Genomic DNA, 72089 nt, shown 5'->3' with positions numbered 1-72089 from the left:
GGAAGGAAGATGATATGGTGCAGGTGACTAAAGGGTAAAATAGGATTTTTGAAAAATGATAAAAAAAAAATTTGCGGGGAAAAGCTGTGAAAAGTAATAATAAGGTTGTGAATAGAATTTTCCTTCAACTTATTGTACCATACAAGAATGTTCTGGTGGGCTAGTAGGGGCTGCCCCCCCTAATGGGCCATGCCCCCATTTTTCTCTCAATTTTTTCATGTCGGGTAAATATTATGCTATCCAACTCAAGCAATATAATAAATCAGTGTTCCACAATTTCAATCTACCTAAAAAAAAAAAGTCATTGGAATAAATGAGAATTAAATGAATTTAAATTGAATAAAACACTTAAATTAATAACTAAATTATATGTTTATCTTCATGAAAAGAAACAGATGTTGTTGGGTTTAATAGTGATTGTCTTGGCTAACAGTTATACGTACCTTTTAACTTGAGATGCGGTAAGTGTTTCAGGCACTCTAGATGCGGCGAGATTTCATCGGACTGTGGCTAATAAGGCTGTTCGGAAAGCATCAGGTGGGGGTGAGTGAGACTCCTGTTGATTTTCGAAATGACAGTTCGGGTAAATCGTTTAAACCGATGTTCAGTTATCCTCTTAATTTGGATGATGATAAGAAGGTTACGGGTCATAACGATAGTGTTCGGGATTTGGGAGTTAAAAGGGAGTTTGTGAGGATTCAGAAATATTAAGATTCATATGAACGGTCGGGTGGATATGTTGTTGATGAGTGCTTTAATGGTGACAGGTATGGATTTCATCTTGGAGAATCTCCAAATGAAGCTATCTCTAGATGAAAGATGATATTTTTTTCGATAGATAAAAATAATTTCCAATTGAAAATCTAGAAAGGAATTTCTTAAAAAAATCTATTAGGGGGGGGGGGGGGTTTGAAAGATTAGAAAAGAGATGTAGAGACAGTGTACAAGAAGAGGTAGTGGGAATGAAATAATCAAATGAAATTATTAGATGATCAAATAAAAAAATTAAAAGTGGTTCAAATTAATCAAATTAAAAGTCAATCAATTTAAGACTTAACATGATTAAATAATTAAAAGACTTTTTAATCAATTTAATTTTTTTTTATCTTGATTAGTGGCAAAAGGTATATAGATAATATATATTAATGGCACATGACATAAAAAATATATAATTAATTTTCATATATGAATCAATATTTAATAAAATTAAAATTTGTACAAAATATTAGATGATTTTCTTAATAATCAATGTTTTTTTCCACTTTAATTAATCAATTTTCTTTTAAAAGTTTTTTTTTTAAGAAAATTAGCTTTTGAAAGTTATTTTAAATAATAAGTAATTTAAATTCTAATATAGGTTTTAAGAATATAATATAAGTTTGTTTTAATATAAATGATTTAAAAGTTCTTTTTCAAATTAAATAAAAAATATAAATTCAACTATATCTTGTCTGCTTAAATCATTAAAATAAATAATAGTTAATTATATATTAAAATTAGCATTTCATATACTTATAAATCTACAACACTTATATATGTTTATATAAATATCCTAAATGCTAAATTATTTTTTTCATCATGAGTACTTAAATTGATGTTGAATATATTTAATTAATATCATTAAATATTATATATATTTTATAAGATTATTAATATTGCATAACAAAATAGGACAATAGCCAACATAATCTTTAAAAAAGTTCATGAATTGACGGTTCATTCTAGTGTTCGTTATCTGCTTTGCTAGTTTGAGCTGCTTAATAACTAAGAGTTGATATTATAAATACTAACACTCACATAAAACGGTGGCTTGATCTATGAATATATTTATGCAATTTAAGTGATTATTTTGATAAAATTTTTGAAATTGACAGTACAACTGTTAATTTTAAATGATCAGAACCAACATGATTCATAGAAAAATTGTTTATCTAAATGTTTTTCTAAAGGTGACACTAATGAATTTTTTTAATAATTATATATTTCTTTTAATATCAAGAGGATTGTATATTTTTATTAGTTATTTAAATCTTTTAGTATGATTTTGTTGCAAGGTTTGAAATATGCCCTATCTTAAAATTAGAAATGTTTTTTTTATTGTTCTCCATGAAATTTTTATTCAAGTGAAAAAAAAAAACAAAATAGGACTACTAAGAATTAACGATGATGAAGAAAAGCCAATAAATTGAACACAAAAACAGATGAGATTTTTGAAGCAAACCTCGATCATAGAAAGTAAAGAGAGAAGATTTTCGGAGTAAAGGTCAAGTGGTTGGATCATGATAAATTAAGATTCATACCAGTAGGTCGTTGGTTCAATTTCTTGTCCTACGCAGTGAAGCAAAGCCTCCACCTACAATTTATTTCATTTGTCAAAATCAAAAGTATGATCAACGGGGGACCGCACAAGGGCAGTAATCCCAAATAAAGAGAGAAGGGTTGCCACTACTATCACCAACCAAACTAGGCTCTCTAGTCGACGGTGAGACCTCCAGTTTCTCTTCCCATCTTCTTCAAAGCCCCAAGTGTAATACCCCATGTTCGTATGAGATTGCCACGTAATTTCGATGAGTTTGGGATATCGAAAAATTGGTTTGATAGTAGTTATATGTACCGAATCGACTGCAAGGAATGTCTCGAAGTGAAATTGTCTAAAGAAAATTATATGGTCTCGACGAGTGTATCGAGATAGGATTTATGGTATCGAAAGAAATCGAATTCGGAACGATTTTCGGTACAGCTAAAATACAGCTGCCATTTAGGCTGAAAAATCGAATCGTTGTAGGAGGTTCCTGAAAAATTAACGGAATCCTAGGGGGGCTCCGATTTTGTGTAATGAGCAACCCTTCAGTGATTTTAGGATAAAACGACATCCCGGTGAGGAGAGTGGGGTGAAATTGACATTATCGAGTAACTTTAAAGTTATTAATTTTGTATTTTTGGTATTATAATGTAAATTAAATTGAGGTTTAAGAGTATAGTTGCAATAAAGAAATTTTTCAAGTGATATTATAGTAAAATTGAGGATTAATATGTAATTTTCTATATCTATTAATGTAATATATAAATAATATATATATATATATATATGCGTGCAGTGTGTGCAATGACCGCCCACCCCTCTCAAATCTAAACCCATTCTCCTGCAAATCCATCCCATGCCCTGCAAGCCATGATTTACGGGAGATTTTGTACGCTAAGAGAGTCTTTCACGCCAAGGGGTATGGGCAAGGCGGTGAGAAGTGGGGCGGGATGCCTATAAATAAAGGGGGAAGAATGAGAGTGAAGGGGGCAGGGGACTCGGGCTTGGCCGAGAGAGAGAATAAGGAGGGAGATCGAGAGGGAGCTGGGAGCTTGCAACGGCGGCCGGAGGCAGCTGCGAGGGAAGCCGCATCGGAGCAGCTGCAGCGAAGGTGGTCGACCAGCCATGGGCTGGCGTGCGCAAGCTGCTGTGCGCGGCCATGGCCGACGCACAGAAAGCAGCAACAGCATCAAGGAGGCATTGCGAGTTGCTGATGGCGACCAATGGTGGCTAGCGAGGCCGATGGCGGCACGCGGAGGCCTGAGAAGCGGTCGGAAGCAGCAATCGCGGCCATGGCAGCCATGGCCGCCAGCCCCAACTGCAGCAGGGCCGCCCCAGCCGCGGCCAACAGCGGCCGCGAGCAACTCTAGCTGCGACGCGGCGGTCGGGGAGGCCGACGGGAGCCGGCGAGGGCGGCGGCAGGCCGGCAGCAAGGCGGTGCGGCGGCTGGGCAAAGCTGGCCGTGTGCCCATGGCGGAAGGAGAAGAAGCAGAGGAGGGAGGAAGAAGAAGAAGAGAAGGAGGAGAAGAGAAAAAGAAAAGAAAAGAAAGAAAAATAAAATAGAGAAAAAAATAGAGAAAAATGTCAAAAAAATTTTAAAAAAATTATATAAAATAGGATTTGAATATTTACTAATATTTCAGAGATTTTGGGTTAGAAAATAGTTTGGGCAAGTATTTCGAGATTATGGCACGCATATCGAAGAAGTCGGAGAGACTAAGTCAAAGTAAGTAAAATTTTTTAAAAAATTTTAGAAATTCAGAAATATTGTTTTATGAATTTTCGTAGTGAAATATTTAAGAAAATATTTTAGAAATATTTAATCTGGATTTATTAAGAAAAATAGGAATAAATAGAGAGAAAATTATAGAAAATGCCAAAAATTATGAAAAAATAGGTTTTAATGTTTATTTAAATAATATGGTGATTAGGATGCTTTGAAGCTTGAATTGAAGTGTCTTGTGCGAATTTTGAGGTTGGCACGCAAATCTAGGCAAGACACGAATATCGAGGTAAGTGGTAATCCCCAATTAAAGTTAGTTTTATGAAAAATGCTTGGTTAGTAAGTGGTTAATGTTCTTCGAAAATGTTTTCATCATATTGACATGCCCTGATATGGATCCATCACGTAGACTGCATACATGATATGACTATGAAATGCATGAATACACGTTAATATCATTGATTGCTCGCATTTGAGGCCATAGGGAGTACGAACTGGCACCGCTACTTTACCAAGGGTGCACCCATACACCTCGGCTTCGAAAGAGGGGGCCGTAAAAATGGTAGGTAGCATGAGGGGTGCAGTTGACACCTACGATGAAAGACATTGCATTCATGCACGAAATATGTTTTATGTACCCTTACTTAGATGATTCATCATCTAACTTAGGTTTTGCCTCTGGAATATTCGAACGTTCCAGGTGGAGATTGTAGCAGACTCGAGGATAAATGATGTATGAAATGACACTTAGCAGAGTACATGAAGAATGCAATATATGTTACGTAGCCCCTATATTTAAGTTCTGCTACTTTAGATTCTGAATGTTTTAAGGAATGTTGAAGATGTAAGAATTTATTTATGATTAATGTTAAGATATCAGGTTTCGATCTTTGCTTCTGCATTTGATGTGTATAATGATTCTCTTTCGATATTAATGTATGGGAATTCTGAGACGGATTCGAGGTATGATGTGATTTAGAATTAAGTTTGAAAAAAAAAAATTTATTGTCCCGAAATTGTCCCAATTTATAACGCGCCGGGGAAAGTGGGGTGTTACACCAAGAACCATCGAAACCCAACAAAACCCGATAGACACAAAAACCCGTTTGAGACCCGAACCAATTCCCTAGCATCGCTCAACCCCTAGCAAGCATCATTAGATAAGGAGTTCGTTGGAAATGATTGAGAAGAAGTGGATTTGTCACCCAAAGTTCAAAAGCTTTTAGCCATCGCTTTTACCCAAATGTGCATTTCTCCTCACAAGCAACCACTTTATACACACATTTTTTTTTTTTTATTCACTGGAGGTGTTCGAGTTTTGCCTGACTAATTTTCAGGGACGAGTAATCTTCTCCTTTGATTCACCCCCTCGGATAAATTCGGATGCAAATACAATTTATATACATTTAGAACTAGACATTTGATGCAATTTATGCTAGACTTGTCTTTCAAATTTACTACTTTCTTTCAGCTAAATGCTACATTTTAGTAATAAATTTACCTTCCAAATCACCACACTAATTTGAACCCCAATATTTCATGTGAAACTTCTAGTGCTTTATCACTGCACCATGCCAGTGGGCAGGGCCAATCTTGAGATTTTAGGAGTCTTAAGCGAAACTATATATGGTGCCTTTTACATTTAAAAATAAAATTTCATGTAACCAATACTAATAAAAAAAATTACTATATAAAAACATTTAAAGTTACCACAATAATAATTTAAAATTCATAATATTTTACTTTAAATTTACTCTTTTAGCATTTTTAGATGAAAAATTAACAAATATTTTCTAGTAGACATAATAAATCAATTCAAATATGCAAAATCAAAACATTATCAAATTCAAATGAATTGAGGAATAGTAGAACCTAGTTAGATTTTATATTTGAAATGAAATCTGCAAAACAAATTAATAACAGAACACAACTATTAAAAATAGAAAACATTAATTGCATTTTCCAAAATTTTTCGTCGCCCACAAAATAACCCCAGACCCACCACTACCAAAATTTTTGAGAACTTAGTGTGTATTTGTTTCCTCATTAAAAATAATTTTTGATGTCCAAACAGAATTTAGAACTAGAAGAAAGAAAGCCAAATAGAATTTTCAAGTCCGAATAATAAATTGAAGAGCAATGCATATCTAAATAGAATAGTGGTCTTCCATTAACGGTGACTAGCAAGCAGCGATGATCGATTGGCTGGAGACGACGAAAAAAAAAGTATATGAGAGGAAGATAAAGGCAACAGAAGTTTAGACACTCAACCCCTAAGGAGCCATAGACATGGCCATAAGTGGTGTCTAGATGACTCGGGCCAATGCAAGTAGACCCTTGCAGATTAGTGCCTTTGCAAGCCAATTGTTTTTTTTTTTTTTTCAAATTTTATACACTTTGTGATTTTTTGCAATAACAAATAAATAAAAATTTAAAATTTTCAATGGACATAGTTTAGATAACATATCAAGATAAAGCTAAGTGCAAAATAAAATGTCAAAATGTTTTTATTATCTCAAAATATTGACCAATGAGAAGTTATAAGTGTATACAAACTTATAGTTTAAAAATTAAGTTAAACTGAGTGTATTCTAATATGCTTTGGGCACATCTTATAATTTCTTTTACCAAACTTGTAATACCCCGAGGGCCCAGAGAAGTTAGTATATATCGAGAATAGTGTAAGAAAGGAAACAACACCAGCTGGATACCTTTTGGGCTGAATGTTGGCAAAGAACTCCCAAGTTAAGCGTGCTTGACCTGGGGCAATCCAAGGATGGGTGACCCCCCTGGGAAGTTCGTGTAGGCCCATCAGGGTAAGTTGTTCCGGTCCTTCCTATCGCTCGATCGGGTCGTTACAGGTGGTATCAGAGCCGACCCTTGGCGAAGGCGGTCCGATGAGGGCGGGGAGTGGCGCCGGGGCTTGAGGGCCTGTACAAGGAGCGGCTTCTGGCAGGCTTCTAGGATGGCAGCCCCCAAGGGGAGAAGGTCTGGGACCAGTTGTAAGGTCGCATGACGAGGACGTCATGTGCTTAAGGGGGGGGAGAATGTAATACCCCGAGGGCCCAGAGAAGTTAGTATATATCGAGAATAGTGTAAGAAAGGAAACAACACCAGCTGGATACCTTTTGGGCTGAATGTTGGCAAAGAACTCCCAAGTTAAGCGTGCTTGACCTGGGGCAATCCAAGGATGGGTGACCCCCCTGGGAAGTTCGTGTAGGCCCATCAGGGTAAGTTGTTCCGGTCCTTCCTATCGCTCGATCGGGATGTTACAAAACTAGTCCGGTACTTTCCTTAAATCATTAGAGCGCCTCTTTTGTTACTAATGATGTAAATTAAATAAAAATTAAACTTAATTTATTAATTAAAAAATAAAAATATAGAAATACAGTCACAACCCAATGATGGGTTTTGGCAGCTTCATCCCATATAGATTTTGACCAACAATTGAAACTTTTATATTGTTAATATAAAATTTGTTTGGCATAAACAAATTGAGAGAGAGAAAGGCATGGGTCCCATGCGAGGCGGGCCACACACCCATCCCCTGCTAGGACGGGGGCTATATCCCTATCCCAACAATAGTTAGAACTTTGAGATGGAAAGAAAGAAAAACGATTTCGTGCTTCAATTTTGATACAACAAATAGACAAGCTATCAAGCAGAGCTACATTTTTTCGGGGGCAATTCCCCCATCCCCTGAAATTTAAAAAATTTACATTTAGTATATGGTTTTTGTAAAAGCTGTTCAAAATTACCCCTAATTGGTTTGAAAAATATACAACTAGGATATAATGTATATAATTTTTTTTTGAAATTTCCTGCACTTAAATATATAACATGTACGCCAATTTACTTATTTTAAGATAATTTAAATTAAATTAAAATAAACCCTATAAGGTAAGACAAGTTGCCTTTTATAAGGTGAGACAAATAAACCCTATCTTTTAATTTCCTTATATTGATAAACCCTATCTTAGTTTTTAGGATAAATAATTTAATTAAACTAATTGTAATTTGATACTAACTATATGTGTTATACAATGAGTTAATTGATAGTTTCTCAATTATATTTAAATTTTAGCTACAAATTAACTTTTGATAGGTTATAACCAATAATTTTAAGAGAAAAGTAATATTAGATCAAGAATCATATATTTAAAAATCTAGTAGTTAATATAATAATAAGAAAAATAGTTTTTAAAAACATGCTGAATTAAGAAGAACTTAGAATATCTTTTGTAACATTCTTGTAATGACCCATAATTAAGATTTAAATTAATTATTCAATTATCAAGGTAATTTAATTTAAAAAGGAATATTAATTAATGATAATAATAATAGTCAACCATAGTTGCTGTGGGGATTCTGTGTATGTAATGTAAATATAGGTTGTGAGGAGTAATAGTATGTTAAGAATAAATCATTAACAATTATAATTTTAAGTGTAAGAATAAGTTATAATCAAGCAGCATAATGATAATGTATTATGAGATTAAGGAGTTGGAGGGTAGCAGTGCGTGAAGTGCTGTAACTTAATGAAGGAAACTCAAGTTAACAATTAAAATAAGTGAATGGGTATACTATTATCTAGGTGCTTAGTAGATCAAGTGGCGCATGCGCATTGGGGCTGGGATTTGGATGCAGGACCGAGCATATGAAGAAGGGTTGACTGCTGCTGACTTCGCTGGAAATTATTTTCAGCCAATTAATGATGGAACGGTGCCGTTTTTCTTGAGGCGGTGGCCTCCCAGCAGCTGCTCCAATGGCTGCCACGTGACTCCCTCTCCTCCACTCCTTTTTGCACAAATTTAAAGCCCAAATCGGGCGTTTTTAATGCAGCGAACAGTGAGCGATTTACAGAAAATTCAGCGAGCTCGCGATCGTGAATTTGAGAAATTTGGACTTTCAATCAGGATTAAATCAGGTTTAATCAGCGATTTAATTAGTCAGGTATGTAGCCTAGCTAATAATTAATATTCTGTACGGTCAGAATTTCGTTTTGCGTCCAATTTTATTAATTTTGACAAATAATTGGGATATTGCAGTTTGTATAATTTTTACTGCTTTTGGACCCAACAAGCCCAAGGATATTACTGTTAAGACAAGTTCTTCTTACCTATCTCGTCGTTTCTTTCGTTGGCGATTTATTGGTCCTCCCTTCGTTTGTTTCGACTATTAATTAATTATGAAGTTTTTAAACGGTTAGTTTAAGATTTAATTTATTAAATGGATTTCGTGGGTTTTATTCGTTGGTTGCCTACGGGGGTTTGTGCCACCCCCCTGCCTGTTGGGAATGATGCCGTACTCACCCGGGGCTAGGTTCTTAGCAGTTCGGGTATTAATTGGATTTTTGGTTATTTTCTGGCTGGAACGATTGTGCAGTGGGGGCTAGGATCGGCGGTTCGGTGACGGAGTGACTGTCGTACGGACTACCTTAGGCCGCCGGCGAGTCTCTCCTACCCACTGACCGTTGACCGGTGCCAGGCACTGCTAACTTGCTTAGCCGTTATGTGATTATAGCATGCCTGCTTATATTTTATTCTCGTTGCATGGCTTGATGTGCACATGGGTATGGGCTGCATGTTGGGATTAACATGATTTGGTTATGCTTGGTCACGGGCATTTTAGCTTGATTATGATGCATCCAGCACGGGTATATGCATCGTGTGTGGCTTACTATCTGGGCGGAGCATGGCCTGATGCTTGGATGTATGGGCGCCTGGTATCACGTTGATGCTCACTACGCCATTGCATTTTATGTGCATTGCATGGCTACTGATAGTATTTAGTTCTCGGACGGGAGTACCGTTCCGAGTGAGCCTATGGCTCGGTTGTCGGGAGTACCGACGTGGATACGGGTGACGGGAGTACCGCCCCGGGACAGTGCGCACAGGTTTGTTGAGGATATTGTTGCCTTTCAGGGCAGCGGCAGGTTGGTATGGGACTTGGGTGCCAGGTGTCTTGTGTGGGCCCCAAGGACCGGTATGTGCTCTTACTATACTGCACTATTGTGTTGTAGCGTCTCATGACTTGTGTGTACTTGTGGGGCTGTGTTTGGGATGGTCTCTTCTTTTATTTATAGCCTTTCATTTCTTATAAACTTGCTGAGTCTTGCGACTCACCTTGCTTTCCATCATTCCAGGTAAGGGTAAAGCAAAGGCCGAGGGCGAGGATCGCGCCACCTAGCAGCCAGCCGTGTTGGTAAGGTGTACAGTTAGCTGCCCCCGTCATCTCTGATGTTTTGCTAGAGTCGCTGTCTTTTATTTTTGACTGTGCCAGGTTATCATTTGTACCTCCTATTGTTGGCACAGGGTCTGTATGTATTTTTATATACTCCATGACCGCTGTATCAGCGGGGTGCTTGTGGGCATGCATGTTTATCGTTTTTCTTCCGCTGTTAAATTTCTTATTTATGCATGCCAAGGCATTTTTGTCTTTTGTCTATTCCTCTTCCCTTCTGTGAGCGCACTCGTTCGGATAGACCGGGTGGTTGGGATATCCGAGCGGGGGTGCTTACAATTCTTAATTGGGAATTAAAATTTTAGATTATCACCAAATGAGATAGATAAGAAGGAATGAAAACTTTTCTGAGTTTTGACTTATGTTCTTCATTTTTTTATCTTTTCTTTTTTAGTGTACATACTTAGATAAAAAATCACGTAGTTTTATAATTTCGGTTATTTTAAACACAAAAATCAAATTGAAATTGATTAACCAAAATTTTTCAAAAAAAAAAAAACCAAATTTTATTGAAAACCAAACCAAATCAAACCGAGCCAACAATTTTGATTAGTTCAGTTTAATTATTTTTGTTAGATAGAAATTTTGCACACCCCTTAAGATCACCGGAACCCATTGTTGGGCTGAGGTGGTTGACTTTTAAAAAAAAAATTAACATAGATTATGTTTAATGTTTTGTAATTTTAGTTTAATTAAGTGGTTACTAATAGAGAAAGTATCATAACAATTTTAGAAAAGTTCATGGACTGGTTTGGTATAGGAGGTGTTTGGGCCAAAAGGCCCTAAGTAAGTACTCGCAGCTTATTGTTATATGACAACTCATATATAGTCCAACTTGGACAAGCAAGGTCCAGGTCACCATTCGCTCAACGAAAAGGCCTTGTCCTATACAATCCCAATAAAGGTAAATGATTATATGGAGATTTTAAGAAGATATAAATGGGTTCAGATGGGTTCAATCCACAAAATTCACTAAGATGAGGAAAATGTCTCCTTGCAATTAATATCCTCTTGAGATATCAAGGACAAATTCACCCAATTAAGTGAAAGATGGGTAGCTCCTAGATCCAAATTCTCCAAATGTAAATGAAATTGATCCTATAATTAGAAGTAGTTACAATCATAATCTCTGGGTTTTTATTTTTTGCAATTTAACTTTTGAGGTTGGCCATTGCTAATTTAATTAGGCATAAGATGGCTAAAAAAATTGAGAATAGTTTTTTATTTGTTTTATAAGCATATTTGAATTAGTCTTATTTAGTCAATAATTCTATTCTCTCATTGATTTAGGTCATCTTTTTTTAAAAGTGTGTGATTGTGCATCATTACCTAACATTGTCCATGGGAATGGAAAAAGAAAAACTTAGAACCATGGTTTGAGACATGGACAAACCATTTTGCCTATCAAGAAATATGTCAATATCATTTCTTCCAAACACAACTATAAATTCTAATCTTAATACAATTGAAAATTTAGGCCATTAAGAAAGACATGAATTGTGGATACGTGACAGACAACAAAGGGTAATAAAGATCAAGGTTTTCAAAACTCAAATGGATAAGACGAGGCATGCATTTTAGATTTTTTTAGAGAAATTAATTTTTGTGATAATTGATTTCTGAAAAATTAAAATTTGGGGAATTAATTCTCAGGGAAAAGTTATTAAATTGGGCAAGAGAATTTGATTGATAGTTGGGCATTTGAGCGAATTATCTAAATTGTGGACCTTGGAAATTAAATTAGAAATGGTGCAAATGAGAAGTTATTAGAAAAATGAGGTGTTAATGTAAATTTCAAAAATGTTGGTTGATGTGAGAGAAGGTGAAAATTTCTTTGGGTCTGGGGTGAAAGTATTATTCACCAGAACTTTGAGCCCAAGCGAAGTTGGAAATTTTTTGAATTGTTGGACAGTTAAGAACGAAGCAAAATCGCGAAATATAGACAGTCCTTTTGGAGCCAAATTTCACCAAAATTTGCTCGAATTGGTATGAGAACGCGATCAGACTTTGTAGATGGGATCAAAAAGACCAAACAGCTTTGATTTCGAAGAATTTCATTGAACGATTTGAAAGAATTTTGCATTAAGTCTTGATGATTTTCCGTCGAATAATTCAAGATACCAGCTTTGGGCTAAATTCTACTTCAATCGGGTTCGAATTTGACCAAATCAAAGATTGGCCATTGTAGAGAAGATGGAAAAGAATCCAGCGGTATATTTGGGTCCTTTGTTGGCCAACGAATTGAGAGAAATTGGGCTCTAAAGTTAGCCAGAACTCATCCATTGGAACAGAGGTAAGAACAGTGTGAGGTGCCTACTTTGGGCTCGATATTAACAAAATTGGTGAGAAATTAGGTCAAATTGATCCATGGGCTTTGGATAGAGCGTGGATCTGAGTCCATTAATACTTTTGGTTTGGATTATTGATCTGTGGCTATGTTGCATAGAGACTTTTCAAGGATGACATTTCGGCATTTTCAAAACGAAATGTCAAGAAATACTCTTGGACTACTTTTGTAATTTTAAAATTTTTATGATCCTTTTGTAATATTAAAAACATATTTTTAAATTGGAAATGCATTTCCATCCACAAATAGAGATGAAATTTTTTTTGTCTCTAACTCAAAATTTTTAATTTTTTCTAAAATTTATTTAAATGCATTATGAAATTTATGTTTATTTTTAAATTGAATAACTATTTTTTTATAATTTTCTATATTAAAAATTATATTTACAAAAAGAGCCATATATTAAAAATTATATTCTTCGTTTCATAATTTTTTTTAAAATGACGTTTTTCCATTTCTATTTCGTATCGTATCTATTTTTCATTTTCATTTCTAAACAACCTAAATCATTCATGTAGGAGAAATCGGATTCCATATTTGGCAAAAACCCACATGATAAAATGAGAAACATTTTGATTTATGCTTGGGGGTTTGCTTCAAATTTGAATTGAATTAGCTTGTTTTGGAGATTAAGTATTAGTTTTGACTCTCATGAAAAAATTAGATGAGGTTTGAAATGAAATTATTAAAAAAATTAAAAAATTAAAAAATACAAAGATTATACATATATACAAGAATATGTCTGTAACGACGAGAAATTTTACCTTAATTTTTATTTACAACAATGGAAACACAAATAACCGTTAATACATACCCCAAGGTGCACTATACTAAAACATATCAATAATGATAATAAAACATGAAACCAACACACCCTCAGGATCTTTTCAGTCAGGAGAGCCCCGTACACATGGCTATCGGCAAGAATCTGATACCACTAAATTTGATCCCGAACTTTCCCTTCTTTAATTTGGAATGATGCCAGCAAATATGAGCCACAAAACCCAACAAGTTTAACTTGAAATAAATGGAGCATGAGACTTATAGGTAATGAGAAACAATAAGGATCATGAATAGTATTTATGGCGCTCTTACCACAGCTCTTTACTACTCTTTATGACAATATGATATAAAATGCAATCATACTCATATGCAATCTTTTTAAAACCATAATCATGGGACTGAAGTCTAAAACTCTGGGATCGAAGTCTGCATCATAAACCTGGGATTGAAGTCCATCTCTAAGTCGAAGCTTTCTCTGCGGATATATCCTATGGACTCGTCCATTGTGCATCATGAAACCTTTGCATATTTTAAAACCATTTTCATGCATATTTAAAATGACTTTTCTTATATAACTGACACATGATTACCCGAAGCAATATGCACAATAAGGCAATATTCATGCAAGACAACATCAAATTCTTGCATGTCCTCAATAAAGCATCATTCACAAAGAAAGACGGGTGATTCAAAGCCTTATTTGAGACTCGAGAGGTATACATGGGAATCATAGAATAATTTACTAGAAAAGAGGAATAACTTGCAAAATGACCTACTAAAACAAAAGCATAACTTGCAATTTAGGAATTTAGGGAATAGGCACTTACAACAACAATGAGTAGAGAATTGAATTTGCATATTAATAAAAAACTGAGATCTTGCCTCTTAAATGGAACAAAAAAGAAGAATTTACCTTAAATAATTTTCCTTAGCTTTGGCAATTTTCCTGATTCGCTACTCAAGCCCACGCCACCAAAATCTCCTTTTATCTCTCCAAAATCTCTCATTTCACTTAAGCATTCATCCCATACATATAGGCTAAGGAGAAAAAAGTTTGGTGAGCATTATGGAGGCAAAACAATCCTTAATTTCTCTCTCAAATTTCCCCCAATTTCTCTCAAACTTCACTGCCTATTTATAGGCTAAGGGAAAGGAATACCGTAAGAGCATCAAGGCAGCAAGAGGAACAAATTCTGGAGGTAGAATAACAAGTGATATGGCTGTTGGACAGGTGGCAGCAGCTGGAAGCCGCGTGGCAGCGACTGGGCGAGCAGTAGAGCCCTACATGGCGTGGCCGTGCATGTCGCGCACTTGGCATGAGCGCGGACCCGACCCCAAAACAACACCGTTTTGGGGCTCTTTTTTGCTGAAAAATCAACATTTTCACTCTGCTGCGCTCGCGATTTGAACCCCAGACCGCGTCTGGGCTCTTCTCATACGCGTGCCACCCGCGTCAGCGCTCCCCCTCAACCATTTAGTGCCCCTCAATAAATTTAACGAGCCCCTTGCCCCTTTTTCAGAAACCGCACAACAACTTCCAAATTTTCGAAATTCACACACATACCAGAATTACACTAACACTCTAAAACTTCTGAAAATTCCAATTACACCCCCAATTTACTAATTCCATAAATATTTCAAAATAAATAATTATTTTTCTTAAATTCTCAAATATTCAATAATCATCTTAAATACCAAAATTAATAATTGTTACTTGTCTCAAAATTTTGGGATGTTACAATGTCGCTCCATCAATCAAAAACAGACATGCCACTATGTTTCCCAACAAGCTTTCCATTGGGTTTTGTTTTGTCTTGTCTTGGCACCTAGTCGCAGGCATACCATGTAAGTCAGTATAAATATCTATATTTCTTGTTATTTATGTTTTGATAATTTTTAAATACCCTTGTCTTAGTTGAATTTTTAAAATTTTACTTTTGGTATTTATAACCCTTATAGTTTATCATCATCTTTTATAATTCCACTTTAATATTAAAAACAATTCTTTTGAACTATTGTTCTAACTAATAACATCTTCTAAAAAGAAACAAATCACGAGAAGCCGTAGGTGTTAAGAGAAGACCACAAAAATTGTCTAAAAAATAAGGAAAACCAGATGGCTTGGGGTGAAATTTATCATATATAATATTTTATTTTTGATCATATATAGAATTGAATTTGAATGGTTAAGCTACCTGACACAAAGAGATATAAATAAACAACTCGCCTTGTTGGTCCACCACAGGCAGACCCTGCCAAGCCAAATCCATTGGCTGGCTAGTCTAGTCCCCAGAACCAGAACCTCAATTTGCAAAGTCACGCATTATAAAATAAAATATTGTGTGTCATGTGGTTGTACTCAATTTGTGGTGACGAGGGTGTGGTTGGTGGGTAAGTTAGAGCACTTATTGGTCAAAACACAAGACTTTACTTTTCAACATTTAGAATGCTTGACCATTCTAGTCAATCATGTGTGGCCCCCACATCTATCTCTCTCCTTTGGAATTTTTGTTTGTTTGTTTTTTAATTTAGTAATAATTTCACTAGCCAGAACAGAAAAAAAAATTCACTCACCCACCTCCTTATTTTGAGTCATTATTTAACACAAATTTTGTGATTTATTTTTAATATTTAAGAGGTCCCAAGTTTATTTTCTTTCCAACATCTAATTTTGTTGAGTGAACAGTTTAAACAATTTTTTTTTAGAGTTAAAAGGGGTTTGTTTTGTATGATTTATATCGAGTCTAGTTTAAATCTATGAATATTTTTAATAAATTTATTTAAAAAAATTTGTAAACCGTTGGATGTGACATTAACAAAAACTATTTATTAACGAGCTTTTAATTTATTGAGTTTATTTGAAAGTGATGCTAAAAGCATAAAAAATGGGTGAGCTTTTCACTTGAAAAGTTATTTACAGCTTTTAACCAAATGTTTGAGGTTTTTTATGAGCTTTTAACGTAGAAACCAAGTAAAAAATTAATTACAAACAAACCCTAAATTTGAATCATGAAAAATGCTAATGCACTTTATTTTCATATAATATCTTATTTTTAATTTTCAAAAACTCATATTAGTGGGTAATAAATATATAGTATTTAAAAATATTTTATCAAATAATAAAATTATTTTAATTTTTAAAATAATGTGTTTATTATATCTTAACCTTTATCGTAAAGTTAGCAATGCCCCGAAAATAATTACATCGATTGGTAAAATATTCAAAATAATAAATATAATTTATCTAAAAATAGAACGTATTTGTTATGACTTAACTTATTACCTTTGAGATAATAATTAGTATTACTGATATAATTTACAACAGCCCCAATTAAATATAAAAATAAAAAAAATCACAAAATCCAATGGCAGATAGTATCTAAGTGTTAAAAATAAATCACAAAAATTTGTGTGGAAATAACCCAAATAATCAAAGTGTTTCTGCTATGAAGATTGTGCAGACAGAGCAAGGTTTCGGTGCGTGCTGTGTGTTCTAATTCATATAAATTCTCTATTATTTTATTGATGAATTCAAGAATTTAATTAATTTAATTCATTCATTTGTTTTCTTGTGCTTTCACTGGACATAGAATAATTCAATCAATTTGGTCTTTTGGAATGTCGGCATTTTCCAACCTAATAATAGACCTCTCCCCAAATTTCCATATATTTTAGTCAATTCATCACGTGGGTGAATCTGCATCTTGCTTAACTATTCAGTGCATGATTGAATTGTTGCTCTTTGGGTCGTCGGTCAAGTCTATTTACTTTTATTTAATTGAATTTTTCAAAAAAGAAAAGAGGACTTCTATGGTTCTCAATTAAATATATATATATATATTGGTACGTTAGTTAAAATATAATTTGATTCACTCTTAATCTAACTTAAATTAGGAAAGACTTAAAATGAATCATAACTAAACACATAGACTGATGACTATGTGGTTTAGTGTTTAATGATATAAACTTTTTAATTAGATGTTATTTGTATGGTTTGTCGTGGTTTTTGTATCTTTTATTAGAAGTTATTTTAGAATTAGTTTGAGAAATTGGTTAAATTTTAGTTTTCATTAACATGTTATTTGATAGTGTTGTCAGTTTTTAAAATTTTACAAATAAAAGTTAAATATATTATTTGATGTAAAAATATCAATTTGAGAGTAAGTAGAAAGTTGAATGATAGATAACAAGTGAATATTAATTTATGGGTGAAGAATAAAGATGGTAAACTAATTAGGCAACAAGTGACTCTCTTGGTATAATCACTTAAAATAACAATTTTGTGAAACTTAAGATTAAAGGTATTTTAAAGTTATAAGATATATCATAATTTAAAAGTAGGGCCAGACCAACCATAAAGTCATATATGTCATGACATAAGGCCTCAAAAATTGGAAGGTCCCAAATTTTAAAAATTTGTAATATATATTTTATTTTTTTAATAATAAATATTTTATTAAAAATTAAATATAAAATATTATAATTTTTTTAATTCCCTTCACAATTTTTTAATTTTTCACCGTTGCACTGACACGTTTAGAGTTTTAAGAAAAATTAGTTTTGTTTTTCTTTGTTTATTGTAGTAAGTTATTTGGTTTTTTCTTTTTTATTTCCGAGACATTATATTTTAATTAAAAATTTATTATCGTTAAGAGATTATTATATTTTGTAGTCGATTGAATTTTAACTTTTTTTTCTTTTTTTTAATAAAATGATGAAATATTTGTGTAAAAAATATATTTTTTTTTATAAAAAAAATTAATACTCAAAGACCTCAACAAATCTTTTCTCTTAAAGCAAAAAAACCTCAGACATTCTCGTAGTAAATTCTAGATTTGTTCTTCCTGTTTTCTGGACTTTCTAGTTGAAAGATTAATGTAAGATCAGTGTAATGTATTTGTTATTTGCTTTGTTTGTAAACATGTGAATTTGGAATTGATGTTTCAGGTTATTCATTATTTGCTTTGTTTGTGACGCGGAGCAACCGGTATGTCTTGGTTTTAGATATATGCTTGTTGCTCTACCAATATTGCATCAGACTGAGGAAACTGCACTGCAAATTGCGATGCGGTCTGGTGCAATTTTTGCGGACCAAACTAAATCGTGCGGTTTGGTGTGTTGAAAATAGTTTAAACCGTTCAAATCGCACCATGAACACCTGTAGTTTTTAATAAATAGGGGCGGATCCAGGGACAAATATGGGGGAGAGTTGACCTCCAAATCTATAGGTCATTTCAAATCCCCTCCCCCCCCTCATTCAAATAATTCATATCCACATGATAAATCTAGGGGAGGGTTGAGGCTAGTATCGGCTGCAGCACGTGCGCCCCCCCTCCCCTCTCCCTTAGGTTTGCCCCAAACCCATCTATTTTAGAAATAATGGTTTTTTTTCTCTCCAAAACCCCAATCAACACACACACATATATAGAGAGAGGGGGGGGGGAATATTTGGAGAAAAGTTCTAGGTTTATTAAATCCAAAAAATGAACCCAAAAATTTGGTTGAACCCCTAGATTTCCAAAATGGGCGATTGAGAAATTGCCAACAAGAAAAACAAAAATAGAGAGAAACTTTTCGTTGGAATTGCCATCAATCTTGGTATAGGGTTTCACAATCGCTGAAAGATGTGGATGCATGTGAGAAAGATGTAGAGTGAAGGAAAGAGACCATTGTCAATATAGAATAATAATGTTATTGGTATACATTTGTGTACATCTTGGGTTGTACAAAGGTGTACCAATGATAAAAATATCTCTCATGAGGAGCATAGAAACGCGTGAGGTGTATGGAGAGACGCAGGGTATTTTGGTCATAATATCCCTTATGTAACCCAAGATATATAAAAAATGATGTATATTTAGTATGATTCGTCAACATAAGAAAAGAGAAAATACCATGTAAAGTCGAGATTTCTGTGAAAGGGAGAAATGAAGATAGACTTTTTTTAAATTAGGGTTAAAATGGTCAATTTGTATCATCAATTAACTATAAATAAAGTATAAATAAAGACGACCAGTATAATTTTATGTAATTTCAAAAATATATGAAAATTTACCCTTGATTTAATATATTGAAAGCCTTCCACGGCACAATCCAAAGTGATTTTTTGTGAATGATGAATTTTTTTTTTTTTTTTTTTTTTATGATTCCTCACACGAGTAATCATTGAGCCTCTTCTCCACCAAATCTAGTCTAACATTTTTTATATTTCAACATCACAAGCTATTCTCTTAGGAAAAAATTTATTTTTATTGTATATTTATTTCTTATAAATATAAAATTAACTTTGAAACCTATAATTTTAATCGAATTGAGTTGAGTCAATATTTGCTAAGCTTATACTTGGCTCATAAGCCAACTTCTAAACTTGAACTCAACTCAAGCTTGAATCAACAAACCCGTTGGTGAGCCTTTGTATGGCCCAAGCTCGATTTTGGGCTCAGGCTCAAATTTATTAGAAATATTTTTAAAAATTTGATATACGAATAATTAATAAATAATAATTTTAAATTAAATTTTATAATTAATAAATATAAGACCAACATGATAATTAACTAATAATAATTTTAAATTACAATAAATGTAATATTATTTACCATAATTTAAATTTTGATAATCTTATATTAAATAATATATTTATGAATAAGACTGTTTATTAGTTATTCTTGAATTTCTAATTGAGTATGTTTCCAAATTTCTAATTGAATATGTTGGCGAGTTTTAGTGAGATCAAGGTCGGTTTGTTTATAAATTGAGTTTTAAAATTAGGTTCAAATTCGATTTAATTATTTTAATGAATAAACACGAACAAGCATTTGTATAGTTGAATACTGAGGTTCTCGCGAATGACGTGATTCATTTGTGATTTTACTAAAATAATGGTTTATAAAGGAACTATACGCAGAAATGAAAGCACACGTTTTTTTTTTAATACTTTTTTATGTTTTCACATTATATATTCTTTGACCAACACGTATATTCAACCATATATACGATATGAGTAAAAAAAATTAAAAAATTAAATTTTATCCTCTTGCTGAATTGAAATGCATAGAACTCTAGCTAGTAGTCAAAGAGTGGACATATAAATGAAATATATGGTTTAGAGTTTAGACGAAAGTTGAATATAGATAAATTCATTCAAATCGACAGCACACATATTTTATTAAAAATTCTTTAAATTATAAGAAAGTTTGAGGGTTTCCCTCCCTCTCGTCAACCTCGTGAGAAGTTTTCATCAAATCTATTAAAAATTATTTATTTAACTGCTTGTTTGTTTCAACAAGGTGGAGATTTATCAATAAAATTCATCAATAAAGATAAAAAAAGATGGTCGACGACAGGGGCGGATCCAGGGGCTAAGGCTGGGAAGGGCTAAAGCCTATGTCTGCCCTCTCCAAATCCGTCCGTACAATAGGAACAATGTACTTATTTGGTCATTGATTTTACATATATATGAGTCGTTCTACACCGCCCGAATATATTGTTACCGAGAGATTACCGAAGCCATAATTGCGCGATATTTTGGCTGTCAAAATATCACCATCTTGAGAGCAATTCAAAGGGTTTATCAAAAGCCGCGCCTCTGCCCGTGGTCAATGATGACATGGGGAGAGAGAGACAGGGACTTATATATATTGTCAAAATTCACCCCTAAAGATAAAAAAAGAAAGAAATAACGTGGAGATGGGAGAGGAAGGGAGGGGAGAGAAGCGGAGGGAATGATTTTAAAAGCGTGACAGGTCTAAGTTTCATTGATCTTTTAACCAAATCTATGAGATGTTGTGTAAAATTTATCGATTTTGTAAAGTAAATAAATGCTGACCAAAATGGCATTAAACTAAAAATTGGCAAATACCTTTTAATTAAAAATATATATATATATAAATAAATAAGTTAAAAATTTCCATGCGTCACTCCGACCTGGATCAATGGAACTTAGATAATCAAAAATATTATTTTTATATTCCTTGTCATTGAGAATATATGCTTAATTGGCAAATGTTAACATATATATCCACTTGACCACTTGGTCTTGGAGGACAAGAATTCAACAACCATATGTATAATGGAATGGCTCCACCAGGACCGCTGGATTCATGGGTACACAGAAATTAAAACCAGAGGCAGAGATGATATTTTTTTCGAAGCTTTCCAAGTGTTGTTGGCATGGCCAAAGCTTCCATTAATTAATTCTTGGGTGTTGACATATATATACGTGGACATTCATAACTGGAAATCCAGCCTTGAATCTAGGCCTAATCAGGCACCCAGTTGCACTTCCATAGGATTGGATACATCCATTTCATGATTCTATCGCATTTGGATGTATTATTATATTTATTAATTCCTCAATGCCCTTTCCCTTGGGCTAGCTACCCATAGATTGTTACTTTCAATTATGAGGCCTTTTATAGTATTTTTTGAGTTTCTGTATTTAGAGCCAGTGTAAACATTATAAGAAAGAATAATAAAACAAATAACGAGATTCACTGTAAATATATATATGTAACATAATACTAAAAAATATGTATATTATGAGCTTAAATATAAAATTGGATTTAACATGATAACGTTAGAAGAGCTTATCAGGAAAAATCGTTGTGGATCTCAACACGCCTTATCCGCTTCAAGGGAGAGCATGCTAGCTGCCAGATATCATAGCCAATCAACTTTGCAAACCTCATTGACTATAAAAAAAAAAAGCCCATCAATAATTGGCACTATGATGTTTGAAAACTAGTGGACACCCCTCTTTTTAAGTGAGTTACCTAGCTAGGACAATTAACATAAAGGGATTCAACCCTGCAACATGGTCATCGCAATATACAAAAGACCATGTAGATTATGGGTGGCTCACACATACCTATGAGACAACAACATTTGAATGTCAAACTCTCATCAATGGCACTAGCAAAGGACAACTCAAATCCTTTGATCTGAAAATTCCCTAATTCGATGACCTTGAATTCATCTCTCTCCCTCTCCTGTTCTTTATTTTGCTCTCTTTCTCCTCTCTTCTCTTCCCTCTCTGCCCTTTCTTCAATCTTGACTTAATCACTTAGGCATCAAGTAGGCAGTCTCACTCTTTTTATTTAGTTGTAAGACTTATCACTAGTATATCCAATTCAAACCTCGAGTGGGCTTGGCATACTTCTTGATTGGTGTTGTCTCTAACAATATTAGTATCATAGGATCAAATTTGACAATAAAAAGAAGTAAATTTAAACCTTAACAAATAATTTTTCGAAACAAAAACCTTATGTCTAGATAGAAAAATAAACAATTTTTTTATGTATATAGATAAAACAAAAATTATTTAAAAAAATATATGCAGCTCAAGAATGGGTTAAAGGATCCCATACCTATCTTTGGAGTTGGCAAAATTAGCTGAATCTATGAATACCCACCTAGCACATCCTAGTTGGGGCAAGTCAGTCAAGTTTAAATTTGGGTATTTTTACCCCTAGGGTATACCTTCAGCGGTCGAATGAGTAATATATTAGTGTTAATTCGATGAGTTATAAGTTCGATCATCGCCCTACGCAAGAGTCAAAGGCTCAATCTGCGATTTACCTTCTTGATGTAATTGAGAGTATAAACACCCGAGGCCACACAAAGACGATCTTTCTAAGTTTGGGTATTCTTCAATTATTTTTAGTTGGGGTCAGGTTGATAATAGTATTTAGCATTCTTCTCCCACCCCCATACAGTTAGTACATATATATATATATTATTTATTCTATTAATTAAGTGAATATATCATTTTTAGGTTATAAATTTTTTTCAATAAAGTGAATCTCAAAATATCCTTTGCCATTTTACTTAAAAACTAAAACTTATGTTACGTTGATCAAGATAATTGATGAATGTTATGTTGATAGATGAATCCCAAAATACCCTTTGCAATTAGATGTTTTGTGAATGATATATTGTACTTGATTTGAATTCAGGAATATAATTTAATAGATGTTGTGTTGTACTTGTACTTGTACTTATTTACTCTATTTGGAGTTTGATTTTAAATACAATTATAAATGAATAATATAGTTTCTATACTTGAAAAATAATTATATAAATATATTTTTAAATTGTGTAGATATATTTTTAATAAAAGTTTTTGAATTTAATTACATGAGGGCTGGGATTGAGAAGCATCGCCCTTGCCCCATGCCCCAGTGAGATAGGGGCTAGGTCAAAAAATGTTGTTTCTCGAGAGATAGAGTGTGAAACAGTTAAAAATAAAAATAAAAATATCAAAAATAAGTAAATTTAAACACTAAAAAAATTATTTTTTTAAACAAAAACTATTTATTTAGAAAGAAAAAAATATTTTTTTTAACATAGAATAAAATGAAAATTATTTAAAAATATATAAACTAGTTAGAGACAAGTTAAAAAACTCCATATACATGTCCCTTACCCATCTCGGACCCAAATCCTCCCCAAATGTAGGCCATGTGTGGAGCTAACTCATATTTGAACTTCTAGCGTAGCATCACCTCAGCTCATGGTAGGGCCAAGCCTCTACCGATTGATCTGCAAAGCCATATCTAGCTTTGAGTGTCATTTCCCATCTAAAAATCTGTGTGAGCCTTATCATATATAAGAGACAGAAAGCTTTTGCAACGTGAGAATAGATAAATAAATGAAAAGAAGATTATTGCTCACAGTAGGAGGAGCTTGGATCGATCTTCCTTTTGATTTTTTCTTCTTTTTACTTTTAATTTTAGAGTTATAGAGGTAACTACTACTCATAATATCATTATTTCTAATCTTTCATCCACCAACCTTGCATAACTCCTTCCACTCCTTTGCATTAGATCTAATGAATGATGCACATAAATGGTTCGAATACGTTGTTTTGACATCTTGGAGACGTTTCCCATTTTGAAAACATTAAAAATGGTCAAAAACTTTTTTGAGATGTTTCTATAATTTCAAAAATATTTCAGGAGCATTTCGTAATTAACATAAGCTATTGGAAATATATTTTCGGTGACCCAAGCTGGTTGAATCCAAAAGCAATTTCGTCCTTAATCAACAAATATATATTTCTCTCAATTCTTTGATCCTCTCTAATTTTTATTCTCCTTATTCATGCTTTAACCCTAATTTCTTATCTAAATTATGTCAATTGAGTCGATTGTTGTCGTTCCCTCTCGTAGTCAATTGCTAGGTGTTTGTGTCGCCATCGATTCAATTGCTCAGTCCTCTCACCGTTCTCATGCCCTTTATTGTTGTTCCCTCTCTTTGATAATTAAATAAGTTGGTATAATAGTTTATAAGTTAAATAACTCTTTATAATTTTCCTAATAGACAAAAATATAAGACACTCTTTAACAGCTTATAATCAAGTTTTGTCTGATCAAAAGTTAAGCTAAGCCAAACCCCATTTCTTATCCATTCTATTGTTTGAACCCATCGAATTTCAAAAATACTTTTTATATATTTTGTTTAAAAAAACACAACCGAAAAGAGTTGTTTCTAAACTTAAACCAATGATTTTATGCACAACCCCCTAAAGTAGAATGTAGAATGATATTATCACTTTTTTTCCGTCTCAATCACATTATCACTTTTATTTTTATGGAACAAAACCAGATTGATTAGCGACGGATTTAGTGACAAAACATTCTATCGCTAAATTTTTTAATGATGGGTAACTTTCCGTTGCTAAAAATGGCATCGCTGAAATTTAGCGACGAGTATTTTTTAATGACGGAATCAGCGACTAGGGTTGTACCCGTCGCTAAATTTGAATTATTTTATTTAATTTTTTTTATTTTTTAGCAACGGGGCTGACCTCATCGTTAAATTCAACTCCAAAATTCAAATTTCAACACACGCCAGGCCCCGACTTCCCTCAATGCGCCACGTGGCTGCGCCTTTGCTGGCCACGTGGCAACGCTGGATATTACTTCCTCAGCTATTATTCTCAAGTTTTCTACCGGATTCGAACCCCCAACCTCTTATGACCAAGTTTCGCGCACGAGCCAGCTGATCCAGAAGTCTTCTTGTTTATTGTTATACATAAAATATATTTATAATATTCTTTTCCAAATACTTTAAAATTATATTTATACACCAAAATTTCTTAAACTTATTTAATAATATTAATTTTAATATTAATGTTAGTAAAGGGATTTATATTAATTTTAAATTTATTTTGTTATTAATTCAAATAAAACTTTATTAATTATTATATTAGCATTGAAAAATTATGTTTTTATTTTAATTTTAATTTATAATATTTTTAAAAATTATTAATTTAATTTTTACTAATATTAATGTTAGTAAAAATTATTATGATATGTTTAAATGTAAAATTTTTAATTTTTACTTATTTTTTTTATTTTTTAGCTATATTTTGATTTTTTTATTTATTTTTTAGCGACGGGATTGGCCTCGTAGCTAAATTTTAATTCTTTTAATTTTTTTTATTTTTAGCGACGGGTTGGTCTCGTCGCTAATTTTTTTTTTTTTTTTTAGCTACAGGATATTTTCGATGGCTAAATTTTAATTAATTAATTTTTTTATTTTTTAGCGACGGGATTTTGCCTGTCGCTAAATTTGAAATATTTTATTTAATTTTTTTTTATTTTTTAGCGACGGGACCCATTGCTAAATTTGAATTATTTTATTTAATTTTTTTTATTTTTTAGCGACGGATATAGCGACGGATTGATACCCGTGGCTAAATTTTAATTCTTTTATTTAATTTTTTTATTTTTTAGCGATAGGGTTGAACCCATCGCTAAATTTTAATTAATTTTTTTTTTAGCGACGAAAATTCTGTCACTAAATTTAGTGACGAGGTTTCCATGGCTAAATTTAAAAAATATAAAAAAAAAATTAGCGACGAAATTTTCGTCGCTATCCATCACTAATTAGCAATGAAATAATTCCGTCACTAAATTTCGTCGTTAATTTTCATTTTTCTTGTAGTGGAATGTCTCTTAATTAAAGGTAGAAAGGAAGAGAAATTTTATTTGTATGGTATTACATATGCTATTCTTGTTTCAATTTCCAATTTATTAAAGGCCTTTTTGACCGGACATATTTTCTATGAAAAAATGATCAATTTTCACTCAAATTCCATCTTTTGAGGTGTTTGATTGACAAAATTTTTCATGAAAAATATTTTTTAAGTTGTGATCACGTGATACTCTTTTTTCACTTTTGCTAGAAAAGAAATTCCCAATAGGTTGGGAGGGAGAATTCATTTTCTAGGCAATTGCACTCTTACTCTTGATTGCTCCTTCATCCTCTTGTTTTGATTTTCGACTTCCCCCAAGAGATGGAAGTAGATCTGCAGTGATAGAGAGGGAGAGGCAACAACAAAGTGAACGAGAGAGAGGGTGAGTGAGTGAGAGACAACGAGCGACCGAGAGGTGAATGGCAATAGCGACAGTGACGATGGCTCCTTCATCCTTTTGCTGGGTGTGTATATATATTTGATTTATTTTTTGAATATTTTGTGTATGTATATTTGATTTCTTTTGTGCATATGCGTATATTTAATTATTTTATATAATTAATTATTAATTTGTGTATTTATTGATTATTTGCATGTGTGTATGTAATTATTTTCATAAAAAATAATAGCAATCAAATATCAAAAGTTAAAAAAATATAACAATTTCTAAATAAAAAATTAAGTCAATCAAACACCTTCAATTGACATTTTTTTGAAATTTAATTTTAGGTAATTCAATTACCTAAAAAATATTTTTTTCATGTAAATTTCATACTTGTAATCAAACGCACTCTAATATTTGCTTGATTCTACACTACAAGGTCCACATGAATTTAAGTTTTAAAGATCAATAATTCTATTAATAAAGTTTTAATAAGGTATAAAATTGATGATGGTGGAAAATGCATATTTTCCAATCCCATTTGAAGTCCATAGCATATTTTCTTTTTGTTTTAGTCAAGATTGTTAAAATCATAATTTTAACTGGCGAATGAAGGTCTTTAAAATCAAATCGTAAACTTGGATAGTAAAATTGTGAAAATTTTGAAATAATTAAAAATATATTTTAATCTATATAAATATAAGTTTATTCTTTATTATGAATGAAATACATGTTACCTATTTTAAAATAACTTCATCTATCAATTTTAAAAGTATCAAATCATGTGAAATTTTTAAATATTAAATCCATTTATAATCATTCATCCATCCATAATGAGAATTTTGAATATTAATTCATATAATGTAAATTTTCATAAGTTATATGAGTCATTATATAATATGAATCAAAACAACACACATTGGAATTATTTAAGGAAACTAATAATAATTCACTTTTAAATTAAGAAAACCAACAATAATTAAATTAATGTTGGTAGATGGTGAAGAAACAAATAGAGATGTGACATATAAGAATCACCAAATTAGACCAAGAAATTATAAAAGAAGAAATAAAAAAAGAAATTGCAAAAGAAGAAATAGACGAAATTGTATACCCTTTTAAGTTGAATTGACAGTGGGGTTGAGCAATTGGAGCTGCGAATAGATTTGTGTTACAAGAAGATGTGCAGACAAGAATCACCAAATTAGACTAAGAAATTACAAAAGAAGAAACAAACAAAGAAATTACAAAAGAAGAAACAGACAAAATTGTATATCCGTTTAAGTTTAATTGACAATGGGATCAAGCAATTGGAGTTGTGAGTAGATTTTTGTTACACGAAAAGGACGGCACTCAGTAGGCGAGCACGGGAATGTCAATTTGTATTTGTGAATCGATGGCGACTCAAATGGCAATTTGTGTTTGTGAATTGACAACAACATCGAGCAATCGAAGTTGTGAATCAACATGACACTAAGCAACCATGAGACAAGGGGGAACGATGGAAAGTTATGACAAAAATGTTTGAGAGAGATAAGGGTTTGAGAGGCAGAGGGCATCCATTGAATAAGAATTAATATTATGTTAGTTAGATATTAGAAAAAATTTCATTTAGAGATATAATTTTTTTTTATCTCTATACATAAAAGCTAAAATTGGTAAAATTGTTATCTAACTTGAGATTTTACTAATTTTATTGAGTTGAATTGGGATTCAATCCGATTTTACTATAATTTAAATTTTATATAAGTATTGAATTGTTTAAAGATTTTTTATACGAAAAATTGTAAGAGTTAGAATCGAGATTTTGATGATAATAATTTTAGCAATTCAAGAGTCATATGAACAGTATATATAGCAACCGTGAGCATTGATATATGCAAATCCAAGCACCCCGTATATATAAAGGTTTGACACACAAAGTGGTGGGGATGAACAACCCACCAACCCACCAAGCTAAGCTTGCTAAAGATAAGCATCAAATGATTATATATTAATAATGGATACATATACTAATTCCCCCTCCCATTCTTTATCTCCGAATAAAGTGTGAATTTTCTACTAAGAAAACGACAACAATAAGCATCCCTATACATTGCTTGCCTGTGTTGCAGGAATTTTTTAATATATATATATATATATATTTATAACATGTGGCCCCGCTTGATTAATTTAATTTAATGTAACTACGACCTATGTTCTTGCTGTAATCCGGATAAAAATGTCTCTGAAGATTTTAAAACAGGGTAAATTACAGATTTAAAAAAATAATAATAATTATTCCTGCAATTTGGTTTGGCTTGGATGGGCGATCACACAGAGAGCAGAGCAGTTAGGAAGCAACGAGGAGGATGCCAGGGAGGTCTGCTCCACGTGGCATGGATAATTGATATCGTCAAAACATGACGCCAGCATCCCACCAATTTAAAATGTCAATTTCTCCACGTGACTCTGATCATTTATTTATTTGATTAAACATCACTCCACTTGCCCACTTGCCAACCCAGAAATTTCAAAGAAGCCGCTGGATATTTTTAAAAAAGAAAAAGAAAAAGAAATCGGAATTCTTACTTACGCCCACAGGTTCATGAATCTCCTTCCTTTTCCACCGATATAAATTCCGATCCAAATTATCCTATCCCAAATTCGACTCTCTCTCTCTCTCTCTCTCATCCGAATCAAACTGAAAAACCCACCTCATAGCTAGAACTCACAAAAATCTTATTGATATGGAAGGAGAGACCGTGTCTATGAGTTTTCCGGCGACCTGTAGCGGCGAGTGGCCGGCGTATCGCCGGAGCTCAAGCTTCAGCGGCCTCTTCCGGTGCCTGACAGAGACGTGGGGAGACTTACCGTTGAAGGTTGACGACTCTGAAGATATGGTCATATACGGGCTTTTGCGAGACGCCGTTACCGTTGGCTGGACGCCGTTTAATTTAACGCCGACGGACGTTAAGCCCGAGCCGACAGATGAGCTGGAGCCGGCTACGACTTCTGCCGCCGCTGCTGTGCCTCAAATGATGGTGCCGCCGGTGAAGGAGGAGCCGGCGGTGGCGCCGCCGAAGGGGAGGCACTACAGGGGAGTGAGACAGCGGCCGTGGGGGAAGTTCGCGGCGGAGATAAGGGACCCTGCGAAGAACGGCGCGAGGGTCTGGCTGGGGACGTATGAGACGGCCGAGGAAGCGGCGCTGGCTTACGACAGGGCGGCGTACAGGATGCGTGGCTCGAGGGCATTGCTTAATTTTCCTCACCGGATCGGCTTGGACGAGCCGGAGCCGGTGAGGATAACGGCGAAGAGGAGATCGCCGGAGCCAACTGTATCGGGGTCGTCGTCGGCTTCGGATAGTGGCTCGCCGAAGAGGAGGAAGAAAGCGTTGGCGGCTGGGCAAGCCGAGTTCGTAATGGAGAGTCGGTCCAATGAGTTTCAGAAAGGACAGTTGCCAGTTGGCGAGCAGCTATTGGTGACTTTTTAGATTTGAGCTGTCTGGGGAGGGCAGAGATCTATAGGCCCTGTTTAGTTTGTCAATATATCTCTTAAGCTTCAACTGGACGCAAAATTGAAAAAGAAAGATGATTGAACTGATTTTATTGTATTTTTTGTATATATATATATATATATATATAAGATAAGAAGCTTGAAATGCCCAACATCCCATCATTCTCGTTATTCCCAAATCATCTTTTTTAAGATACGACGCAAGCAAGACGCATCTGAAACAGATTATACACGTGGCATGAGGTGATGGTACTGATTATTATTTAATATACTGGGCCTGGTTGGGGGTGGATTGGTATGAAATTGGATCGAATTAAGTTAGATTCTTTCTTGAGGAAACAAATAATAATAAGGTCAGATCGAGCAAAAGGAATATTGTATTATATATCTCAATTATTATTATTATTTTTATAATATAATATAATGGGGAAAACAAGTCTTGTGAATTGTGATTAGTTTAAATTAAATAGATAATAAATATAAGAAGTTATAAAGAATTTCAAAAATATTTATAGAATAAAAAATGGCATCTAGGATGGATGGATGGATGGATGGGCAATTTTATTTATTTACAAAAAGACAAATCATATTTATACCTATTGTATTTGTGCTCAAAATAAACATGTTGTTGCTGTGTTTATTTGCAAGCGTTTGAAATAATAATAATATATATTTGTAAGTGATGACTCACCCACCCACCCCCATTATTATTATTATTATTATTATTATTATGAAATCGTGTTCTTATTATAGTTTGTAAATTAGCACTTGTGTGTGTGTGTGTGTTTTTTTTTTCTTAGTCAATTAAGTTTAAGGATATTTGATGAATTTAATTATGTAGTAAGGCTTGACGTCTATATATTTTCAATGTTGACTTTCTTGGATTGGCTCAAAAGCAAATGACAAAACGTCATTATAATGTGAACGGAATAACAAGCTTAGAATGATATAGTTCACACATATTTTCAATTAATGTTTACAATATATTATTTATTTATTACATGGAAAATACATACCATATTTATTCAATTTTATATAAACTGGGAGCTAGGCTCATAATTAAATTGAATATATATATATATATAAATAATATTTTGTTTTATACCCTTCCTGTATGGTCAATATATTTGACAACAAAGGACGACATCTATCTATGATTGACGGATGATATTGAAGTGTGAAAACTATATATGAAAAAAAAAAAAAACCTCTTCCATGGAAGCAATTCCATATATTTCTTCCCTTTCCACGCTGCAAAATTTCCAACTCAAAACATATCATATGGCAATAGACTGAGATGGCAAGCAGACTTTTTCTTGGTGCTTCTGCTTTATATTGTTCATATTAATAATAATAATAATAAACAAAATCATTGCTTGCGTTAAACTAGAAACAGTTGTATTTATGTATAATTTTTTATTTAAATTTGAGATAAATGGGTAAAATAGTTTATATATAATTTAAGGAATAAATACTTGCAAAATGAACTATTATTATGATTTGGGTTATTGTTACAAAATTCTATAATTTATTTTTAATATTTAATTTTTTTATATTTTTTTCTTTAAAGACTCTCCTTGGTTAAGTCAAATTCAAAAACCTCCTCTCGGTCTATATCTTTACTTCTGATATTTTGGACCTTTAATTATGAATCACTTAACCTTTTATAATTAAAATTAATTTTAAAAACAATTGATTTGGGCAATTAACTAAGGTGTTTAAAAAATAGCAACTACAATGACTTTAAATATTAAAAAAAATCACAAAAGAATTACATAAAAATGACTCAAATTATATATGAGTTCTGGGTGTAATTTACCCATCAATATATATATATATATATATGATTCATGTTTATGTATCATTTGTTTTAAATTATACTTAAAATAAAAGTGATTAAAGGGTAACTATTTAGAGTTGGGAACAAATATATTTCTGAAGATTCTTATGAGTTATTTTTTTTTTACTCAAAAGCCTCACCTAGAGATATTTTTAAATTCTTGTGGTTTAAAAATGCTTTTAGAAATCCTTGTGACTTAATTTTTTTGTTCAGACATGTCATATAGATATATTTTTAAATTAACAAAGAGGGTGTTTGTACAAAAAGTAAAGAATAAGAACTCCTAGAGATATATTATATTTCGAAACTACAAGAGTCTTCGTACAAATGACCCAAACCCCATAAGATTTAAATACAATTTACTTATATTTTTTAACATAATAAAGAAAACTCAATTATAGAATTGCAATGGTCAGATTTTATACAACCAAACAAGAAAAGTAGAATTTAGGAATTGCCAAAAATCTTAAACATCAAAAGGTTGTATCTTTGCAATCTTATATTATGTAACTAAAATAGCACAAAAGATGCAAAATGAGTAGATCTAGAGACGCAAAATGAGTTAGTTACTCGACATGATATTTGCACTAGAAAAATTAATTTTAGTGACAGAAAAATTCATTACTAAAAATAAAAATTGTGTTACTAAATTTTTTAGTGAATAATTTTTCAATCCCATCACAGATCTATGACGGAAAGATATCCCGTCACAAATTTGTGATCCCGTCATAGACCCTTTCAAAAAATTAAAAAAAATAATATTTTAAAATTAATTTTAAAATAAAAAATAAAAATTTAATAAATAACAAGAAACGTTTTTAAAATTTTAAATTATATATAATAAATAAAAATTTAAAATTAACATTAAAAAGAAAATATTAAAAATTTGAAATTAAAAACTTTTACTGTTTTAAATAAAAAATAAAAATAAGATTTATTAATATAATTACATAACAAAATAGAATACATTTATACTATGACTACTAAATAACAAACTAAACTAACAAATAATTTAAAACAATACTAAATAACAAATAATTTTGTATTGTAACAAATAATTTAAAACAATACTAAATAACAAATAATTTTGTATTGTAATATTGTAACAAATAATTTAAAACAATACTAAATAACAAATAATTTTGTATTGTAATATTGTAACAAATAATTTAAAACAATACTAAATAACAAATAATTTTGTATTGTAACAAATAGTTATTTTGATTGTTATTTAGTAGTCATAGTATAAATGTATTCTATTTTTGTTATGTAATTATATTAATAAATTTTATTTTTATTTTTTATTTAAAACAATAAAAGTTTTTAATTTCAAATTTTTAATATTTTCTTTTTAATGTTAATTTTAAACTAAACTAAACTAACAATACAGAATAACACAAAATAACTAAAATTAAACAAACAAAAAATAACTAACTTTAAATAATTAAACTAAACTAAACTAACAACACAGAATAACACAAAATAACTAAACAACACAGAATAATTAAAATTAAACTAACATAAAATAACTATTAACTGAATAATAAAATTAACCTTAAATTAAATTATCTCCAAAAGATTAAAAAAGCGATAGTAGTGGCACAGAGGCAGCACCGGCGAAAGGCAGTAGCGGACGAAGAAAACAGCGCGGAGAGAGATGGGGGAGAAGAAGGAAATTGCAGAGGGAGATGGGGGAGAAGAGAGAAATTGCAAAAAGAGATGAGAAAAAAAAAATAGCGTGGGGAGAAGAAAGGGATGACAGAATTTTAAAGTCGTTATTTAGTGATGGAACTGAGAGCCCCGTCACTAAACAACGCCCATAACTAAACAATGAATTTAGTGATGGGGATGTCAACCCCATTAATAAATTTGTGATGTGGCTAACAACCCCGTCACTAAACAGCGAATTTAGTGACGGGACCCGTTACTAAATCTTAAATTTTATATAAAATTAATCTTAAATTTTTTTAGTGATGGGTGTCTGTCACTAAATTCGTCACTAATTTGTGACAAGTATATTCTTGTCACTAAATTTAAATTTTCCTATAGTGTTGGTTGCATTAAGAAGATGGCTCTAGGGTTAAGATTTAATAGGTGTTAAGTAATCAATACTTAAATAAATGTTTTGAGAATTAACAAAAGTTAAACACTCAAATAACACTTATTTTATTAACTTAATACTTAACAGTTAAAATTTATAAGTCTAGAGCAAAGATTCAAATCAATTGAACAAAATAAAATAGGTTTCATTAAGATTTAATTTGATTGAGTGGAGATTTTATTGTTTACTAGAAATGACAATTGAGGTTAGAGTCAAGATTTAGATTGGCTCACTTGAGGTTTTGTTGAACATTGGAAATGATAATTAACCCTATAATCTAACTCTTAGTTTGATTAATCTAGATTTAATTGAGTTTTGGAATCAACAACCGAGGTTCTTCTCGACTTAGTTGAGCCTACTCAACATTTTAAAAATGAGAGTTAAGTTTTACAGATAATGTTTAGTTTAGCTAACTTGAGCCCCTAAACATTATGGATTTGGCAACTAATGCCTTCAATAGAACCAAGACATTAAAAAGACTCATTAAAACTTGATCATTCAAGGCCTTATGAACATTCCACTATAAAGTATTTTATTTAAAGTTGTTGCTTTACTTATAGTATTCATTGCCATATATAGTCTAAAGTGTGTAATTATTGTAAGAACTATTTTTTGTTGTATTATTTTTCTAGAGTTTGATCAAAATTAAGAGATTGTAAATAAGTTTATGAGGTGAACTTGATGAAAACCTCAACAGTTTTAATAATTTATTGAGATGGGTGTAGGCATAGTACATGCCGAATCATTATAAATTTATTGTGTTCTTTTTATGATTATCAGTTTTAAATATCTTGTAATATCACAAATCATATATTAGTATAAATACAATTAAATAAAATCCTCAGACCCTTGAACGGGCCAGCAACATGTCTATAGCCTAGATTGCAGCCTTTCCCAAGCACAATGGTCCAAAACCAATAGTTCAATTATGGACTGAGTATAAAATGTAAGGGGATTGTTTATCCCTCGACTTTTCTCTTTCAGATCTATATATCTTCTCTCTCACAAATTTTATTCTTAGCTTTTTAGTCCTTATCTCTCTATTTTTATTTTTTCTTTTTTAAGACATCACGTCAAAGGTATTTGTATATCACAAATCAAGGTCCTAACTTACGTGCTTTGGTTTCATTGTTTGTGACTCGACCAAAATATCGAAGAGTAAGTTTAGCTCTCATAGCCCTTGGAATGCTAACCTCTCTAGTGTCTATGTAGTCATAGTCGTTATCATATTATTTTTATCTTTTCAATAATAATTAAAGAAAATTATAATAATTGACTTGAGATTTGATATTATTACAAGAATTATCCTTATATTTTAAAAATAACAATAACTCCCCTCCCATTAGATAGAAGTAAATGACAATTTTACCATATTTTCTCTTCTATTTTATTTTTCTATCACTCCTCTATTTGATTTAAAAAAAAAAAAAAAATCAGTGATCACCAATTGCTTAGTAATCCATAGGGTATTTGAAGAAATAAACCCATATGCTAGCAAAGGTTTATTGTGGGTTGGGATGTCTCTATAAGGAGGGGAGATTGATAACAAATGTTGTCTCACGAATAGTTGTTGTTATTGCTGTCACTTTGGATTTTTATTGTTGCTATGTGAAAAATATATTTATTTATAGTTTAAGAAATTCATATAGTTTCAAAGACAGCGTGCTAGGTATGTTTTTCCTAATAGAAAAAATATATTTAAATTTTAGAAATTTCTAAAAGGAGCCAACAATGGGGTAACAGTGCTTGCAACCATTGCCGTCGACGAGGCATTCTCTGCAACTCCATCAAGAACCCAATCCCCGGCCGGGTCCAAGAGACATAGAGAGATAGAATTGGGAAAAATTGAGTGATTGATGTTGGATGCCATCATAGAAGGCGACATGGCCCCGTTTGTTACAGTTTAATTAAAAAAATTATAGATTCTAGTTTCTTAGATTGTATCTTCTAAAACTTAGAATAAGTTGTGAACATGTTTGCTGCAACTTATTAGAAGTTGTAGTTAAATAGTTGTGGTATTTGATAACATAAACTGTAAAATAACTTATTTTTGTATAATTATCCATAATACCCTTAGTAGTTATAGAATGAAAATTTAAAAATTAATTAGTGTATATGTATAAGTTTCAAGTGTTATAAAAAAATTAATTAAAGTATAGAAAGAGAGAAAGATGACGAGAGAGATGAAGAGATCTGAAAATGGAGATGACAGTGGAAAAGAAAAACCCATGATTGCATAGACAAAAGGGTAATTCTTTGTTAAAAATAAGGACAAAATTGTCATAAAAATATAATTATTTAAGCAGAAGTTGTAAAAGCTGGGGTATCACAGTTTTGAAAAAATCAGCTTCTACCACTTCTAAAATCTAGTAGAAGATATAAGTTAGAATTCTATAAGCTAAAATAAACACTACATCCCAATTTTTTTGAAGTTAGAACCTAAAAGTTATCACTTTTAAACTGCAACAAACATGCCTATGGTAGCGGACGTTTGATATTAATTGGTCTGGCAGTCATTAATGGGTCTGTCTAGCTAGGTTGGATTTGATTTTTGGATTTTCTCAACCATGGGTGTTTATTTTTATTTTTATTTTTTTATAATGGGTCATCCCTCTAGTATTGTGTTCGCAAACACAAGTTATCATTTTTGAAGTGTTGCCAAACTCCGATAATTGCAAAAATACCATTCAATCATTCTAAAAACCAAAAGTAATTTTGGATCAACAAATTTCAAACCCATAACTTCTCTAATTTAATTTAAAATACATCTACTTTACCATTACACTAAATATTAATTTTTATTTAAATTTCGTATACAAAACTAAATGACCTTCGAGCACCAATTATCTTGAAATAAATCCTCTCATATTGAAATCTTATTCATTTAATACCTATCTATTCTATTATTATTAATTATATAAACAAACAGGCCGGACATTTGGTGTTACTATTTTTGAATCTTGTAAAAGGTTGACAATCTAAAACATGCCCTTCAATAATTTTAAGAATAAAAAATAATTGTATTAGTAAGTTTCAAACCCATTATACCTTCAACTTAAAGTAAACTTATTTTACCATCATACTAAATCTTATCTTTATTTAAAATTTGTTACAAAATTAGATAATTTGCAACTTTCAATTGCCATCAAATAAATCTCCACTTGAAATCTTATTTATTCAATATTTTATATAAGCAAATCCAACTTGTTACTAGGATTGAACTTCTGTCAAATTTTGGTTATTCCACAAATACTATTCAAAATTTAAAAAAAAAAAAAAAAACTCAGCTTTAAGTTCGTTTCCTTTTATTCAAACTCTATTTTTACTCTACTCTCCCTTTATTCAAATGTTGGAGGAAAAGTTAAAAACCAAATGAGAAAAAGAGAAACCAATCGATGATGTCATATATAGTTGTAGGAATCTTCTTTGTCCTCTTTTTTCTCCATCTTTCCTCACAGAATGGAGAAACCCAATTGCATTATGGGGTTTGATTTCTAGAAAAGAAACCTATTGAGGTGTTAATTTGGAGGTTGGCTTAATAGAGATAGAGCATTTGATTATGATAAAAGAAATAATATTTGCCAAAAAATTATTAGGGGCATTGACAAAGAATGAGGAACAATTTTCTCAATTGTTTGGCGTGAAAAGTGAGAGAGTCGAGAGAAATAAAAAGGTTATATTAGAAACCTAAGAAAGTTTAACAATGATGATTTAACATTAGGTGGTTTTTGCAACATGTTATGTAAAATATGGGTAGATGTAAATTTTTAGGATTAAGCTACTTGAACATAACTTTTATAGAAACTCTTACTGAAATAAATAATTTAATTTTTGATTTATTTTTTTTAGCTTTTGTATCCCGCCCATTTTCTCTCCCCCCTCCCACCCATTCGCACTGCTCTCTCTCTCTCTCACTTTGTCTCTTTCACCATCTCTCCCTCAAACCCACACGCTCTCTCCCTTAAATCCACCTCAGCTAAGAGAACTGGTCGTCGGCCCCCCTTGCTTGCTCGACTAGCGCCGTGAGCACCACCGTCGCCCCCCCACCGCAGCCAGCACCTCCCGCCATCGCCCTTCTCCCCCGCCGCGAGCACTGTCCACCTCGCCTCTCCCTTTGCTGCTCGCACCGTCCGACCCCACTCGCCGTTGCCCGCCCCCACACCGCCTCTCGAACCAGCATCGTTCGGCCCCATCAAGGTGGAAATTACTGGGTCTTCCAGTTTCAGTTCTGGGCTAGTCTTTTACAGGAAACCCATCAAGGCGGTGGACGAAAACCCTGGGAAAACGGCGTATTTTTCGACCCATTTCACGTTTTCGATGTCTCCTCAAAATGGAGACAGTTTAGCCTTTGTTCTGGTTCCCATTGGGTTCCCTCTGGATGTGTTCAACGGCGGCCCCTTTGGGCTGCTAAGTGAGAAGAAATTTAGGACTCTTGCTATTGAATTCGATACATTTATGAATGATGAATTTGGTGATGTGAATGGCAACCATGTTGGAGTTGATGTTAACAGTGTAGTTTCGGTTAAAGTGGGCAACGCTTTTTCTATCAATTTGGTGCTGAATAATGGTGAGAAATTGCAATCTTGGATCGATTACGAAGCGGCTAGAGATTAGGCTAGCTAAATTAGGGGGAATGAAGCCAATCAATCCTTTGATTTCTTGCCCAATTGATTTGTCTAGGATGTAGAAGAAAGAGGAAGTGTTTATAGGCTTAAGCTCGTCAAATGAGAATTCATCCCAGAGCTGTAATGTGGATTCATAGAGCTTTGAGCCTAGGGTTGTGCCCTACTAGATGCATTCGCAGCCTCTGGATCCCAAGGCTTTCTCGGAGAAGATGAAGGCCCTGCCCCTGCCTAAGAGGTGCAACTGCCTATCGAGAGTCCTGGTTGTGCTGATCTTCGGGACTGGATGTGGGGTTTTGGGGCTATTTGTTGTGATGTTTATATGGATCATGTATGGGGGGCCGACGACAGTGCTCACGGCGCTGGTCAGGCAAGCAAGAGGGGCCGACGGCTAGTTTTCTTAATTGTGGTGGGTTTAAGGGAGAGAGCGTGTGGGTTTGAGGGAGAGATGGTGAAAGAGACAGAGTGAGAGAGAGAGAGCAGTGCGAATGGGGGGCGAGGTGGGGGAGAGAGAGAGAGAGAGAAAATAGGCGGGATACAAAAGTTAAAAAAAATAAATCAAAAATTAAATTATTTATTTCGGTAAAAGTTTCGGTAAAAGCTTATGTACAAGTAGCTTAATCCAAATTTTTAAACATTAGGACTATTCTTTGTTTTTATCCCAAATTTTAGGGTATGAGTGTGCTTTTTTATATTTTAATGTTTAATCATGGTTAGAAATCGCAATGCAACGTTAAACTTCAAAAGTACATATTACCTTTTTTTTAAATTTTAAAATAATTTTTATAATTGTCTTAAAACTTAAAAAAGCCACGATTAATCCTCCTTATAACTATTGCTCTAGTTACTTAGTTGAAGCTCAAAGCTTATTAATTTGCTTAATACATATGACATCTCCTCAATAATTAAAAAAATATGATATTTAGTCTTTAAAGTATAAAACGTTAAGATTTGGTATCTTAACTATTAAAAATTATTATTTTAATTTTTTTCTATAATTAAGAATAAATGGAGTAGTTATTTACGCCATGTAAAATGTCACATTATATAAAAAAAATCATATCAACAAAACATATTAGATTAGATTTAATATATAAATATGATATTTAATTTTTTAATAATTAAAAAATATGACATTTGCTCCCTGATATAGAAAAAAAAAATTGAAAAACAATCTAAATTTCATAAAAGATCTAAAAATATTAAAAAAAAAACTTTAATTTTATAAAAAGACTTAAAGAATTCATAAAAAAGACCTGAAAATATTTAAATTTCATAAACAGACCTAAAAATATTCAAAAAGACATTTTTATGAAATTTTTAGGTCTTTTTATAAAATTTATCTTTTTTATTATTTTAAGTCTTTTTGTGAAAAGTTTAGATCTTTTATGAAATTTAGGTTTTTTTTTTATGAAATTTTTAGGTTTTTTATATGAAATTTTGATTTTTTTTGAATATTTTTATGAAATTTAGGTTTTTTTAAAATATTTTTAGGTTTTTTTTGCAAAAATTTTAGGCTTTTTTTTTTAATGAAATTTAGGTATTTTTTGGGGGAATATTTTTAAATATTTTTTTATGAAAAATTTTAGATCTTTTTATCAAATTTAGGTTTTTTTTTATATAAAAGTTAAGTCTTTTTTTCAATATCAATGATCAAATATTAAATTTTTTAATTGTCAAAAACTAAATATCATATTTATATATTAAATTTAATATAATGTATCTTACTAATATAACTTTTTTGTGTGACATGACATTTTACTTAATACAGATAACATTTCTGTTTACTCTCAATCACATTAAAAATTTAAAATAATAATTTTTAATAATTAAGATATATTAAATTTTTATATTTTATATTTTAAAAACTGAACGGCATATTACATATTTTTTCATTGTTGAGTAGTTGTAATATATTTGAAGCCTTACTAATAAATATCATGGCAAGGATCATCATCATCATCATCATCATATCAAACACAACAACATTAATAGCAATCAGTAAACTCATTGCATTTTTATATTTCCAGTGACTACACATTATTTATCCCATTTTGATTCTTGTCCCTCTGTATTTTGCAAGAAAAGGCCAGGCCCACGCGTGCAAGTTCTGGGCCGGCCCAACAGAGCACGGCCTTTAATCACCGGGTCGTGCGTGCAGCAGGAGTGTAGGTATGCACACAATGCCCAGTGCCGCCTGCCCTTCCCAAAAGCATTAATTGAAGTGGAACATACTCTTCTTGATGAAGCCTTCCCCCTTGGCGGGCGCACACACACGCACATAAATATATATACTGGCCTCCCTTTTACAAAAAAAAGTACCTTTATACAATGATTCACTGTTCAAAATATAGGACAGGTTTTGTGCTGGCAGAAACAAACTCTTGAAACATGTTTTTTTTTTTTTTATCTAAGATGTCCGAACTTTGTCCAACTAATTTTTAGGAGCGAATGACCTTTTCCTACTTCCAGATATAAATTTAAATACGAACATAATTTATATATATCCAGAACTAAATATTATATCTCAATACTAACATTTCATTTAAAACTCTAGGTACTTTATCATTATACCATGTTACATGTTTTAAATTTGGGCATATCCGGAAAAGTCAATTCATGGATACATTAGAATATATATAGCAATAGATATGAAATTTAAGACAAGTAATTGCAAATTAATTAAGAGACGGCTCTGATATATAATACAAAAAGTAATTAAATAAAGTACATTACAATCATGCATCCACTCGAACAAGTCTGAAATCATCATCACCCCCTAAACTGACTGCAGACACCGCAAGGCGCAAAACCAAGGGAAACACACACACACACACACACACACACACAAATAAAATTGAACAATATTAATAATTAAGCTAATATAATAGACCATTTTTTTTATTTAATTACAATATATATATAATTTTTATTAATAAACCTAGGAACCCGTCTGGCCGCCGTGCTGCTGCTGATGCGCGTACTGCTCCGCCTTTTCCTTCATCTCCCTGGCCTTGCCGGCGAGCTTCATCTTGGCCTGCTCCAGCTGCTCCGCCCCCAGCGGCTGCTGCCCCGTCACGTACCGGTAGATCCACGCCAGCACGCCCACCGCCGCCATCCCGAACCCACCCGACGCCACGAACCCCCCCGCCAGCAGACACACCGCGATGGCGGCGGGTACCAGCACCGGGCTGAATATCACCAGCAGGGGCGTCACCAGGGTAAGCCCTATCACCGTGGCGGCCAGCGTCAGCGCCGACAGAACCAGCAAGGATCCCCCGGCGGTCACGGCTGTCGCTGCCTTCACCAGCTGGTGGGACCGCGGAGGCGGCTGGTCGTGGAGGTGCTGCAGCTGCTGGTAGTAGTGGGGCTCGGCCATTGAAGGCGAATGACGCTGGTGGAAATGAATGAATGAATGGAGGTGGCGGTGGGGGGTGGGTGGAGATATATATATATATATACAGACAGAGAGAGAGAGAGGGAGGGGGGGGGCTGTTGGTGGGGCACGTGGTGGAGAGAGGGAGAGGCGTGGCGAAGCGGTGGGCATGCATTGGGTTGCATGCTGGGAGGAGGGAGGGGCTTGAGACACGTTGATGGTTGGATTCGGAGGAGGTGTCCAGGCCAGGCCAGCTTATTTGCCTTTCAGTTTCAGCTAAAGTGGGGGAGCGATCATAGATGACGACGATGACGGTGATGATGATCCGGTGCGGTTGCCTACACCGCACCACCACTCTTTAATGAAGTTCGATCTAGTGTTCTTTTAAATCAACTTAATTTTATTACGTAGATTACAAACGCCACGCCATTCTTAGGATTTAGTAATCCAAATGTAGGTGGTATTATTAATAATTAACGCTTTGAAAATTGAGTTTATATGTTTTGATCTTACAAAATTTGTATAAATTTATGTATTTATAAAATAAATATCATTATAATTTTAAAATTATTTAAAATTCTCGTTAAATTCTCTATTTGTGTGACTAAACCTTTCCCTTTCTCTATTCTCAAAGCACGACAATGTTGGCGCTAACAATTGATGGCGTTGACAACAACAACGGTTTGCAATAAGATAAGAGAGATGAGACAAAGATAATTTTACACATCGTCCTTAGGGAAAAAGTATTTAATTCTTCAATGAATTCAACATCGCTTGCTTGAACTTCTTTAGTTGAACAATGACAAGTCTTTAATCATAATTTTTTGACCAAATGGACCCAAAGCTTTGGTTATTTAATTTAGACACTCCTTAAATTTTAAGATTCCTTCATAAATTATAAAAAAAAATTAAAATTATTCATCACACTCTTAAATTAGGCACAATACCCTTGAATTGTGGCATTTTAAGGGATTATCATATAGTTAATTTTAGAAAATTCAAGGTCTTTGGCCAGTCTATCTATTTTTTAATATTCAATGGTTTATAAATAATAATATATTAATAATCTTTTAGTTTTGTATATTAGAATATATAATCAATTCTTTACAAATATATATTTTGAACATGTCTTAAAGTTTAGTAATTAGAAATAAAAAGATTAAAACATATATTTTTTTATTCTATAAAAAAAAGAGGAGAGAGAGAGGAGGCGAAAAGAAAGAGAAGGAGAGAATAAATGAAGAAAGGAGCACTTAAAAATGAGGAAAAGGTGGAGAAAAACCCCTATTTAAAATATAAATGTTAATCCCATTTTTTAAAATTTAAATTCATTATAATATTTAATAAATAGCTAACTAGATGATGATATTTACAAATGAATTGTATACATAATTTTTTATTTATTTCAAGTTTACATAATATAAAAATTTATATATGAAAACTAATATATTTAATTCTTAAACAAAACAACAAAAACACTTAGAAAATCAAAATGCAGAATCGGACAAAAATCGTGGGTCTAAAGGAGTTGAAACGAAAACTCTTGTCCTATTTTTTCAAACCGCCATTAATTTGGACTAAATTTTACTGCAATTTTTTATGATGTAATTTGAGAAGGTTTAATTAATTTAATTACTAAAAATAATTTGAAATATATTTACACCATAATATATTTTTATTTTATTTTTAAGTTAAGGCAGTATTTATTTGACTATTTTCTTTTAGTTTATGAATTTGAAATTTAAAGTTACATAAATTAAGAAAATCATATATTTATAAAAATCAATTTCAAAATATCCTAATATATATGGAAATGCCAAGAAGTTGTTTTAGCCGTCCCCACATAGTTATCATGAAAAATGAAATCTATATAATTAAAACGCAAGATATTTAAATAATTTTTAAGCTTGCAGCTAGCTATATATCAAGATGGTGTTGATCCTCCATCTCTAGGCCATTAAACTTAAAGCCACCTCGATCAAAGCACTAGGTCTACCAATCAATCTGATAAGGTCTAGGCTAGCAATATTCAATCATTCCACACTAGGACTCAAATGTTGGTTATATATCCACCACTACTCCATGCATCATCACCATATAATTAAGAATGTATAGAGCACAAGTTTTTCAAGGGAAAGCTACACGACTTGATTTCCTCGGCCAACAAGCAAAATCAGACTGCAACAACTTGATCTGTATAGCAAGAAAGCTCGCCTCGCCGCAGTTGAGTCACTTGTTTTGATTCTTTAGGCGATCAGCGTGTTCGCTTTGGATTATGTCTTCTTCTTCTTCTTCTTCTTTGTCTTCATCGATCAATACATCTCCTTTGTTTTGAAGTTTTTCAATAATTATGTTGCAGTTGTTCATGGTTTGTGCATCGAGGAGAGAATGATTCCAGAGTTTGATCATGAATAATCTCCACGACCTGTTGAATCCCGTTAAGTGTAGGGATATGTCAAAAAGCACCTTTGTATTAATATTCAGGTAGAACAGTTTTCTTTCCTCAAATCTGCATGCTTATGCTACGGGGAATAACATAAATAGGAAATCTGTGATGAATCTGAAGTAGTAATAACTAGCTGCATAAATGCATTAACACCCCCCCCCCCCCCCCCCCCCCCCCTCTCCCTCTCTCTCTCTTATAAAAAATGATGTCTATGCTCAGATTGCCTTCACTTGTACTCCACTCCTAGAGAATCTTTGAAGAGAGAGAGCTCAGTATCCCCATCTACTAAAAAGGGATGAATTTGGCATTACAACTAGAAGGGTGATGGCGGGCGACCCAGTTGAGGCATCTTTAGGGCTAACTTTATTGTCTCTCGATGGTGTAATCTTACTTATTGAAAAAAAAAAAAAAGGAAAAAAGAACTTCATTCATATAAAAAAAAAAAGATAAATTCCCTTCATGCTATCATTTCCTGATTTTATTTGATCATTTGTACCACTGTAAGACAACTTGACTCAGTGCCCTGATGGCTTATATATAATTAATTAGAGGCAGAAGATGTGAGATTTGTTGTTTCATCACGATTAGGATAGCTATTTTTATTTAATTCGGGTAATCCCACCACTTTAAGCTAGCGTCTGTATATGAAGATAGCTCTAAGCATGTCTGAAAACCAGCGGTATATATACATATGACTTGGTCAAATTCAGGAGAGCACTAGTGCCACAAAAAAAGGGAGAGAAAATTTACCAAAGCAGTGATGGCTCCCTGACAAGTTTTTGACTGTGCAACTTAGTAAATGCCTCACATGCCCAAGGAACGTGACCATCTACCAGCACTCTGCCATTGTGGACGAACATATATAACACCTTTAATATCAAGGCCTAGGAACTCACATTCATTAAGCTACAACTAGAGACTCTCCATGTACATTTTCCCAATACATCATGCCACGCAGAAGATAATTTACCTTTGCCTCCTGACAAATGAGTTCCAAAGAAGCACTATTTGCGTCTCTTCTTCAGTAACATCCGTAAAGTCAAATGTCTGCAACATCTCCAACATAAAAATACAGAGTAAGAACAAAAATGCATTGTCTTGTTATAGGAGTGATGATGTGAGGGACGGTTGGCCCAAGTCCAAGACGCATATTTCATAATTTATTAATTCAATGATCATTACTGTACAGGGAGTCCACATCTTCAGCCGCAATTCAAGGCTCAAGGGATCCCCCAGTAACATGAGTTACAATTTACATCATTTCTTAACTTTTTAATGAAATTCTACCTGAGGGTCTCTTGTGTCTGTCTAGCTAGAACATCAACCTAGAAGATGATCAATAAAAGATAACCATCAGTTTGTCATGGGTTTTCTTATTGCAGAATCAAAATCTCTCAGCCACTCTTTTGCTTGAGGATGAGGACACACTTGTCCCTTTCGTCCCATATATATGGACTCGCTACAACCCTATATGATAAGCCCAAAAAGGCCCAAAACTTGAAGATATATTGATCCACTAGCAACCCCACAGTCGACCATGTCCAACAATTTGCCAAAAAAACCCAAACCAACCTAAAATGATTATAACTTAATCTTAACCATAATTACTGTTCCCTCCTACCCCTTGGAGCAACAATCTAGATCGTGTGTTTCAAATTGAGGTTCTTTTGCGTACCGGTATCCCAAGCAGTGCATAAAATCAGTTAAAATAATTTAAAACTAGGGAATAAATTTAAAGTCAAAATAATTTTCAAATAAAATTAGAAAAAGAGAGAGCTTGTCTTAGTTACTTTCTTTTTATAGCATTTTAAATTATATTCAAACTTGAGTTCGTTAGCAAAGGATTCTTCAATGGATATAGGCTGTATAATAACATAAAAAAGAATTCAAAACAATACAAAACAAACCAACTTCTATAATAAGAAAGTATCAATCTAACTAATTGCAATTGGAGTACAACAATAAAATGTACCACAACCCAAAATAACAAACCAATAAGCCTATCTCTTCATACCACAAAATTTACAATACTAACATATATATCTAGTACCAAACAATAAAATAAAAAAAAATATCATGATACAAGAGCCAAAACACACCACATTCCTGGCAACTATGATTCAAACTAGCTACTCTTAAATATGTCTAGCAACATTTCAAACTAAAAAATACACAAAAGTAGGAATGGACCCTAATTAATCATAGTTTATAAATCCCAGATTATGCTACATGTGAAACTACTAGATTGTAACTTTTCACTTGCAAAGAATTATTCACCTATTATAAAGTTTTCTGATTCATCCATTTATATTTTTTAGTCTTTTCACATGTTTATATTATCTTAATTGTATCTCTTGCATTTTTTCTAAAAGAATAATGACAATGTTACAAAATTGCAAAAACATAGTAGCAAACAAATCTTGCAAATAGTTGTTCTTCATGCAATATTCAAACAAATTAATTAATTCATGGACAGACTTGGGCCTATTGTTGCATACGAAGGGCAAATACACAAAATTGTAAACAAAAAGAGTGAGATCATATAACGAAGAGACATACCTTACAATCTTCAAGATCTTCAATATCATGATCAACTTCATCCTCACTATCGTGATCTGAAATGACGTCCTCCAATGCCATTGGCTTCAATCACAAGTTTTAGCTCATGAAAATGATTCATGGGTTCAAAGAATCATGACTATTAGACTAGTAATTGCCAAATAAAAGTCTGACTTGATGTTCCATTTTCATATATGAAAGTTAATACAGATCCAACATTAATATCCACAATAAAAAGAGAGAGAAAAACATATATTAAGCAAAATAGGTACTCAAATGCTATGCAAAACAAATACCTAGAAACAAACAAAGACTACGAAGAAGATACACTTATATACTAAAGAAACAAATACTAATATATACAGAATAACTCAAGCAATTCATGTACACAAGTATAAATTAAGTAAATAAATAAGCTAAAAAAAAAGAAAATTCCTAACAATTTCTATATACTCTCATCGACAAGATTATAAAAAGAAAACATCAATTGAAGCCAGAAGAAAATATTGCATACATAGAGAAGTAAATACTGAAGGAAGGGGGTGAAAAAGGATATCTTTAATTAGGCAACTACACAAAAGTTTTGATATGAGATTTAGGACTTGAAATAGGACCATTTTGGGGTTTCAGATTTTGAGTTGTGAATCTCAAAAATGAAAGAAAAAATAAGGTATTGGCAAAAAGTCATATTCGTCAATATTGACCGGTATTTTAACTAGAATTAAATTTATTTTTATTTTTTTAAACCAAAATTACTTTTATACAGAAAGGATTTTATAACATTACAGGGAACGCAAATTATACGTGCATGTGTAAGGACAATCATTTGCTTTGTTGAGTACTCTTTTCTCTCTCTCTCTCTTTTCCATTTATGATTTTCTGTGTAGTGGGATAAATACTTGGTATGTTATTGATAATTGACTCATCAATAAGTTAATTAAAAAAAAAAAAAACATGTCATAAGCTGTGATGGGTGCCATGAGTGAAGAAAGCATGAAAATCATGAATTTTCTACCAAAGTTATTGCAAAACAAAGTTAATTTCAGAATTTTTCGTTTTCAAAGCCCAAGTGAGGGATAATGGAGGGCATATCTTTCAACCTATTAATAGAAGTACAACTCAGCAAGCTAATCAGAAAAATAATGGCTTTAAACTCTGATTTCATCCAAGTTCTGCTCTTCAGAGAGAGAGAGAGAGAGGGCAGTACGTTGTCTACAAGGAAATCCTGCAGAGATTAAGAGGCATACAAGGAAACAAAGAAAAAAATTAGAGACAAGTGAGTAGTAACCTGTAATTTTCGCGAGTGAAAGAATTGTCGCTTCTCCAGAAGGGCTCGGCTGAAAAGAAAAACAAACATATTCAGATCAACCTCAACTTATGAAATAAAAAAGAAAATTGTTAAAACTCTAGAAATTATACTTGTAAGGAGAAGGAAACAACAAAAATTAAGGCACTAGAGGTCATTTGAACTAACATTTTGACCAATAACTAGAACAAAATTTGGTAGAATTATCAGAATATGGCATATAATCACTTGACTGACTGATTCAAGGACGTAAAAGACAAATGCACTGTGTGTGTTTCTTTTTTCCAGTACTAACTAAATATTCTCCAGTTTAGCATCAGGTATCTCACAAGTTAGCATTAGAGAAGCTATCTAAACCTGATTGACCCAACACTAACAATTTAGTTGACAAATCACTCCGAAGCATCAGTCCTTTTGTTTTTCTTTTCTTTTTCTTTTTTAAGTCTGTTGCACCATCTTATCACCTTGACTAAACAATGACGGCCTATAGAAAATGTGAAGCAGTTTTCCTGTTTGTTGCCCCAAGGTGAGTGGTGTAATGCAACACCTACTATAGGTTCCAAATAGGTACCAAAATTTGAATAACAAGTTGGCTGGCAAAATACATATCCATTTTATCTCCGCAAGTGAGAGCAATTTTAATTCAAGGCAGCAATCGATGGAAGAATTTTCAGTGTTCAGCATGATCTCAATATATATCAGATGGATAAAGTCATCAATCTAGCTGGTTCAAGGCCTGGAAAACAAGGCTGCTAGTCCACATGGTCACTAGAGTTTACAGATGTTTCCAACAGTTCACTAGGACTCATTGCTAAAAGTGACTTTCAAATTCCTCGTGCAAATGTCTGCATTTGATCACTTGGCAGCTCCTAGACTATTGCCAACCCATGGCAAGCTCCTAAAGTCTGATGGAAAAAGTAATTTAATTCTAGCTGGTTCGGGTCTGAACTATATGGTTGTTAGTACTAAGAACTCCAACACTGCTTCGGGCTCATGGCCTTGCTGCAGCATCTACTTTTATGTCTTTCATCCTTTGTGGCTGCTGCTTACCATTCAGGTATACAGGTGGCAGACAGTCCACCTATTCAATGCTCTGACCATGATTGCCAGTTAAATCACTTAGTAAAGATTCAACAACATTCTGTGCAAGAGTAAAAGGCAAACAAATTTTCAGAATTATATACAATTATGCTAAAATAAGAAGCTTGAGATCGAGACATACTTTCTAGGGTCAAAACATCCCATTGATGACTTTCTCATGCTTCCACATTGTTTTAGCCTGGTAGAAAGTGAGGATTCCCCTCCAGATATTGATTGAATACATTCAGGATCTCCATGAGAGTGAGCAATACCCGTAGGAGTGCCTGTGACATTAGCATTGGGTTTATTACATTCTGAACAGTACCGGTCAGCACCTACAATAAAATTACACAAAGTGATCCTTCTAACGATATTACCCTTAAAGGAAATACAACCATAGACAACAAGGTCAGATAATCAATAACGTAGAATCCAGCATTAGAAAATATGCTTCTGCGGATCAAATTAATTGCTAATTTTTCTTCCTTTTTTCTTTTTTTTTTTTCTCAATCAAAATGAAGATATTAGTTATTTCCAGAAAATACCGTGACGTCACTATAAAGTATTCTCAAATTTGTGCCAGCAGTCACATTTGTCACTATATGAAGGTTGCGAAATAGGTATCATGTGTGTTTCTTCCGAATGAGCCTATTTCTAATCTTCTATCTTGTAGTGCACAAAAACTCAAGTTAATTTGACAATCTGGTGATGTAAATGGGTTCTCAATTAATCTTATTTTCATATTTATTTTAATAAATTTTTAAATAAGTCTTATGCCTATACCCCTCAATTGTGAATTTTCATACTTATTTTAATTTTTTAATTATGATTAATTAGGACCTATTTACATCGCTAGACATATCTAAGAGGGTTGAAGCATATGTAATCATGAAAAAGATAATAGACAAAACTTATACAGAGATTTCAAAATATACAACACTGGATACGGTATGAATAATCTAAATCCTAAAGGCAAGTCTATAAAAAATTATTAAAAGTAATGATGTATGCAAATCAAACATATATATAAACACCATTCTCCAAACTGAAGATATCCCAGAAAGCTTTCCCTCCAACCATCTGATGATAGAGCCATAAGAAAAGCATGTACCATCAGTCTTGCCTTGAAGTTCGTCGATTGCTGCAGTAGAGTTGGAATCCAAATAGAGTAAATGCACATAGTTTGCATTTTGCCCTATGCTCTTTGGTTTTCTGCGTCTCAGAGGCTTTGCACTGTATACAAATTGTTTCTCTCATTTTTGTCAATTGGCATTCATTTTAGGATGAATAACAACAATAAACTTATACTTTTAACATGAAAGCAACATAATTCAGTGCGTGCAGGTCTGAAACATTTTACCAAAAGAAAAATGTACGTTCCTCAGTCTTGACATCATCTGAAACAGTCTGGTCAGAAATAAGAAGAAGGGCGTCAATGGGATAAGGTATTCAGTTAAGCTACGAAAAGGAGTCAAAAAATTGTCCGATCACCAATCGTAGCCATAATAAGACGACAAAGTAAAGGTATTTAAACAGGTTATAGGTGTGACTCGGAATTCAAATTTGTTTGTAATTGTCATTCTTAATTTGATTATGATTAGGATTTTGAATTTGAGTGTAATTAGAATGTTGTCAAATTCGATTTTGAGTAGGATTTATCTCATTTAGAGAAATATCATCTTAAATCATTTTCTGATCAGAATATAATTATCTGTGTATATCTATAAATGATTTGAAGTTTATAAATAGGTGTTCGATGTCCTGAAATTAGTTGCACTCATATCACTATTATTGTACCAATATGATTATAGTGATATTTTGTTCTTTTTGTCCGTACTTTTTCCCGATTTAAATTTTTTACGTTAAATTCTGTATTCGTTTGTATAATTGATGATTTGATCGTAATTTATTTTCAATCCAAAATTTGTAACAAAACTAGCTACCCATGCCATCTAAAATTATTTATTCTTACGTCTATAGAGTAGAGGTTTTAATTAAGTTAAGTAAATAAAAATTAAATATAAGGAATGTAAAGTAAAAATACTAGTGTGGATGATGTTATGGGAAGACTTAAAATTTAAGTTATCTTAAGAAAATATTGATGTTGATATAATGGATGAATCATATAAAAAAATGGGGAGATAAAATTAATAGAGATGTTACCCATAAAATTAAGGTATTTATTTACCTAAAAAAAGAATAAGGTATGATAGTTTAAAATTAAAAATTGCATTTAGTGTTTTATGTGATAGTAAGATTTTAGAAAATGACCATAAGCTAGACTAGCTTTCTTGTGTAGCAAAGGACCTTGTATATACAAAAAAACAAAATATGAATGCAAAAGAGATAATATTAAATTGTTAAAGTTTAAGTTATTAGATAAAAATTAATTTTATATTTTATGTGATTATTTTTATTCTTAACACACCTCTCACGTTAGGTTAGGCTTCATCTCATAACTAGTCCAAATATGTGCAACAATTTACAATATTAGTTTAGTGTTGAGGTTTAAATTTATAACTTCTATTTACTCTAATATTATGTTAAATTGTTAATCACTATCTAATTTAAAAACTTAAGCAATTAGATAGAAGACTAAATTTATCTTTTATATTATTATTTTTATTCTCAACAATTATGATGAATGTACAACTATACCAAAAAAAAAAAAAAATTAAAATGAGATTCGTTAATAAAATTAGAATAGCTCTTCTTAAAAAAAAATGCATGATATATGATTAAGATGATCTAGAAAAAATTCAACAAAGAGATAAGAGGAAGGCCAAAAGAAAAATTAGTAGGAGATATTATATGTGAGTTATAAGAATTTTACAAATAATAACTGTCATAAATAAAAATGATTAACAAGTTGTAGCGGATTCCACGTGCTAACAAAAGGTTTGAGATGCTATTTTTGTATATATCTGGAGGATATTGTACAGAAGAACTAACTTATACTACTTCACAAATAGTCTCTCTATAACAGGAGCACATCATGAGTCATGAACTGTAGGCTTGCATCTACTCAAAAAAGAAAATGCAAGTTCGGGGGGGGGGGGGGAGGGAATAGCATAAATATACTCGCAGAAAGAACCAGCTGCTTGCATCTGTACATGTCAGCATTTAAACACGCATGTATGCAGATGCAAACACTTGAAGTACTATTTCCAATACCAGGCATTTCTCAGAAAATAATAATTATATTCTTACCTCAAGACGCTTTATATCAGGCTTAAGACTTACGTTCACAACCTGCTGATGTTCACTGACCTGAAGAATATAAATGATGCCAGTAATTGTCATTTGAATGAGACAAGGAAGAAAGCAAAAGCCCCTGCAGACTACTTAAGTTTACCAACCCAAAACTCATATTTGAGAAGGTCATGTGATGAGGACAAGTGGCATTCAAGACCCTGTATGGAGATAACAAATTAATTGATTAGAAAAAACCTAAATCTAGAAACTGTCGGTTTTATTTTCATCTAACTGAGAAATGAAATTAGTATCTGGATTACCTTCAAGCTGTCATTTGCGAGGGAAAAAACAGAAAAATTACCTTAAAGCTAGCACATTTTACTAAGCAGAACGGGCAGGAGAAATCTTCTGTCACTGCACGTTCAGATTATATATCAGAGCCGTAAGTTTGAACTTCAACCAACAAATACCAGACGTAGTTGGGGAAAATTGATGTGTTACTATGATAAGGATTACGGCAAAATGAATATACAATAAATGAACCCCAAAAAAAAACAAATCACAAGGAGAGAAAAAAAAAAACAGATGTTGGCCCTGCACGACCACATGGAATTTTCCTAAGTTAATTGCAATTTTTGGGTGAAGTCCGAGGAGTCACATTGAGCAGAAAAACAGTGTCTCTACTGCCAACTTTATTCATCTGAAATATATTCAAAAAATAGCTAGACAAAATAATAATGCAGTGTCAAAAATCATTAGCTTACCATAAAATAAAACAATAAAAAAGCCAGAGTAGTGGACAACAAGTCTGGATTAAATTAAAGGGAGTCTATTGAAGTGTGCATGTTGCTAATTAGTTTCAAGCACCGGGAGAACCTTAATCTCGCTATCCAAAGTGATTTAGATTGGCTATATATTTGATAAGGTTGCAGCAATAGGCGCAAATCAAAGATTTTCAGTGTGTCATTGTTATTAATGTGCATGACATTCTGTGTTAGTCAACTTAATTAGCTCTGACACTTTTGAGTCCTAACTTATATCAACCATTTACTGAGTTCTTCACATTGAACATAGTCCCAGAGAAATGCGTTCACATAAGCATGAACAATAGAAAAGGACCAAATGGGATTTTGATCATACCTTCAGTTTTGTGCAATTTATTATTATAGTAGCTGTAGTTGAAAAGGACATTGCCAGTTCTCAACCTATAAACAAGAGGAAAAGATCAACGACAGACAGAAGACATGACCCGGGGAAGCAGCAGTACATCAAATGCAAAGAATGCATGAAAGCAGCCAATTTTCAGTATGGAGAACATCTAACTGCCTTGAAATAAAATGAGTGCAGAACAAATTCAAAAGTCTTTCCCATTTCGTGCTTGCAGAATGGCTTACTTATGAATGAAGCAAAAAGGAAAGATAAGATCAAGAGCAGAAAGCTCATTTCTGGAGATCCCATCCAAGGTTCTCAAAATCAGGTTTTTATGTAGCCTTATTCTTGGATTTTATAGTATATGATTGTAGGATAAAATTGTGGGCCATATTCTCCTAATAAAGACGAAAAGTGTATAAAAACTATATAGGAAATGATCTCTTAGAAGTTGTTAGAATTGCGGTTACAATGGGATAAGTTCCTAATGATAAGATAAGTATTTAGAATTTAAATTTGTTTGAAATTCATTTGTATTTAAATTTTAACAATATGATGGGATAAGTGATTAGAGTTTGAATTAGATTCAAATTCTTAAAGAAATATGCCTATCTATATCTATGTGATATCTATAAGTAGGCATAGATGACATTAATGAAAAATATACAATAATTAGAATCAAGTTTTGGTTGTTCATATACTATCTCTGACATCACCATTTGAGTCTCGAACGAACAAGGGGTGAACATATACACGGAAGTCGTTAGACAAATCAATTTTGATTATTCTGCTGTGATCTATGTATTTTACATACCGTTTGTAATTTTATTCAAAGTTCTACAAAATAAATACCAAATAGACTTAAATTATAAAAAAGAAATAAAATATCCATTGAGAGTAAAAATAATAAGATGAAAAATAAAGTTAGCTCTCTATATACTAGTTTAAGTTTTGAGATGAGATAATGGTTATTGATTTAATATAGCATTAGAGTAGACAAATGTTCTTGACTCAAATCTCATTGAGTTTTGAGATGAGATAATGGTTATTGATTTAATATAGCATTAGAGTAGACAAATGTTCTTGATTCAAATCTCACTGCTAATTTGATAGTAAAGCTAACCTGATAGTAAAATAATTGCATGTGTTTGAAATAATTATATATTTAATGAAATTTGGCTACATGTGAGAGGACATGTTGAGACTAAAAATAATAATATAAAAAATAAAGTTAACTTTTTATTATCAACTTTAACTTTTAGATAAAATGGAGTTACTAATTCAATAACATTAAAATATAATAGATCATGCAAATATATACTGCATCATATATAAGAGCGTAAAAATAAAAGTATTGCAACATATGAAAAAGAAGAAAAAAATGATAGAAAAGAAGAGGTTTGCAAAAAGTGTGTGTCATTGACTCATTGTATGTTGGTATTCTACTTAATACATTTGGGTATATTTACTTGCTCTTATGAATCATAAATCATTTTTATCTAGCACTTTTGGTGAGAGTGGTGTCAAAAACCAACCGATGACCACTATCTAATGGATGCAAATCAAGAAAGTATTTTGAGATTAGCTTGTGTTAGATTGAGATATGAAAAATTTTTGGCCAAATGAGGATGGCAGGTATCAAAGGAGCATCAATAATTTATTAGAGAAGTCTTGAGTATATTAGTTTGTCTTATGAATCTAACTCATTTTTAATTAGCACTTAATGGATATAAAAAAGAATTGACACAAGATAAATAAACAAGAGCAAAAAAGGGATATATGCCATTAAAAATCTTTAGTAGGTACACTTTGCAGTTGCAGTACACAGACCATGGGTACTAAAAAGGGAATTTTAAAACCCCTAAAAAGAAGAGAACTGCTATGTATTGCAAAAATGATACAAGAAATAAAAGGTGAAAGAACATAAAAAGAGAGGGTTTCAATAAGAAATTGAAGTTTAATGGACAATTGTGATTTAAAAACCGAAATAGACAAAAGAGAGGATTACTTTCGTCAAAGTGGATCATAAAATTTTAGAATCTTGAGATCTGAATCAGGATTTCGACAAATGAATAATGAAATACTCTTGAGTCAGAATTCTTTATAATCAAATTCACTTAAAGTGCTCTAAAAGATGCCACAATAATCAAAACCATCGATACATATAATTCCCCGCCAAAGTGGAGAACATATCATGAGCACAATTCATTCTCCAAATCAACATTCTAGTTTCGTATACAGAAATAGATTCACAGATGCAAAAACAAAAAAAAGCACAAGAAAAATATCAGTTCTTAACCAACAGGTAACTTTATTATTCGGATGCTCTAGAGAACCCAATAGAATATAATTTGCCAACTAGAACGAAGTTATTAATATTGGCAAACAAATATACTTACGGCAACTGTTTCCAAAAAGAACAAAAAGGCAAACTGATGCTGAAAAAATAAAGCATGAACAAGATGGATAGACGAGTGAAGAAAGAAAATGAGACATACCGATGAAACAATGACGACATAGCAATGTCCTTATTATAAGAGTACAAATCATAATGTGATTTTTCTTTTGGCCCGGCCTCTTTTGCACAAATTATGACTTCCACTTGCTTTGGTGTATCCTTTTATGATCCAAACAATGAAAAAAAGAGCAGTAATCAACAACAGAACAATGATTATCCAGAAGAAAAACAATACCAAAGAATTTAAATCAAATTCCCCAGAAGAATCATGCAAAGATTAGGAACAAAACTGACCAGAGTTCCAGAACTAGAAGGAGTCCAAACTGCAATATGCTTATCGCCATCCATACCACTGAACTGCAAAGAAGGAAATACAGATTATTATGAGACGCAAAATGGTGCAGGGAGCAAAACATAGATGAAATGGAACCTGAAGAACCAAATGTCGAGTACTAGGCCCACAAAATAGTTCATTCATTCTGCTAAAATGCTGATATGCATTGTTTCCACACCGGTACGTACTGAGCAGGCATTAGACTAAACAAACCAGACCATAAACCTTTGGGTGAAAAGTGATGAGTCGCACTATAATGAAGGGATAAAACTAGATAAAATCTCAACGACATCTGATATTTTTATCCTAACTCTAAACGACAACAGAATTATGGATTGGTCCCTTTTCGTTTTTCTTATTTTATTTTCCACCCTTACATTTTTTGAGTTCTTTGAAAAAAGGAAAAAGAGGGAAGTTTCAAAATGCAATCTATTCATGTGGTTTTCATTTTTCATGAATCTTTTTTTTAAGAACTCTAAAAGTAGAAAAATAGTTCTTGAAAATAAGATGTTTACATAAAATTGTCATTAATAGTTTTAGGAAATTAATAGAGTTGCCAGGAGAATACTTCTGATTTTTCATTTTATCTGTTTTAAAGCATATATATAAGCAATTTCCATAAAAAAATAACAGGGAGGCCCTTTTACAACTTCACTCGGCACATGTTCTAATGCAAGAGTCAAGAACCCGGTATGTTTGCTAGCATACAAGAAAACACAAGTGAAATGCCTAAACCTCCCAAGGAAATATATGTGGATTTCAATTTGAAGAAGGCATAAACCAGCACGCAAAGTACCTCCATGCAGCAGAGTTTGGGAGAGGAAGAGTATAGGTAGCCTTTCCCTTAGTTTTTGCAGAGGGCGATTTATATGGCACTTCTACAACATTATTTTAACTACAGTACAGGCCAAGTTAAAAAAGTGATTGTTAAATCAGATGATATTAACAGAAAAGAATGGGTGCTCCAAGTACGTAAGGCTTTCCACGTTGTGCACAGTTTTACTCTTTACTTTTTATTTTATTTTTTTGGACAAAAAAGATTGCCTCCCCTGCTCAAACCTATAACCTCCCAATCATAAAGGAACAACTTTAGTGTTGCCACAAATGCTCACCCTCACTAACATAAAAAGGATTATCAGTAAATAATACTATTGTAGTAGCATTCCAGTTCATAAGTCAAACTATATTGCATAACGAGTTTGTTTGCATTTCATGGAAGCTATATATGGCCATAGATTGTTGTATTGTCTTGGGGGTTTATTCACCATGCTCAGTTGAACCGACAAGGAGTAAATGAGGCTCGAGATTGGGCGCTAGGTCAATTTAATTAGTTTGGTGAATAAGTTGGGAAATCAAGTTAGGAGACCCGTGACTTACAAAAAACTTTTTCATGCTCGAACATTATGTTCATGTCATTCATGCATACAAAAATGCTTTCGTAACCCTTACTTATAGTACATTCTACGTGTGTAGATGAAGCCTGAAAGTCCAAAAGAAAGGAGACAATGGAAGAGTAAAGAAGAAGAAAAGGAACCTTCAAATCTGTATATTTTCAATTTGTGAAGGAAATGTGCTAAAATGTTAGTAATTTTGTACTTTGAGAGTGATCTTTTGTGTAGGAGTACGACTTCATTTTGATGTGTGGAAGACTTGAAAATTAAAATGAAGCATTATATGTCTTGTTCATGGACTGACTTAGAGTAAGAATATTGTTTTATCTTGAAAAGTTATTCTTGATGTATGTGTTCTTAGAAACGTGGCTTAAAAGGTTAAATCTTGTTGTGGGTAGATGTTATATATTTTAGAATGTGGACATTTATGCCTGGCGGAATGGTTAGTATCTCAATATCAACAGCAGCAGATCAAACATTGTACTCTCACCTCCTTCAATGGCAACGGAGACTGTCAGAAAAGAAAGAAAGAAGGCAGGCAAGAAAGAAAAGCATCATCAAAGATTTTTAAGCTTGAATAAACTCTGTTTCATTTGTTTGACAGGAAACAAGATAAATATCCTTTTGAATGCAAATGTTGTCACCTCAGATAGTGACAGCAGCATACCTATTAATGAGAAGTATGCAAAGTCATATGTGACAGAATGGAATACCTTCATGAAACAAGAGTGCATATGAACAGTTGACACCACATCAGCTCTCTCCCCTACGTTCAAGTTTAGAGACTTCTCCAATGTCAAATGAAGTGATTGCATTGATATCTTGCCCAATAAGCAGTGCCCTTCAAAATTTGCTATCATGCACATACAGAACCAAGTGAGGAGAAGAAAATTTCTGTCAAAAAATAAGGTCCATTTCAAGTTCACATAGCTCTACTACTACCAGATAAATGGTGATATAAAAACATATGTATAAGAAAACACAAGATCACTAATAATGTAGTGCATTCAGCCTCAGATATCAGTTTGCAAAATTAAGGGACCAATCATAAATGTCAATTATCTAAATGTTATAATAAGAACTATTCCAAGGAAAAAGGGTACAAACACAAGTTTTCTCTTTTCCTTTCTTTTTCTTCCACATTTTGGCAACATAAATTATGTCAATGTTTTCTTCTCGAATCCCGATTGAAACCCCCAGAGTGTAACAGTGAAATGACAGGAACACCATCTAATCACAAAGCCCCATACACATGCAAGGGAAATTCACAGAATGTGGATCTAGCTAATTTAATCATAAGCTACTATGAGTTTCAGTCCAATTTCACCCTGTCATGCTTAAGCTTTAGAGTTTTCGTGTAAATCTGCTTAATCATCCACCAATTGATACAAACTTGTTATAAAATCTACAAACTTGTTATAAAATCATTGATATTGTAACATTCTGCGTTGAGCAATAGAAATGATTGAAACAACTTACCTTGATAGGCCTACGTGAACTTCCCAGGGGTCACCCATCCTTGACCTTCCCCAGCTCAAGCACGCTTAACCCGAGAGTTCTTTACCTACATTCAGCCCAAAAGGTATCCAACTAGTGTTGTTTCCTTCCTTATTTATCCTTGATATATACTACCATTCTCTGGACTTTTGGGGTATTACATTCTCCCCCCCTTAAGCACATGACGCCCTCGTCATGTGACTTTATAACTGGTTCTAGATCTTTTTTTCTTTGGGAGCTACTATCCTAAAAGCCTACCAGGAGACGCTCCTTGTTCAAGGCCTCGCGCCTCGGCGCCACTCCCCGCCCTCACTAAGGGTTGACTCTAATACCACCTGTAACATCTCATATTGAGCGATAGGAATGACCGAAACAACTTATTTTGATGGGTCACCCATCCTTGAGCTGCCCCAACTCATGCACGCTTAACCCGGGAGTTCTTTGTCTACATTCAACCCAAAAGGTATCTAGTTAGTGTTGCTTCTTTTCTTACTGTTGGGTAGAGACGGAACTCAACCCTAGATCAACCCTTTATAACTTAAACAAACAAGCCTATTTCATACACGAAGATATGGACTAAATCATACATTGAAACATAAAATAAATCAAAAACATAAACACAAACGATTTACCATGGTTCACCCATTAAAGAGGGCTACATCCACATTGAGCTTCGGCAAAAGAGAGTTCACTACACTATAGGGATGAAAACGTTTATAGCCACTGATTACAAACAAAGAGCACTCTTAGATCTCACTGTCCAAAACGATCTCTCAAAAATTAAACCAGCCTCGTAACCACAAGCTAAGATCAGAGGCTTACAACTTAGAGAGAAAAATAAACAAAGCATCTATACAGAAAGAATGAAAAACAGAGAATGATCAACAAACCCTAATTGATGTAGATAATCGGAGGCCGTCTTTCGTTGAATCCCGAGGCGACTGTAGCTGATTTAAAGGAGACTCAAGCGGTGCAGATTGCATCGTATAAAGGTGAAGCAGAGCATCGGCGATCGGGGAAGAGGTAGGCTAAAAGACAAAGCGAAGCACGCCAAGTGAAACAGCAAGGCGGTTACTATTTTGGCCCTCCACCCAGGGCCCAAAACGCTGCCGTTTTGGGCAGCCTTGGGGGTTTCCAAAAAAGCCCTCCTGCCCTGCCAAAACATTATCGTTTTGAAGATTCACTCAAATACAATACTTACTTATCCTCGATATATACTATCATTCTCTAGGCTTTTTGGGATATTACAGATATTTCCATGAAAGAGCAAGTACAAAAATTTGCTTTTCTTTTTTTTTTTTCCTTTGTAAATCCAAATGAAAATTGCCATGCTTTAAAAAAACTGATTGGTTCCTTAGCCGCTGCTCCCCCCCAAAAAAAGATTAATTAAAAAACATAGCAAAAACATATTAGGAGTTGATGGAAATACAAAACATTCTTAAATAAATTGTATGGTGTTCTATTTAATATTGGACTATTCCATAAGGTAATTGATTCTATTCGATTTCAATGAAAGAGTTAGAAAAATTCACAATAATTCTGTAATCCAATGAAAAAATACCATGTTTCTAAGGCAACTTTGGTTACAAAATTAAAAATATATATATAGACAATACGCTTTAAGAGTTTATGGAAGTACCATACATGCCCAAATTAGGGCTCTCTTATTTTTCTTATTCTATCTAATATCAGACATTCCATCACTAGACAGGAGTAAGTACCAAAATTTCCCAACAATTCTCTAAACCAAATGAAAGGAGTACCATGTGTCTAAAGGCTAACTTCAGTTAAAAATAAAAAAAAATACAAAATGATTTTAATAATTATACTATTGTTGAATTGATGTTAACAAGCATATGTAAACTAAACCCGATGAAGCCTTGACTTGTGGGGTGGAAGAGATGGGACATCCAGGGAATAATTTTCACCAAGGATCCAGTCAGAGAACTATAACGCCTTGAACATTATTTGGCTGGCACAAGGATGACAGATGGGATAAGGCACTGCCCCATGATTTCTGAAACTTAGATGCTTAACACTGTCAAACAATCCAGGTAAATAATCCACAACCACCACCAATTCCTTTCCACGGAAAAATAACTAAATAATGGATTATTTTGTGAGGAAAATTACAAGGACCTCACTTGAAATAGACTTGGTATCACTTTACCCTCTCCAAATCTAAAAATGCCACTTGAACCTCTCCTCATTTAAATAAAATATCCAATTTTACCTATGAAGGTTAGGACAGTTAATGAAAAAGTAAAATTAACGTTGTAACCTTAGTTCTCCACTTAATGATATGCTAAATATTCTTCACCCACCTTTAATCTCACACCCAGGGCAGGAACACAGCCACCACCAGCTGCCACACCTGAGCATTCCATCCCCAAGGACAAAAATATTACCACCAGAAAAGATGGATTCTATCTAGCGAAAAAGAAAAAAGATCAATTCTAAACGCACATCAACATCTCAGAGTCACAGTCCTCCTCTCTGATTCCACCACGAGTATTTCCCAATTGTGAGCTCAGGGTAAAACAGCAAGCAGAAGCCAGCAGCTGATTTAAGGTCTAAAGTCCCCCACCTAGATTTTCAAAATCCTGTTACAGAATCTTTAATGCAAGCTGCCTGGTCCAGTCCCAAACTAGTTCAATATCTCCCACACAATCCAGTGAGTTTGATGGATCTCTATCCAACCCATTGTTTGAAGCTGCATTATACTTCCAACTATAGCTCTCCATCGCTGCATTCGGCCATCTCCTATCCCCATGGATGGCCCTCTGTGCATTGAGTTAACTCTCTTAATGGCCAACTCACAGCCCATTTTGCATCCCCCAACATACAGTCTACCATCAATCTTCCCCCATTTTCTTCCTATCTCATTCTGTTGCGAAGCTACACATCTGCCAAAAGCACACAGAAAACACAGGCTGGCCAAAATTGAGACATACATTTGGGAGTTGAACATTCAGCATTTAGTCACCAGAATTGGATAAAAAACCAGCTAAGACATGACACACACACAGAGAGAGAGAGAGAGAGAGACCATATATCAATCTATGAAAACAAACCGATATGAGTTTATAATATATAACACTCAAAATTATTATTAGAAAGTATTTTTAGGTCATTTAATAGTTTTAATAAAATAACTTTAGCAGAAGGATGAAATTGGCATTTTATTGAAAATGAAGGGAGGTAACTGTTGCAATTTTAAAATGAAATGGGATGATACCATGTGTCAGTTCAGAGGGGATCATTGTAATTTGCCATTATTTTAACCCAAAAAATGGTGGATAAAGTGATTCTAAATCACTTTTGGCAAACCAAACACCAAAGTAAAATGCTTAATGATCCAGTAGTCCGTTCTTGTTATCCATGTACAAAGCATGGCTCCAGAGCAAAGTCCAAAAACGAGTGCTTCCTTAAGCAATTTTGGATAAGTTTTCATAAATTATAAGTGAAATTACATAACAAAGAAGTTCTACTACTAAAGCACATCTTACATGGAAAAGTTGTAATATTCTGGTTCTCAGTTGGACCAATGGCATTCAGAGAATTGGCCACTTCGGCTGCAAAATCACACCACAGTTACAAACTATTGTGATAGAAAGCATCTGTATCTCCACAAACTTAACAAATTATACATATCATGTCATACCACAACTCACAAACAAAATAGCAAGAGGTTCAGATTTGAGCTGCGCTGCTAGTTTGTTAATCTCAGGAAGGATAAAATCTGCCTGAGCTCGAGTCATCGCACCACCAGCACTAAGAGAAGTAACGAGGCGTGCCTGCCTGAAGCAATAAAGCGTAGAATATTCTCCCTGAATGACATCAGCAAAAGCAGAAAAGATTCCCAAGTAAGAAAGGAAAGGAGTGGATTGATTAAACCACAGAGTAACAGAAGAAATATTTCCACCTCTCTCATAGCAGAGTTAGAAACTGTCCTTGCCAACAACACAAACATAGGACAGAAGCTATGAGTTTGTGATCCACCGCATTCTGTGTCCACGGCAATTGTCATTTGGATCCTATAGATTAAAAAGAAGAAACTGAATATGTTAACCTTAAAAGGAACAGGGACAGTAACTCCAAACCCAAAATCTTACAAGAAGTCCAGTTTCTAAAGATTCAGTCATCGGACTCAGCCACTGAACAGATTTGATTCAGAAATTAGCAAATCATGTTGGAATACTAAGCAATCCCACATTCATAGAGAATTAATGAATTGGTTTAAAACTCCTAGATATAATTTTGGTTTGGCCATGTATTACTAGATAATGTAAAGCGTTTAAATTTCTTGTACCACCCTAGCCTATATAAAGAGTGCTGGTGATTTGTGTTTTGATTAAGAAAATAAAGAAAATCAGTTTGAGGCTTATTCAGAAATTGAGTGAATTAGAGAAGAGGTTTCTTCTCTAACGTTCATTGGCATGTTCCTTGATGACAAAAGATAATTGAATTGTAAACCATTATGCCATCTAAAAAATTAAGCAGGTAAATAAAAAATTAATTTTATCTTTTATATTATTATTTTTACTCTCAACGATATCAAAAGATTTTTTCTTGCCCACGTTATAAGACAAAGCTCAACTTCAATCATAGAGAGCATAAAAAGGTCAAAGGAACACATTCATTACTTCCAGGATCTCATAGACCTTCAGCTGTGGGCTAACCTTCTATTCAAGGTTCCTCCTTTATTTTCCTGCAGCTTGATTGTATCTATGATCATGCTTGTAGTTCCTAATAAACCCTAAGATAGATCTTGCTTTCTTCTTAGAGCCAAACCAATGCTGATTCAACAGAAAACCTTCATTGTTCACTACTTGTGGATATTCAAATATGCGTAATTTGTGGTTAATTGGATTGTGGATATTATCCCCTACTTATTGATATGGTCATGATTTCAGACCAAATGCATGCCAGAATCTGATTATTCATAAAACAAGGTCCAATTTATATATATATATATATATATATACACACACACTCCTTGAGTTACTGATCTCAGAAATTGTTGGGGATGCAGCAATTAAAACCAAAATGCTTATGACAGAAATTAGAGACATGTCAAATTTAAGAACTTCAGACCTTTTCTTTTGCTTCGCTTGTCTTTTGTACAGCAAACATCTCTCAAGATATGGTGGCTGCAAAGTGACATGCATCCAGTCAGAAACATATAAAATGGGAAATAGGAAACAAAGAAATAAAAAGAAAAATATGAAGAATTTGAAATTTATTAGGCATTGCATTTCAGCTCAATATGCAAGAGGAACATATTTAAATAAAATGATCGGATCAGGCAAACAATGCCCCAACATGAACCGTTAAGACATCCACCATGCATCACCATTACGTCCAGTTATGGAACTCGAACTGTGGAAAATTAGATGACCATATATACACGGGAAAATTAATTTTAACAGCCTAACCACATCACTTGCATCAAGTCATAATTTGGCAAGGAAACCTAGGAAATTTTGCAAATGAAGCACATTACATTTCTAGTAGCACGCCATTTCAGAATATTGTAGAACTCAACAGGTAAGCAGTATCTCGAAAAGCTCTCTTCAGCAGCAATTTCCTCCTCCGCAGACGAATGGACATGAGAGTCTTCACAGCGCATCGGCTCTGTACTCTTGCTTTTGCAGCACCTGCACAAGTAAAGAAAGCATTTATTCCAATGAACTAGAACTAACGAAGAGAAATTTTTATAGATATCCATACTTGAATCGTAATGTCACAAGCACCAAACAACTCCCTTATCTCAACAAAGATCGAATCACTATTCCTCTTTTTAGTTTCTAAAACATCAAACTCCCCAAACAAAACAAAAACAAATACAAAAAAAATCAACTTGCAGAGGGAAAGAAAGAAATAAAGCCTCCCGGTTGTGAGAAGATAGGCTGCTTAACTATTCAAGCATGCAGTATTAAAAAAAATAAATGAATATACGAGTTTGTGTTAGTCTAAAAAGTTTGTAACAGGCAGTCTAGTTAGGCAATGTTGAAATATAAATTCAGTTATAGCCTCTTTTGTTAGGTTAGAGACAACTGGCCATCAAAACTTGAAATAAATGTTAATCATGAAATATGTCAGTTTAGTAAAAATAAAAGTGCCGATGACATCATGGTGAGTCTTAAAGATCAAATCATTTTACAAAAAAGATCCATTCAAACATATTGGACCAATTGTCTGAAAATACAAGGGAAAAATTATTAAGGATGATATTCATAGAATTAAGGTAGAATGGTTAAGATAGAGAAATGCTTTTGACATTTTGTGTGATAACAAAATCCATCTAAAGCTAAAAAAGAAATTTTATTGCATGACAATGAGACCAACTCTTTGTACATATTTACTTGATCGACACTACAACGGCCTTGGAACTTATTTTAACATAACTTATAAGCTTAAAAAATTAATTTACAGGATACTATATATCTTAATAAATAAGCTTTTTGAAGATTTTATAAGTTGGGCAACTCATAAACTTTTTATGATTTGTCAAATAGGTAGATAAATTTTTGAACTAAGTTTCCTTTGATCAAAATTGTTGAAGTCAAACTCTCTATATATCTCAAGTCATAATTTAAGGGGATTTTGCTAAGTTTTTACTAGTCTTCCTCTACTTCACTTGTCAGTGTTCATTTCACATACTCTATTCTTTTTTAGACGTATCTATTCATCTTCTTCTGCTTGCCTAAATCACTTTATGATTTATTTATTTTATTTTGAATAAGTGTCACTCCATCTTTTTACATGTTACCATGTTTCCAATTATTTTTAGTTTTTTCTACTTATTTGGTAAATTATGAAGAGCTTATATACTCTTCCAACAACTTATTTTGTATGATCATACCCTATAACTTATAGACTAATTAAAAATAAACTAGCATTGACTACATAAATATTCAAATTACCCTCATCAAGCTCCATCCAAATACTTTCATAACTTATTAGCAAATAAGCTCCCATTATTCTTATAAGCTGAGCCAAACAAGCTCCTAATTGTTAAAAACCATTTCTTAGTATGACTAGTTATGTTAATTTCAAATTTTCAAAATACATTTCCCTGAATACATATAATGTAGTCCAAATAATTATATTTCAATAAAATCCTCGTAAACATAAGAAGCATTGATCCTACAAAAAGTAAAAGTCACTTAGATGACTTCTACCTTTCCAATAGTTTCTATTTATTGGCATACCTTCTATAAAACTATATACTATGAGCCCATTTTGATTATTTTAAATCATTTGAGCTTATAAGCTATTTATAAAGCTTGTAAGCTTTAACAGCTTATTTGTTAATAAGTCATTAAAATGTTTGGAGAAAAAATCTTATCCTAATGAGGGTAATTTAGATATTTATTTGGTCGATGCTAGTTTATTTTGAGGAAGTTTATAAGCCATCAAAAAAATTTATAGGGTACCAACTCACCAAATTAGCTTTTGAAAGAGTTTCTAAGCTAAGTAACTTATAAGGTCTTTATGAAAACATGTATATCTAAACATCTACAGCTTATAAGCTGTTGAAAGAGCTTCTAAACTAATTAAATAGCTTATAAGCCATTAGCAAACAAACGTGCATAAATATAAAAACATGTATTTCTAATCACTTTGAAGGCATGATATTCAAAAATTGGAAAACAAGAATGAAATCAAATTGAGGTTTATAAATGCAAAAATATTAAGAATCAATGTCATATTTACTAACCAATCCATTATATGGTTTAGGGACAAAAAGAAAAATAAAGCATTATTAATTGAAATCATAATTAGAAAATAAAACAAAAATGTCTCAATTCAAGAAAAAATCATGAGAAAATCCCCTATCAAGCATTCCATCCCAATCAATCATAAGTTACAAGATGAAAACAATTAGAATTCATAATAATTGAGCTTTTTTACTTCAAAACATGACAATTCAATTCACCACCATATGTGCCTTGTGAGCACATAATATAACTAGTTATACATTATCACAATCACAACCAAATTCACACTTAAATTCTTATAAAATGGAAAAGTAATCTTACCGTAGAGTCATTTAGGATAATTGTTGGAATCGATGATGAAATGATTGACAACTACCAGCAAATTGAAGATGATTGATCGTACTACTACATTATGGTTTTGATCTGAAGAGAGGGAAAAGGACAACCAAATGCGACAAACTAAATTGATCGCACTACTATACTAGGTTTTGATATGAAGAGAGAGATACGACCAAATGTAGCGAATTAAATCGATCATACTACTACACACTAGGGTTTTTTATATGAAGAGAGAGATACGACCAAGTGTGGTGAACCGAATCAATCGTACTACTGCACTAGGGTTTTGATTTGAAGAGAGAGACACGATCAAGTGTGGTGAACTGAATCAATCATACTTTTGCACTAGGGTTTTGATCTGAAGAGAGAGTTCGACGAGAGCAAGTGTGGCGAACTAAATGAGTGAAAAAGTATTTTATGGTAGGAAAAAGGCATTTTAGTCTTTTGCCTTATTTGCACACACTCACATGTTTCGTTACTCTCCAAGATTTGTTTGGATTGAGGGGATGGAGGAAGAAAAGGAAAGGGAAAACAATCTCCTAGTTTGAACAATGTTCAAGAATAAAAGAGGAAAACCAAGAATCAAATACAATCTTGTGTTCGAGAAGTTGAGTAGTGATTGGTTTTAATCAAGGCCTTTTGTCAAGACCCTGTGACATATTAAGAATCAAATACAATATGCATTGGATAGAAGAGTCTTTATGTATGTGATAAAGTTGTTCAATTCTCATTTTCCTTTACTTAAAATCGGTTGTATTTTATATTGAATATTGGTATACTCACCTTTCTAAACATTAATAAAGTATATCACTACTTTTAATAAAAAGTATGTTATAACTTTTATTTCTTTTTCAATTTCTCTTTACCTCCCAAACAAGAGGAAAGGGATCCTCTTTTTCTTATTAAACATGTAGACAAAGGAACTTCTTATTAAGAGTTTAGAAATTCTAAGTTATTTACTTATTCAAGAACATAATTACACCATTGACTAGGTATGGAACCAGATAACCTCCTTATCATTTAACTTATTCAAATAAATAGGTGCATTCACATTGTATGATATTCTCTAATCTTTAAATTCAAAGTCACATATATATTTCTCACAATGGATAAAAGCAATAAAGAGAATGAGGTATATGTACCACCCACTTATATAATGACTAAAGCGTGATTTGTGCTACGCACGTGTAAATAAAATATATTTCTTTGTATGTATATAATGCATTCCAAATTATCATATTTTAATAAAAAAATAAGAAGCATTGACCCTATTAAAAGTAAAAGTTACTTACCTTTCCAATAGTGTCTATTTATTGGCAGAGCCGACTCAACTAATCTGGGGCTCTAGGCAAAAAAATTTATCTAGGCCTTCTTAAAAGTATTAATTTTTTTATAAAAAAATAAATAATATATTTTTTTACTAAAAAATTTTATCATTTCATTAAATTAAAAAAAAAGTTGAAATTCAATCAACTACAAAATCTGATAATTTCTTAATGATAGTGAATTTTTAACTAAAATATAATATCTCAGAAATTAAAAAATGCTAAAGAACCTACTACAATAAACAAAGAAAAAATAAAACTAACTTTTTCTTGAAACTCTAAAAAAGTTAATGCAACTTGAGTAAAAAACTATACATTCCTGATTTTCCTATAGAAGAAAACAAAATAAAGTATTAAATTGATAACATTAAAAATGTAAAGTTCACCAATAATGAGCAAATTTTATTCCACAAATATACGTTGAACTATACTCAGTTTTATGTAAAATTAATTTTTCTTGCTTTTTGAGATACAAAATCATTGATTAAATCTCCATAATTAAGTTTATCTAATAAACTATGTTCAATGGATAATATAGCTAATCTATTTAATATTTCTTGTGACATAGTTGACCTCAAATATGACTTTATCAATTTCAATTTTAAAATTTTTTTTACAGCACAAGCCACTGAAACTGGAATTGTGAATAATATTCTATAAGCAACAATATATGCATTTGTAAAATAATCAACTATTTTGATATAGTGAAGAATTTTCAATGTACTATTTTTTTCCTTTTAAAAAGTTTCTCTTAACACTCTTAATTCTAAAAATAAATCTAAACCATCTATATCGGAAAGTCCATCAAATTTAAGAACATTTTTAAGATTCAAACAATATCATTTTAAAACATCTTCATCCATTGATTTTAATTTCTTAAAATTACATAGAAATTTTTCATATATTCCAAATTACTCAAACCTATTTCGAAGTGAAGAAATGACTTGATCAATTGTGTACATAAAATAATCAACTCTAAAAGATTTTTTAACAGATTTTGTTTTATCATCATTGATATTCTTATCAAATTATATTTTGTATTTATTTTTTTAATAAAATATTTATTATTAAAAAATAAAAATATATATAAATAACAAATTTTAAAAATTTGGGACCCTCCTAATTTGGGGGCCCCAGGCAACCCCCTTACTGACCTTACTATAGGGCCGGCTCTGTTTATTGGCACATACCTTCTATAAAACTATGAGCCCATGCATTTAGATTATTTTAAATCATTTGATCCCTTATAGGCTATTTATAAATCTTGTAAACTTTAAGAGGTTATTTTGTTAATAAGCCAATAAAATGTTTGGAGAAAAAATCTTATTCTAATGAGGATATTTATTTAGTCGAAGCTAGTTTATTTTGAGGTAGTTTATAAGCTCTTAAAAAAATTATAGGATACCAACTTACCAAATGAGCTATTGAAAGAGCTTCTAAGCTAAGTAGATTATAAGGTCTTCATGAAAACATGTTTGTCTAAACATCTACAGCCTATAAGCTCTTGAAAGAGCTTCTAAACTAATTAAATAGCTTATAAGCCTTTACCAAACACAAGTGAATAAATATAAAAACATGTATTTCTAATCACTTTGAATGATATTGAAAAATTGGAAAACAAGAATGAATTCAAATTGACGTTTATAAATGCAAAAATATTAAGTATCAATGTCATATTTAGTAACTAATCAACTAACCAATCCATTATATTCAAGAAAAATTGTGTGAAAATCCCCTATGAAGCATGCCAACCCAATCAATCATAAGTTGCAAGATGAATGCAATTAGAACTCATAATAATTGAGCTTTTACTTCAAAATATGACAAATCAATTCACCATGATATGTGTTGTGTAAGCACATAATATAATTAGTTATCCATTATTACAATCACAACCAAATTCACATTTAAATTCCTATAAAATGAAAAAGTAATCTCACTATAGAGTCATTTATGTTAATTGTTGGAATCGATGACGAAATGATTAATAACTATCATCAAATTGAAGATGATTGATTGTATTACTACACTAGAATTTTGATATGAAGAGAGAGATACAATCAAATGTGGCAAACTAAATCGATGGTACTATTGCACTATGGTTTTGATCTAAAGAGAAAGATATGACTAAGTGTGGTGAATTGAATCAATCGTACTACTGCACTAGGGTTTTGATCTAAAGAGAGAGATTGACGAGAGCAAATGTGGTCAATTAAATGAATGAAAAAGGATTTTATGGTGGGAAAAAGACATTTTAATCTTTTGCCATATTTGCACACACTCACATGTGTTGCTAGTCTCCAAGATTTTTTGGATTGAGGGGATGAAAGAGGAAAGGGAAAACAATCTCCTATTTGAACAATGTTCAAGAATAAGAGCAAAAAATCAAGAATCAAATTAAGTCTCGTTTTCAAAAAGTTGAGTAGTGATTAGTTTTAATCAAGGTCTTTTGGCAAGACCTTGTGATATATTAAGAATCATATAAAATATGCATTGAATTGGAGTCTTTATGTATGTGCTACAACTATGGTTGTGGGATTTTCATTTTTCTCTACTTAAAACTGATTGTATTCTGTACTGAATATTGATATACTCACCCTTCTAAACATTAATAAAATATATCACTACTTTTCATAAAAAATATGTTATTAACTTTTCTTTCTTTTCCATTTTCTCTTTACCTCCCAAACAAGAGGAAATGGATCCCCTTTTTCTTATTAAACACATAGACAAAGAGGAAATGTACGTAACTTCCTATAAGAGTTTAGAAATTTCAAGTTATTTACTTATTTAAAAACATATTTACTCTGATGATTATGTATGGAATTAGATGACCTTTTTATAATTTAACTTATTCAAATAAATAGGATTATTCATGTAATACCCCATGTTCGTATGAGGTTGTCACGTAATTTTGATGAGTTTAGAATATCGAAAAATTGGCTTGACAGCCGTTATAAGTACCAAATTAATTACAGGGAATGCCTTGGAGTGAAATTGTCTAAGGAAAATGATATAGTCGCGATATACGTTCCGAGTTAGGATTTATGGTATCGAAAGAAATCGGATCGGGAACAATTTTCGATACA

The 72089-nt window shown here is 32.6% G+C and overlaps 3 protein-coding genes across 3 annotated transcripts; 1 reads left to right on the top strand and 2 right to left on the bottom strand.

Annotated features, from left to right (window-relative positions):
- The first annotated feature begins 29376 nt into the window (after positions 1 to 29376).
- LOC127796469 (ethylene-responsive transcription factor 2-like) lies at positions 29377 to 30352 on the top strand. The gene has a single exon (XM_052328622.1). The coding sequence runs from the start codon at positions 29489 to 29491 to the stop codon at positions 30230 to 30232; it is 744 nt and encodes a 247-aa protein (XP_052184582.1). The 5' UTR covers positions 29377 to 29488; the 3' UTR covers positions 30233 to 30352.
- An 11330-nt stretch (positions 30353 to 41682) lies between these two features.
- Positions 41683 to 42234, bottom strand: LOC127798148 (oleosin L-like). The gene has a single exon (XM_052331495.1). It carries the CDS (start codon positions 42195 to 42197, stop codon positions 41760 to 41762), a length of 438 nt encoding a protein of 145 aa, XP_052187455.1. The 5' UTR covers positions 42198 to 42234; the 3' UTR covers positions 41683 to 41759.
- A 2189-nt stretch (positions 42235 to 44423) lies between these two features.
- LOC127796970 (polycomb group protein EMBRYONIC FLOWER 2) lies at positions 44424 to 65241 on the bottom strand. Its single transcript, XM_052329366.1, has 20 exons — positions 65116 to 65241; positions 64707 to 64762; positions 63535 to 63646; positions 63274 to 63439; positions 63119 to 63184; positions 58826 to 58965; positions 56682 to 56744; positions 56437 to 56546; positions 56240 to 56254; positions 53921 to 53985; positions 53142 to 53194; positions 52945 to 52998; positions 52796 to 52855; positions 50663 to 50726; positions 49728 to 49920; positions 48488 to 48536; positions 47200 to 47283; positions 45611 to 45696; positions 45391 to 45480; positions 44424 to 44619 (listed from the first exon to the last, which is right to left on the bottom strand). Exons 1-20 carry the CDS (start codon positions 65239 to 65241, stop codon positions 44424 to 44426), a joined length of 1848 nt encoding a protein of 615 aa, XP_052185326.1.
- Positions 65242 to 72089: the final 6848 nt, after the last annotated feature.

The sequence above is a fragment of the Diospyros lotus genome, chromosome 3 (assembly GCF_014633365.1).
Source record: "Diospyros lotus cultivar Yz01 chromosome 3, ASM1463336v1, whole genome shotgun sequence".
Lineage (NCBI taxonomy): Eukaryota > Viridiplantae > Streptophyta > Magnoliopsida > Ericales > Ebenaceae > Diospyros > Diospyros lotus.
Note: the sequence above shows the minus strand (reverse complement) of the source record. Positions and strands in the feature narration are given on the sequence as shown.

Excerpts from the sequence above, each read along its gene's own strand:
- LOC127798148 (XM_052331495.1), bottom strand. The coding sequence starts at position 42,197 with ATGGCCGAGCCCCACTACTACCAGCAGCTGCAGCACCTCCACGACCAG.
- LOC127796970 (XM_052329366.1), bottom strand. The coding sequence starts at position 65,241 with ATGCGCTGTGAAGACTCTCATGTCCATTCGTCTGCGGAGGAGGAAATT. Across the intron at positions 63,647-64,706 it reads CAAGCGAAGCAAAAGAAAAG|GATCCAAATGACAATTGCCG; the intron begins GTCTGAAGTTCT and ends TTTAATCTATAG. Across the intron at positions 53,195-53,920 it reads TAAATTGCACAAAACTGAAG|TGACAGAAGATTTCTCCTGC; the intron begins GTATGATCAAAA and ends CTGAACGTGCAG.
- LOC127796469 (XM_052328622.1), top strand. The coding sequence starts at position 29,489 with ATGGAAGGAGAGACCGTGTCTATGAGTTTTCCGGCGACCTGTAGCGGC.